The 72089-nt window shown below is 42.7% G+C and overlaps 1 protein-coding gene across 3 annotated transcripts; it reads right to left on the reverse strand.

The window, feature by feature from the left end:
* Window positions 1–18127: 18127 nt before the first annotated feature.
* On the reverse strand, window positions 18128–53196 carry LOC106595543 (protein ERGIC-53). Of its 3 annotated transcripts, none has more exons than XM_045688067.1 (13): window positions 52938–53196; window positions 51098–51252; window positions 49468–49575; window positions 49114–49175; window positions 48470–48569; window positions 48119–48245; window positions 45773–45831; window positions 45409–45541; window positions 43119–43303; window positions 33041–33111; window positions 19030–19189; window positions 18785–18912; window positions 18128–18663 (listed from the first exon to the last, which is right to left on the reverse strand). In XM_045688067.1, exons 1-13 carry the CDS (start codon window positions 53143–53145, stop codon window positions 18627–18629), a joined length of 1533 nt encoding a protein of 510 aa, XP_045544023.1. In that variant the 5' UTR covers window positions 53146–53196; the 3' UTR covers window positions 18128–18626. The 3 variants fall into 3 exon arrangements, with proteins under 3 accessions (XP_045544023.1, XP_045544024.1, XP_045544025.1); XM_045688068.1 differs by having other exon boundaries at window positions 48122–48245; window positions 52938–53195; XM_045688069.1 differs by lacking the exons at window positions 18128–18663; window positions 18785–18912; window positions 19030–19189 and adding an exon at window positions 32842–32945.
* Window positions 53197–72089: the final 18893 nt, after the last annotated feature.

Below are 72089 nucleotides of genomic sequence, written 5' to 3' on the forward strand. Positions count from 1 at the left end.
GCTCATCTAGCACTACAGACATGCTCATTAAAACCCTCAAAGTATTTGAAAGGCCGATTTGAAAGGCACCCCATTCCTCAAGTCTTCTGCCCTAAGTGTGCACTTGTTCACTTCCTATTTCTCCACCCTTCTGCCTTAAGTGTGCACTTGTATACTTCCCATTCCTCAACCCTTCTGCCTTAAGTGTGCACTTGTTCACTTCCCTTTATCTATTTAAAGGAAGTGAACAGGTTTAAAACCAATGCTGGAAACTAACGCTTACACCAATCCAAGAGACACCAATCCCCCTGCACGTTATGACTATGCAATCACCAATGACCTTTGATAGATTCAGATTAACCCCATGCTTGTTAGATTGCCATTGGAGTGGCTGGAAAGAGATGATATGCAAACAGAAAAGAAAACATCCTTTATATGCAAACACGAAAAAACTTTAGTTAACAGAAAATACATGACTGCATACAGATCATAAACATAACTGTGCACAGAACAGAACAGTGTACCAAATGTACTGAAAGCGGGGCTGGATATGGTCATATTCTCATTATCAAATTATGATATTTATAATTGCTAGGTAATTATACAGGGATAAAGATAATTGTATAACATTTGCCTTTATCTATAGCTCCGCTGTTGTGTTGGCCGTTGATTGTGCTGTGGCAGGGGAGCCAGGGGAGGCAGCTAACTTAGCTTTCCTGGGTGTGAAAGAAATTGAATTGTCTTTTTTATGACGTGACAATATGGTCTGATGAGAGATCATTAGCTGTCCCAAATGGCAGTGCACCATACATGGAATAGGGTGCCATTTGAGACACAATGGAATTCATTGTGATTTCACAATCCAATTTCTCTGCCATTATTGTGGGTATGCACAGGTGGCATTAAGAACTTAAGAATGGACATGAAGAAGAGCGGAAGGCCATAGCGCAGTACATTCTGTTTACAAGCGTCATGCTATTTCTTGTGTCCTCAACGGCATCCCAAATAAAAATAGTATTCAGTTGTTCACAATTAAGTTGCCTTGGAGGTTGCATGTCACAAAAGTGTACAGGCTCCAATATGGTCAAAATGTCCTTCTGGAAAGAAGTGATTGTATAACACAAACCTAGAGCAAAATGAATTTGATATCCTTAATGCTGTACTAAACTGACTTCTGGACTGTTTGTTTGGTTAACCTTTTTTTAAATGAAATTAAACAATGTATTTTAGTCTTTTTCAAATCAAATCAAATAAGTCACATAGAGTCGTGGCCAAAAGTTTTGAGAATGGCACAAATTTTAATTTCCAAAAAGTTTGCTGCTTCAGTGTCTTTAGATATTTTTGTCAGATGTTACTATGGAATACTGAAGTAGAATTACAAGCATTTCATGAGTGTCAAAGGCTTTTATTGACAATTACATGAAGTTGATGCAAAGAGTCAATATTTGCAGTGTTGACCCTTCTTTTTCAAGACCTCTGCAATCCGCCCTGGCATGCTGTCAATTAACTTCTGTGCCACATCCTGAATGATCAATGCTTGGAGTTTGTCAGAATTTGTGGGTTTTTGTTTGTCGACCCGCCTCTTGAGGATTGACCACAAGTTCTCAATGGGATTAAGGTCTGGGGAGTTTCCTGGCTGTGGACCCAAAATATTGATGTTTTGTTCCCCGAGCCACTTAGTTAACACTTTTGCCTTATGGCAAGGTGCTCTATCATGCTGGAAAAGGCATTGTTCATCACCAAACTGTTCCTGGATGGTTGGGAGAAGTTGCTCTCGGAGGATGTGTTGGTACTATTCTTTATTCATGGCTGTGTTCTTAGGCAAAATTGTGAGTGAGCCCACTCCCTTGGCTGAGAAGCAACCCCACACATGACTGGTCTCAGGATGTTTTACTGTTGGCATGACACAGGACTGACGGTAGCGCTCACCTTGTCTTCTCCAGACAAGCTTTTTTTCCGGATGCCCCAAACAATCGTAAAGGGGATTCATCAGAGAAAATGACTTTACCCCAGTCCTCAGCAGTCCAACACCTGTACCTTTTGCAGAATATCAGTCTGTCCCTGATGTTTTTCCTGGAGAGAAGTGGCTTCTTTGCTGCCCTTCTTGACACCAGGCCATCCTCCAAACGTCTTCGCCTCACTGTGTGTGCAGATGCACTCACACGTGCCTGCTGCCATTCCTGAGCAAGCTCTGTACTGGTGGTGCCCCGATCCCGCAGCTGAATCAACTTTAGGAGACGGTCCTGGCACTTACTGGACTTTCTTGGGTGCCCTGAAGCCTTCTTCACAACAATTGAACCGCTCTCCTTGAAGTTCTTGATGATCCGATAAATGGTTGATTTAGGTGCAATCTTACTGGCAGCAATATCCTTGCCTGTGAAGCCCTTTTAGTGCAAAGCAATGATAACGGCACGTGTTTCCTTGCAGGTAACCATGGTTGACAGAGGAAGAACAATGATTCCAAGCAGCACCCTCCTTTTGAAGTTTCCAGTCTGTTATTCGAACTCAATTAGCATGGCAGAGTGATCTCCAGCCTTGTCCTCATCAACACTCACACCTGTGTTAATGAGAGAATCACTGACATGATGTCAGCTGGTCCTTTTGTGGCAGGGCTGAAATGCAGTGGAAATGTTTTTGGGGGATTCAGTTCATTTGCATGGCAAAGAGGGACTTTGCAATTAATTGCAATTCATCGGATCACTCTTCATAACATTCTGGAGTATATGCAAATTGCCATCATACAAACTGAGGCAGCAGACTTTGTGAAAATTAATATTTGTGTCATTCTCAAAACCTTTGGCCACGACTGTACACATGGTTAGCAGATGTTAATGCGAGAGTAGCTAAATGCTTGTGCTTCTAGTTCCAACAGTGCAGTAATATCTAACAAGTAAGCTAACAATTCCCAACAACTACCTAATACACACAAATCTAAAGGGGTGAATGAGAATATGTACATATAAGTATATGGATGAGCGATGGCCGAGCAGCATAGGCAAGTTGCAGTAGATGGTATAAAATACAGTATGTACATGTGATATGAGTAATATGTAGACATTATTAAAGTGCCATTATTTAAAGTGGAATTGTTTAAAGTGACTAGTGATACATTTATTAAAGTGTCCAGTGATCTCAATGCAGGCAGCAGCCACTCTGAGTTAGTGATTGCTATTTAGCAGTCTGATGGCCCTGAGATAGTAGCTGTTTCTCAATCTCTCGGTCCCAGTTTTGATGCACCTGTACTAACCTCGCCTTCTGGATGATAGCGGTGTGAACAGGCAGTGGCTCGGGGGGCTGTTGTCCTTGATGATCTTTTTGGCCTTCCTGTGACATCGGGTGCTGTAGGTGACATGGAGGGCAGGTAGTTTGCCCCCGGTGATGCGTTGTGCAGACCACACCACCCTCTGGAGAGCCTTGCGGTTGAGGGCGGTGCAGTTGTTGTACCAGGCTGTGATACAGCCCGACAGGATGCTCTTGGTTGTGCATCTGTAAAAGTTTATCAGGGTTTTGGGAGACAAGCCAAATTTCTTCAGCCTCCTGAGGTTGAAGAGTCGCTGTTGCGCCTTCTTCACCACACTGTCTGTGTGGGTGGACCATTTCAGTTTGTATGTGATGTGTATGCCGAGGAACTTAAAACTCTCCACCCTCTCCACTGCTGTCCCTTCAATGTGGATAGGGGGGTGCTCCCTCTGCTGTTGTGTTGACGTTGAGTGAGAGGTTGTTTTCCTGACACCACACTCCGAGTACCCTCACCTCCTCCCTATAGGCTGTCTCGTCGTTGTTGGTGATCAAGCCCACTACTGTTGTGTCGTCTGCAAACTTGATGATTGAGTTGGAGGCGTGCATGGCCACGCAGTTGTTGGTGAACAGGGAGTACAGGAGAGGGCTAAGCACACACCCTTGTGGGGTCCCAGTGTTGAGGGTCAATGAAGTGGAGATGTTGTTTCCTACCTTCACCACCTGGGGGCGGCCCGTCAGAAAGTCCAGGACCCAGATGCACAGGGAGTGGCTGAGACCCAGGGCTTCCAGCTTGATGATGAGCGCGATCCTGAGCGCGAAACTGAAAGCGAGATCCACCTCATTTAACCATGGAAAGAGGTCTGGTAATATGGCTGAATATAAACAGTGTAGTTATTCTCTCCGCAAGGCAATCAAACAAGTGAAATGGCGGTACAGGGACAAGGTGGAGTAGCAATTCAACGGCTCAGACACGAGATGTACACTACCGTTCAAAAGTTTGGGGTCACTTAGAAATGTCCTTGTTTCTGAAAGAAAAGCAAATGCCTCACAAGTCCTCAACTGGCAGCTTCATTAAATAGTACCCGCAAAACACCAGTCTCAACGTCAACAGTGAAGAGGCAACTCCGAGATGCTGACCTTCTAGTCAGAGTTGCAAAGAAAAATCCATATTTCAGACTGGTCAATAAAAATAAAAGATTAAGATGGGCAGAAGAACACAACAATCGACATAGGAACTCTGTCTAGAAGGCCAGCATACCTTAATTGCCTCTTCACTGTTGATGCTGAGACTGGTGTTTTGCGGGTACTATTTAATGTAGCTGCCAGTTGAGGACTTGAGGTGGATCGCGCTTTCAGTTTTTCGCGGATGCCACCGTCCATCCACGGTTTCTGGTCAGGGAAAGTTTTAATAGTCACAGTGGGTACGACATCTCCAATGCACTTATTTATAAATGCACTCAGCGAGTCAGCGTATAAATCAATGTTGTTCTCAGAGGCTGACCGGAACATATTCCAGTCCGCGTAATCAAAACAATCTTGGAGCGTGGCTTCTGAATTGGTCAGACCAGCCTTGAATGGTTCTCGTCATTGGTACATCCTGTTTGAGTTCTGCCTATAAGCCAGGACGAGCAAGATGGCGTCGTGGTCGGATTTGTCGAAGGGAGGGCAGGGGAGGGCTTTGTATGCATTGTGGAAGTTAGAGTAGCAGTGGTCGAGAGTATTAGCCCTATGTGTCGTGCAATCAATATGCTGATAATATTTTGGTAACATTGATCTAAAATTAGCTTTGTTAAAATCCCCAGCTGCAATAAATGCAGCATCCGGGTATATAATTTCCAGTTTACATAGATTCCAATGAAGTTCCTTGAGGCCATCTTGGTGTTCTTGGTGGGGCCATCTTGGTGGTGGGGGGGGGGGGGGGTGGTGTACACAGCTGTGACTATAACTGACGAGAATTATCTTGGTAGGAGGAATGGCCTGCATTTGATTGTAAGGAATTCTAGGTTGGGTGAGCAGAAGGACTTGAGTTCCTGTGTGTTGTTATGATCACAGCATGAGTTGTTAATCATAAGCACATACGCCCGCCCTTCCTCTTCCCAGAGAGGTGTTTATCTCTGTCGGCGCGATGCATGGAGAAGCCCAGTGGCTGGACCGATTCCAACAACATATCCCGAGAGAGCCATGTTTCCGTGAAACAGAGAATGTTACAATCTCTAATGTCTCTCTGGAAGGCAAACCTTGCTCGAATTTCGTCTACCTTGTTGTCAAGAGACTGGACATTGGCGAGTAGTATACTCGGGAGCAGTAAGTGATAAATGCCTGTTTACGAAGCCTGACCAGAAGACCGCTCCGTCTGCTTCTTCTGCGTCGCCGTTGTTTTCAGTTAGCTGCTGGGATTAGATCCATTGTCCTGGGTGGTGGTCTGAAGAGAGGATCTGCTTCGGGAAAGTCATATTCCTGGTCGTAATGTTGGTAAGTTGACATTGCTCTAATATCCAATAGTTCTTCCAGGCTGTATGTAATAAGACTAAAGATTTCCTGGGGTAAGAATGTAAGAAATAATACATAAACAAAACAAAAATACTGCATAGTTTCCTAAGAATGCGAAGTGAGGCGACCATCTCTGTAGGCGCAATCTCTTTGACCGTCCCACACTATTCAACAGCCAGTGAAATAGCATGGCGCTAAATACAAAACAGCAAAAATCTCATAATTTCATTTTCTCAAACAATCAACTATTTTACACCATTTTAAAGATAAGATTCTCGTTAATCTAACCACATTGTCCAATTTCAAAAAGGCTTTACGGTGAAAGCATACAATTAGATTATATTAGGACATAAACTTCACAAGAAAATCCACACAGCCATTTTCCAAGGAAGGACATGCATCACAAAAACCAAAAGTACAGCTAAAATATTCACTAACCTTTGATGATCTTCATCAGATGGCACTCATAGGACTTCATGTTATACAATACATGTATGTTTTGCTCGATAAAGTTCATATTTATATCCAAAAACAGCATTTTACATTGGCGCGTGATGTTCAGAAAATGTATTCCCACCAAAACCTTCGGTGAATGTGCACATCAATTTACAAAAATACTCATCATAAACGTTGATAAAATTTACAACAGTTATTGAAATAATTATAGATACACTACTCCTTGATGCAACCGCTTTGTCAGATTTCAAAATAACTTTACGGAGAAAGCACATTGTTCAATATTCTGAGTACATAGCTCAGCCATCGAAGCAAGCTATACAGCTACCCGCCAAGTTCTGGCATCAACAAAACTCTGAATTAGTATTATAAATATTCTCTTACCTTTGCTGATCTTCATCAGAATGCACTCCGAGGACTCCTACTTCCACAAGAAATGTTATTTTTGTTCGAAATCCTCCATATTTATGTCCAAATACCTCCGTTTTGTTTGTGCGTTCAGATCACTATCCAAAGGCATAACGCGCGAGCGCAGTACCAGAGACGAAAAGTCAAATAGTTCCATTACCGTTCGTAGAAACATGTCAAACGTTGTTTACAATCAATCAATTTAGGGTATTTTTAACGTAAAAATGTGATAATATTCCAACCAGACAATAGCGTATTCATTCCAGGAGAAAAAGAAGGAGGGGCGCGCTGGCGGGATCGAGCATCGCCAAGCCCTTTGTCCTCAGGCAGTCCACTCATTGACAGAGCTACTATTCTCTGCCCGGTAACAGGAGAATGATGAAAACACTTTCTGAAGGCTGTTGACAGCCAATGGAAGACTTAGGAAGTGCAACGTGACCCCACAGACACTGTAGTTTCGATAGGGATTCAAAAGAAGAACTACAATTCTCAGATCTCCCACTTCCTGGTTGGATTTTTCTCAGGCTTTTGCCTGCCATTTGAGTTCTGTTATACTCAGACATCATTCAAACAGTTTTAGAAACTTCAGAGTGTTTTCTATCCACATCTTTTTTATTATTTTATTAATTTTTATTATTTTATTTTATTTTATTACTTTTTTCTATCCACATACTTTTTTCCCAAGATGGCGTAGCAGTTCAGACGTCCTCTACCCTCCTCTTGTCATGTCCCGTGTATATATATATTTACATATTTTTTTTTTCTTCACTTATCTTTTTATATATATTTTTTTTTATTCTAAAAACTCAACCTCAAAGCACTCTCCTGCAACCCGCCTCACCAATTTAAAAAAGAAAGTATTATTTACCTCATCTGAATTCCACAACAGAAGCTAGCAAGATTTTAGCCATTTTCACTGGCTAACGTTGAAGTTCAGCTAGCCACGGTTAGCTGTCCTCAGCTATCCATTAGCTCGAAAAGCTATCGCCAGTTTTTGTACAGCGCGACTCAGACCAGAGCATACCGGACCTATTCTCTCTCCTTTCCCCGATTTCTACCGCAGGCTCTGGACATTTACACCTGGATCTTGCAGCTAACTAGCTGCTACCTGAGTGACTATTGGCAACGTCGGTCACGGAATTAACACACATTATTACGGAGCTAGCCAGCTAGCCAGCTGAAGAGTTCCGTCAGCCACTCCTGGGCTATTCCTGAGCTAGCCAGCTGAAGTGTCTCCTGGGCTACAACTCACCTATCCTGACCCGTTTTACTGCCGATGCGGAGCCCCATCTTCACGACTGGACCACCGACGTTATCTGCCCGAGGGAGTTATCCAACTGGCCCCTCCGTCGCGACGTAACCTGATCGCCCATCTGCGGCCCGCTAATCGTTAGCTGTCTTTTCGGCTGCGATCTGAATAGGTCTATCGGACACTTTTCTTGGGCCACTATAACTAACTATTTTGCCAACTTGGACTGGTCCCCCCTTCCACACGGAACCCCACTAACCCACAGACGGAAACGCACGAGGTGGCTAAAAACAGACCTCCCTCCATCTTCCACCAGCTTGCTACCTATGGCCCGGCTAGCTGTCTGAATCTCACTGGACCCTTTGATCACTCGGCTAAGCATGCCTCTCCTTAATGTCAATATGCCTTCTCCATTGCTGTTCTGGTTAGTGTTTATTGGCTTATTTCACTGTAGAGCCTCTAGCCCTGCTCATTATACCTTATCCAACCTCTCAGTTCCTCCACCCACACATGCTATGACATCTTCTGGTTTCAATGATGTTTCTAGAGACAATATCTCTCTCATAATCACTAAATGCCTAGGTTTACCTCCTCTGTACTCACATCCCACCATACCTTTGTCTGTACATTATACCTTGAAGCTATTTTATCGCCCCCAGAAACCTGCTCCTTTTTCTCTCTATTCTGGACGTCACAGACGACCAATTCTTATAGCTTTTAGCTGTACCCTCATACTTATTCTTCTCTGCTCCTCTGGGGATGTAGAGGTGAATCCAGGCCCTGCAGTGCCTGGCTCCACTCCTACTCCCCAGGCGCTCTCTTTTGATGACTTCTGTAACCGTAATAACCTTGGTTTCATGCATGTTAACATTAGAAGCCTCCTCCCTAAGTTTGTTTTATTCACTGCTTTAGCACACTCTGCCAACCCGGATGTCCTAGCTGTGTCTGAATCTTGGCTTAGGAAGTCCACCAAAAACTCTGAAATCTTCATCCCTAACTACAACGTTTTCAGACAAGATAGAACGACCAAAGGGGGCGGTGTTGCAATCTACTGCAGAGATAGCCTGCAGAGTTCTGTCCTGCTATCCAGGTCTGTACCCAAACAATTTGAACTTCTACTTTTAAAAATCCACCTCTCCAAAAACAAGTCTCTCACCGTTGCCGCCTGCTATAGACCCCCTCGGCCCCTAGTTGTGCTCTGGACACCATATGTGAACTGATTGCCCCCATCTATCTTCAGAGCTCGTGCTACTAGGTGACCTAAACTGGGACATGCTTAACACCCCAGCCATCCTACAATCCAAGCTTGATGCCCTCAATCTCACACAAATTATTAATGAACCCACCAGGTACAACCCCAAAGCCGCAAACACTGGCCCCCTCATAGATATCATCCTAACCAACGTGCCCTCTAAATACACCTCTGCTGTTTTCAACCAAGATCTCAGCGATCACTGCCTCATTGCCTGCACCCGTAATGGGTCAGCGGTCAAACGACCTCCACTCATCACTGTCAAACGCTCCCTGAAACATTTCAACGAGCAAGCCTTTCTAATCGACCTGGCCCTGGTATCCTGGAAGGATATTGACCTCATCCCGTCAGTAGAGGATGCCTGGTTATTTTTTTAAATGCCTTCCTCTCCATCTTAAATAAGCATGCCCCTTTCAAGAAATTTAGAACCAGGAACAGATATAGCCCTTGGTTCTCCCCAGACCTGACTGCCCTTAACCAACACAAAAATATCCTGTGGCGTTCTGCATTAGCATCGAACTGCCCCCGCGATATGCAACTTTTTAGGGAAGTTAGAAACCAATACACACAGGCAGTTAGAAACGCCAAGGCTAGCTTTTTCAAACAGAAATTCGCTTCGTGCAACTCCAACTCTAAAAAGTTCTGGGACATTGTAAAGTCCATGGAGAATAAGAACACCTCCTCCCAACTGCCCACTGCACTGAGGATAGGAAACTGTGTCACCACCGATAAGCCCACTATAATTGAGAATTTCAATAAGCATTTTTCTACGGCTGGCCATGCTTTCCACCTAAGTACCCCTACTGCATTCAACAGCACTGCACCCCCCACAGCTACTCGCCCAAGCCTCCCCCATTTCTCCTTCTCCCAAATCCATTCAGCTGATGTTCTGAAAGAGCTGCAAAATCTGGACCCCTACAAATCAGCTGGGCTTGACAATCTGGACCCTTTCTTTCTAAAATTATCTGCCGAAATTATTGCAACCCCTATTACTAGCCTGTTCAACCTCTCTTTCGTGTCGTCTGAGATTCCCATAGATTGGAAAGCAGCTGCTGTCGTCCCCCTCTTCAAAGGAGGTGACACTCTTGACCCAAATTGCTACAGACCTATATCCATCCTACCCTGCCTTTCTAAGGTCTTCGAAAGCCAAGTCAACAAACAGATTACCGACCTTTTCGAATCCCACCGCACCCTCTTCGCTATGCAATCTGGTTTCAGAGCTGGTCATGGGTGCACCTCAGCCACGCTCAAGGTCCTAAACGACATCGTAACCGCCATCGATAAGAAACAATACTGTGCTGCCGTATTCATTGACCTGGCCAAAGCTTTTGACTCTGTTAATCACCACATCCTCATCGGCAGACTCAGTAGCCTTGGTTTCTCAAACGATTGCGTCGCCTGGTTCACCAACTACTTCTCTGACAGAGTTCAGTGTGTCAAATCGGAGGGCCTACTGTCTGGACCTCTGGCAGTCTCTATGGGGGTACCACAGGGTTCAATTCTTGGGCCAACTCTTTTCTCTGTATACATAAATGATGTCGCTCTTGCTGCTGGTGAATCTCTGATCCACCTCTACGCAGACGACACCATTCTGTACACTTCTGGCCCTTCTTTGGACACTGTGTTAACAACCCTCCAGACGAGCTTCAATGCCATTCAACTCTCCTTCCGTGGTCTCCAACTGCTCCTAAACACAAGTAAAACTAAATGCATGCTCTTCAACCGATCGCTGCCTGCACCTGCCCGCCTGTCCAGCATCACTTCTCTGGACGGTTCTAACTTAGAATTTGTGGACAACTACAAATACCTAGGTGTCTGGTTAGACTGTAAACTCTCCTTCCAGACTCACATCAATCATCTCCAATCCAAAGTGAAATCTCGAATTGGCTTCCTATTTCGCAACAAAGCATCCTTCACTCATGCTGCCAAACATACCCTCGTAAAACTGACCATCCTACCAATCCTCGACTTCGGCGATGTCATTTACAAAATAGCTTCCAATACCCTACTCAACAAGCTGGATGCAGTCTATCACAGTGCCATCCGTTTTGTCACCAAAGCCCCATATACTACCCACCACTGCGACCTGTACGCTCTCGTTGGCTGGCCTTCGCTTCATAATCGTCGCCAAACACATTGGCTCCAGGTCATCTACAAGACCCTGCTAGGTAAAGTCCCCCCTTATCTCCGCTCACTGGTCACCATAGCAGCACCCACCTGTAGCACGCGCTCCAGCAGGTATATCTCTCTGGTCACCCCTAAAGCCAACTCCTCCTTTGGTCGTCTCTCCTTCCAGTTCTCTGCTGCCAATGACTGGAACGAACTACAAAAATCTCTGAAACTGGAAACACTTATCTCCCTCACTAGCTTTAAGCACCAGCTGTCAGAGCAGCTCACAGATCACTGCACCTGTACATAGCCCATCTATAATTTAGCCCAAACTACTACCTCTTCCCCTACTGTATTTATTTTATTTATTTTGCTCCTTTGCACCATATTATTTATATTTTATCTCTGAACTTTCTTCAAACTACAAATCTACCATTCCAGTGTTTTTCTTGCTATACTTTATTTACTTTGCCACCATGGCATTGTTTTGCCTTTACCTCCCTTATTTCACATCATTTGCTCACATTGTATATAGTCTTTTTTTTTTTTTCTACTGCATCATTGATTGTATGTTGTTTTACTCCATGTGTAACTCTGTGTTTTTGTATGTTGTCGAACTGCTTTGCTTTATCTTGGCCAGGTCGCAATTGTAAATGAGAACTTGTTCTCAACTTGCCTACCTGGTTAAATAAAGGTGAAATAAATAAATAAATAAAAATATACTAAAAATATGCAAATATTTGACTCTGGGCCCGAGTATTAGGTCGTTTACTCTGGGCACGCTTTTCATCTGAAATCGAAAATACTGCCCCCTATACCTTGACAGGTTAAACCTTTAAACTTTTGAATTGCACCCTGTTGTCACGACTTCCGCCGAAGTCGGTTCCTCTCCTTGTTCGGGCGGCGTTTGGCGGTCGACGTCACCGGCTTTCTAGCCATCGCCGCTCCATTTTTTTATTTATCCATTTGTTTTGTCTTGTTCCCTGCACACCTGGTTTTCATTCCCCAATCACACTACATGTATTTATTCCTCTGTTCCCCCTCATGTCTTTGTGTGAAATTGTTTTGTGTTACGTGTCAATTTTGACTGCTAGACTGGTGTTTGTTTGTTCCGTGTTTTATCACGAGGTATGTTTATTTGTTTGAACATAATTATTGTGACTGTTTGCGCGTTTTGCACTTTTGGCAATTGGCTGGAGGTTTCGATGCAGTGGCGTCCGTCTGCTGGTTTCTCCTGCCTCAATAAAGTGTACGCCTGTTCACAAGTCTCTGCTCTCTTGCACCTGACTCCGCTCCCAGTACGCACACCATTGACAAAATTTCACACCAACCATGGAGTCAGCAGGAGCAGGTACCCCGGTCAGAGGAGTCGAGGAGCGCGTCCAGGAACACTCAGCAATGCTGCATCATCTCGGTGCCATGATGGAGGGTAGGTATTTTCGAGCTTCAGCCCTCCTCCTTCCCCTCGGATCACTCCAAAATGACCTACCTCATCACGCTGATGTCTGGAAGGGTTCTCACCTGGGCTATCGGCGAATGGGAACAGCAGTCGGCCATATGTGCGAGCCTGGAGGGGTTTGTGGGAGAGGTGAGGAAGGTCTTTGATGCCCTTCAATAAAATGCATTCAAAACTACTTTCTGCTACTTTCTTAGGCTATACAAGTGCTATCTCTTGCAAAATATTCATGTTTACACCTATCAGTACCTTTAGCAATAATAATAAATACACCTCTATTTAGTAAAGAAAACAATTATGACAGGTGTGTTGTGATAAAAACGAGTAGTGTCCACTGATTAAACGCGGTCTTTCTGCATTATGAAGAGGGAAAACCCAGATATTCACAAAGTTTGTGATGAATGATAGGTTGTTTCTTCATGCAAAATAGATTTGGGGTTAAATTCAATTAAGCTACTTTATTTCAAATCATATCAAAACAAATCAAAGTTTATTTGTCACGTGCGCCGAATACAACAGGTGTAGACCTGACAGTGAAATGCTTACTTACAGGCTCTAACCAATAGTGCAAAAAAGGTGTTAGGTGAACAATAGGTAAGTAAAGAAATAAAAAGACAGGCTATATACAGTAGCGAGGCTATAAAAGTAGCGAGGCTACATACAGACGTCGGTTAGTCAGGCTGATTGAGGTAATACGTACATGTAGATATGGTTAAAGTGACTATGCATATATGATGAACAGAGAGTAGCTGTACCGTAAAAGAGGGGTTGGCGGGTGGTGGGTGGCGGGACACAATGCAGATAGCCCGGTTAGCCACGTGAGGGAGCACTGGTTGGTCGGCCCAATTGAGGTAGTATGTACATGAATGTATGGTTAAAGTGACTACCGTAAATTCCGGACTATAAGCCGCAACTTTTTTCCCAGGCTTTGAACCTCGCGGCTTAAACAATGACGCGGCTAATATATGGATTTTTCCCTCTTTCAATTAAAAAAAAAAAAAAAAACACATTGTGACGTGCTCAGTTTTTTGCCGGCATGAAGCTTTCATTTGACCAATGAAATTGCCGCACGGGTTAAGGTCAAACAACTTTTTTGTTTACTGTTTAGATTAAATCGAGCGCTCTCAAACTTCCCATCATTCTGATTATGGTAGTCATTTTGTCACCCTCAACATGGCAAAGACACGGAGAAATGCATATGATGCAGCTTTCAAGTTGAAGGCCATTGATCTGGCTGTTGGAAAAGGAAATAGAGCTGCTGCACGGGAGCTTGGTCTTAATGAGTTGATGATAAGACGTTGGAAACAGCAGCGTGAGGAATTGACTCAGTGCAAAAAGACAACTAAAGCTTACTGCTAATTTTTTTTTTTTACAAGCCGTGTTTCGTTAAAGCCTATTTATTTTTGATACAAGCCGTGTTTCGTTAAAGCCTGTGTAAAGTTAATTTGTTTCAATGTACCGGTAGGCACCTGCGGCTTATAGACATGTGCGGCTTATTTATGTTCAAAATAATATATATTTTTAAATTCAGTGGGTGCGGCTTATATTCAGGTGCACTTAATAGTCCGGAAATTACGGTATGTATATATGATAAACAGAGTTGCAGCAGCGTAAAAAGAGGGGTTGGGGGGGCACACAATGCAAATAGTCTGGGTAACCATTTGATTACCTGTTCAGGAGTCTTATGGCTTGGGGGTAAAAACTGTTGAAGCCTTTTTGTCCTAGACTTGGCACTCCGGTACCGCTTGCCATGCGGTAGTAGAGAGAACAGTCTATGACTGGGGTGGCTGGTGTCTTTGACAATTTTTACGGCCTTCCTCTGACTCCGCCTGGTTTAGAGGTCCTGGATGGCAGGCAGCTTAGCCCAAGTGATGTACTGGGCCGTACGCACTACCATCTGTAGTGCCTTGCGGTCAGAGGCCGAGCAATTGCCGTACCAGGCAGTGATGCAACCAGTCAGGATGCTCTCGATGTTGCAGCTGTAGAACCTTTTGAGGATCTCAGGACTCATGTCAAATCATTTTAATTTCCTGAGGGGGAATAGGCTTTGTCGTGCCCTCTTCACAACTGTCTTGGTGTGTTTGGACCATTCTAGTTTGTTGTTGATGTGGACACCGAGGAACTTGAAGCTCTCAACCTGCTCCACTACAGCCCCGTCGATGAGAATGGGGGCGTGCTCAGTCCTCATTTTCCTGTAGTCCACAATCATCTTCTTAGTCTTGGCTACATTGAGGGATAGGTTGTTATTCTGGCACCACACGGCCAGGTCTCTGACCTCCTCCCTATAGGCTGTCTCGTCATTGTCTGTGATCAGGCCTACCAGTGTTGTGTCGTCTGCAAACTTGATGGTGTTGGAGTCATGCCTGGCCATGCAGTCGTGGGTGAACAGGGAGTACAGGAGGGGGCTGAGCACGCACCCCTGTGGAGTTCCAGGGTTGAGGATCAGCGTAGCAGATGTGTTGGTACCTACCCTCACCACCTGGGGGCGGCCCGTCAGGAAGTCCAGGATCCAGTTGCAGAGGGAGGTGTTTAGTCCCAGGATCCTTAGCTTAGTGATGAGAGTTTAAGGGTACTATGGTGTTGAACGCTGAGTTGTAGTCAATGAATAGCATTCTCACATAAGTGTTCCTTTTGTCCAGTTGGGAAAGGGCAGTGTGGAGTGCAATAGAGATCGCATCATCTGTGGATCTGTTTGGGCGGTATGCAAATTGGAGCGGGTCTAGGGTTTCTGGGATAATGGTGTTGATGTGAGCCATTACCAACCTTTCAAAGCACTTCATGGCTACGGACGTGAGTGCTACGGGTCTGTAGTCATTTAGGCAGGTTGCCTTTGTGTTCTTGGGCACAGGGACTACAGTGGTCTGCTTGAAACAGGTTGGTATTACAGACTCAATCAGGGACCTGTTGAAAATGTCAGTGAAGACACCTGCCAGTTGGTGAGCACACGTCTTGGTTATCCGTCTGGCCCCGCAGCATTGTGTATGTTGACCTGTTTAAAGGTCTTACTCACGTCGGCTACGGAAAGCGTGATCACACAGTCGTCCGGAACAGCTGATCCTCTCATGCATGCCTCAGTGTTGCTTGCCTCGAAGCAAGCATAGAAGTGATGTAGCTCGTCTGGTAGGCTCGTGTCACTGGGCAGCTCGCAGCTGTGCTTCCCTTTGTAGTCTATAATAGTTTGCAAGCCCTGCCACATAAGACGAGCGTCGGAGCCAGTGTAGTATGATTCAGTCTTAGCCCTGTATTGACGCTTTGCCTATTTGATGGTTCGTCGCAGGGCATAGCAGGATTTCTTGTAAGCTTCCGGGTTAGAGTCCCGCACCTTGAAAGCGGCAGCTCTACCCTTTAGCTCAGTGCAAATTTTGCCTGTGATCCATGGCTACTGGTTTGGGAATGTATGTACAGTCACTGTGGGGATGACGTCCTCGATGCACTTATTGATAAAGGCAGTGACTGATGTGGTGTACTCCTCAATGCCACTGGAAGAATCCCGGAACATGTTCCAGTCTGTGATAGCAAAACAGTCCTGTAGTTTAGCATCTGCTTCATCTGACCACTTTTTTATAGACCCGAGTCACTGATGCTTCCTGCTTTAATGTTTGCTTGTAAGCAGGAATCAGGAGGATAGAGTTGTGGTCGGATTTACCAAATGGAGGGCGAGGGAGAGCTTTGTACGCGTCTCTGTGTGTGGAGTACAGGGGATCTAGAATTGTTTCCCTCTGGTTGCAAATTTAAAATGTTGATATAAATTTGGTAGAACTGATTTAAGTTTCCCTGCATTAAAGTCTCCGGCCACTAGGAGTGCCGCCTCTGGGTGAGTGGTTTCCTGTTTGCTTATTTCCTTATACAGCTGACTGAGTGCAGTCTTAGTGCCAGCATCTGTCTGTGGTGGTAAATAAACAGCCTCAAAAAGTATAGCTGAACTCTCTAGGCAAGTAGTGTGGCCTACATTTGATCACAAAATACTCTACTTCAGGCGAGCAAAATCTAGAGAATTCCTTAGACTTCGTGCACCAGCTGTTTACAAATATGCACAGACCGCCCCCCCCCCCCTCATCTTACCGGAGTGTGCTGTTCTATCTTGTCGGTGCAGCGTATATATCCCGTCGTCATTCAGCCACGATTCCGTGAAACATAAGATATTACAGTTTTTGATGTCCCGTTGGTAGGATATTCGTGATCGTACCTCGTTCAATGATTGCACGTTGCCGAGTAGTATTGATGGTAACAGCAGCTTTCCCAGTTGCCTTCGCCGGGTCCTGACCAGGCATCCGGCTTTGTCCTCTGTACCTGCGTCGCTTCCTCTTGCAAATAACGGGGATGTCGGTCCTATGGGGTGTTTGGAGAATGTCTTATGCGTTGTCTTCGTTGTAGAAAGAAATCTTTGTCTAATCTGAGGTGAGTGATCGCTGTCCTGATATCCAGAAGCTCTATTTTGCAGTAAGATATGGTTGCAGAAACATTATGTACAAAATAAGTTACAAATAACGCGACAAAACACATAGCACAATTGTTTGGGTGCCCGTAAAACTGCTGCCATTTCGTCCGGCGCAATTTTAACCGGTATGGTTAGTGGTTTAGTGAAGGCAGGTAATTTTTTACCCTTCGGACAAGGGGAGTATACAGAATGTTAAGACTATACAAGGGTGAATTTGTTGAAATATGCTTACTGCTGTTATGACTGATATGCAATAATTTGTATGCCTACCGATCAGTGTTGACTCAAATAAATGTTGGCAATTATTTACATAAAGGTGCATCACCATCCAATCTATGTTGATACATTGCCAAGTGGTATCGTACAGCTGAAGGACAACATTTGCTTTCAGGAGTGCGTTACAACAGTAATTAGAGATATTGGTCGTCGAGTCAATTATACCATGTAAATTTAGTCACATTTTTTAAAATAAGTTAGCGAGTGGAATCATTGACCCTGCTTAGTGACAAACCCCTGGTCTCAGATCCAAGCGAAAATCAATGACATTTCCAAGTCTCCCTTGTAAAATACATCCCTTCTATTCTGACATCAATTGGACTTCCTGGATAAATAAAGGTTTAAAAAAAGGTTCAAGGATGTACTGGATATGGGCCCCAATATCCAATACATAGACGACATACAATAGAGTTGTTCTCTTATAACTAATGTCAAGCATGTGTCCAGCATGTTCTCCGTCCTGTCAGACTATTATAGCTGGACACCAGCCTACCGTGCCTCACACTGTAGTCCCTTTCTCAGACCAATCCTTGACCAGACTAAGCACTAAGTCAAGCATTTAGCTGTCTCAAATAGATCCTGATCAAAAAAGCGATGTGTTTGTGCTATCTTGCGCCTTGTAACTCAATGTCACATTTTGCGAGTGACAAGACAGCCAAAACAGATCTCTGACCATGCTACCAAGACTAAACTTTCAGGTAAAAATTGTACTATTTGGCTACTTTTTAATAGATGAGCACCAATATGTAAACAAGATGACATTCAGGAACAAGAAAAGCTGCAAAATGCCAGTTTATTTTTTGTTTATGTAAATTGCTCGAGAAGATAGACAAAGTCAGACCATTGGCATGTTACAACCACTCAAGAAGACACCCACTGGGTTTAATTCAACATAGTTCGGAATTGATACAGAATTGTGCATTTATTAAATTCACAGATTTCCAAACTGTGAATTGGCAGACAGTGGTTTGTTTGTCTTCTGGGGGTGGGCACTTGTCAAAAAAACATTTGAAAGATCAAATATCATCCAATGACTTGGCAAAATACTGTATAGAATATATTACATCATATTTGGAATCTTAACATTTCCCACTCGAGTATTCATTCACATACCATGTTAAAAATATCAAATCAAATTAAAACTAAGATATTTAAAAAAATAAACTTCTCAAACAAAATCTCATTTAAGTACAATTTACAATTTCAAAAACATAAAAAAAACAGCAGAATTAACAGTCCCTCATTTACATATGATATCGCTGATAATGTTTCCTCAAAAGAATTTCTTTGCTGCTGCTTCTTGTTGACTTCTGTAGGGGGAGAAGAAACAAGAAAATAAATTGAGGAGAGTGTGAATTGTGAGAAACAAAAATTCAACTACACTTTAGAATTATCAAAGCTAATAAAGTGAAAACAAGATCTCATTCTTACTTGTACATGATGTAGCTCAAGAACAGGACTGATTGGATGACCACAAAGACCAAGAAGTGAATAGTACCCAGACAGGAAGGCATTTTAGGAGGGTCAGGGCATTTCTCTCCCTGATTTTCACTGGGGCTCTACATGCATTACAAAACAAGAGTAAAAACACATCCAATGCTCTTTCCAAATTCATTTGATAAGACTGTTGATATTGTTTTTACAGTGGTTTACTGTAAGAGAAGTTATTAACAGACCCCATTGCGTGTGATGAGGTGTTCGATGTTCCTCTTGACCACGTGTAGATGTTCCTGGATTTCGTTGAAGTGTTGCACCGTCTCATATGTCCCCATGCTCACTGGGTTGGCTTGGTGCTGAGTGGCGTCGATCTGCTTCAGAGACTCATGGAAAGAGTTTCTGAGGAGAAAAAAACAATGTCAGGTATCTGTTGAACACAGCTGATGCTGCAGTAGAAGAGTGCATAGAATAATAAAAAATAAAAAAAGAGACATTTTCTACATCTCACATCAGCACACCAGAAAGGGTAGCGAAGAAAACCATAGCCCAGGGTAAATAACATCTGAAGTACGTGACAACATTAAACCAGAAATGGAATCGATAGGATTCCAGTTTGATACAGAATGAAGATAATTGAATATTTTATATCTTTGTATATGTAAATTATCCCAAATGAAGTACGTGAATTTGAAGTAAAAAAATAATAATTCTATCTTGAATAAATTAAAGCTTGGAAATAATTCAATCTTTCCTATAAAGGTAAAAGAAGACATGAAGACATGAATGTGTGACCCAGACAGTTTTACAGGTTTATCCATGATGACACTGTAAAGCTATTGGACCGTTGTCTGGGAACAATGCCCAGACCACTTATCTGGATTAAAAATAGGAAGATGAGGCAGAGACGCTGGGCCAACACAGGTGACAACACACATTCCCGATTATTGTACAGCACACACAGACCTATTTCATACATCCTTGCTCACTCACAAATGAGACATCTGTACAGATTTAACAAACTATTTTGGACAGCGAGAGGGTGACAGGAAAGTTGGTAGGAGAGATAGAAGGGCAAGAGGTCTGGATTCTAACCATCGCCAATACCGGCATATGAGCTCTGAAGGCAGTGGCACAAATCGGTGTCACCCTAGGCAACCTAGAAACTATTTTAATGATAGTGTGGGCTTCCTGCAGTTTTTGTTTTATTAAGTCCAGCCAAAAGTCTCCTCCAGAGCTAAGAAATGACTGCAAATGTACTGTAATGAACAATTTATTACATTTACATTACATTTAAGTCATTTAGCAGACGCTCTTATCCAGAGCGACTTACAAATTGGTGCATTCACCTTATGATATCCAGTGGAACAACCACTTTACAATAGTGTATCTAAATCTTTTAAGGGGGGGTTAGAAGGATTACTTTATCCTATCCTAGGTATTCCTTAAAGAGGTGGGGTTTCAGGTGTCTCCGGAAGGTGGTGATTGACTCCGCTGTCCTGGCATCGTGAGGGAGCTTGTTCCACCATTGGGGTGCCAGAGGAGCGAACAGTTTTGACTGGGCTGAGCGGGAACTGTGCTTCCTCAGAGGTAGGGGGCCAGCAGGCCAGAGGTGGATGAACGCAGTGCCCTTGTTTGGGTGTAGGGCCTGATCAGAGCCTGAAGGTATGGAGGTGCCGTTCCATTCACAGCTCCGTAGGCAATCACCATGGTCTTGTAGCGGATGCGAGCTTCAACTGGAAGCCAGTGGAGAGAGCGGAGGAGCGGGGTGACGTGAGAGAACTTGGGAAGGTTGAACACCAGACGGGCTGCGGCGTTCTGGATGAGTTGTAGGGGTTTAATGGCACAGGCAGGGAGCCCAGCCAACAGCGAGTTGCAGTAATCCAGACGGGAGATGACAAGTGCCTGGATTAGGACCTGCGCCGCTTCCTGTGTGAGGTAGGGTCGTACTCTGCGAATGTTGTCCAGGATCACGCCAAGGTTCTTAGCACTCTGGGAGGAGGACACAAGGGAGTTGTCAACCGTGATGGCGAGATCATGGAACGGGCAGTCCTTCCCCGGGAGGAAGAGCAGGTCCGTCTTGCCGAGGTTCAGCTTGAGGTGGTGATCCGTCATCCACACTGACATGTCTGACAGACATGCAGAGATGCGATTCGCCGCCTGGTTATCAGAAGGGGGAAAGGAGAAGATTAATTGTGTGCGGAGACAGATTCTCGCCACGCCACCTGGTAGGAGCGACCTGTCAGGTAGGACGCAATCCAAGCGTGGGCCGCGCCAGAGATGCCCAACTCGGAGAGGGTGGAGAGGAGGATCTGATGGTTCACAGTATCAAAGGCAGCAGATAGGTCTAGAAGGATGAGAGCAGAGGAGAGAGAGTTAGCTTTAGCAGTGCGGAGAGCCTCCGTGACACAGAGAAGAGCAGTCTCAGTTGAATGCCCAGTCTTGAAACCTGACTGATTAGGATCAAGAAGGTCATTCTGAGAGAGATAGCAGGAGAGCTGGCCAAGGACGGCACGTTCAAGAGTTTTGGAGAGAAAAGAAAGAAGGGATACTGGTCTGTAGTTGTTGACATCGGAGGGATCGAGTGTAGGTTTTTTCAGAAGGGGTGCAACTCTCGCTCTCTTGAAGACGGAAGGGACGTAGCCAGCGGTCAAGGATGAGTTGATGAGCGAGGTGAGGAAGGGGAGAAGGTCTCCGGAAATGGTCTGGAGAAGAGAGGAGGGGATAGGGTCAAGTGGGCAGGTTGTTGGGCGGCCGGCCGTCACAAGACGCGAGATTTCATCTGGAGAGAGAGGGGAGAAAGAGGTCAAAGCACAGGGTAGGGCAGTGTGAGCAGGACCAGCGGTGTCGTTTGACTTAGCAAACGAGGATCGGATATCGTCAACCTTCTTTTCAAAATGGTTGACGAAGTCATCCGCAGAGAGGGAGGAGGGGGGGAGGGGGAGGACGATTCAGGAGGGAGGAGAAGGTAGCAAAGAGCTTCCTAGGGTTAGAGGCAGATGCTTGGAATTTAGAGTGGTAGAAAGTGGCTTTAGCAGCAGAGACAGAAGAGGAGAATTTAGAGAGGAGGGAGTGAAAGGATGCCAGGTCCGCAGGGAGGCGAGTTTTCCTCCATTTCCGCTCGGCTGCCCGGAGCCCTGTTCTGTGAGCTCGTAGTGAGTCGTCGAGCCACGGAGCAGGAGGGGAGGACCGAGCCGGCCTGGAGGATAGGGGACAGAGAAAATCAAAGGATGCAGAAAGGGAGGAGAGGAGGGTTGAGGAGGCAGAATCAGGAGATAGGTTGGAGAAGGTTTGAGCAGAGGGAAGAGATGATAGGATGGAAGAGGAGAGAGTAGCGGGAGAGAGAGAGCGAAGGTTGGGACGGCGCAATACCACCCGAGTAGGGGCAGAGTGAGAAGTGTTGGATGAGAGCAAGAGGGAAAAGGATACAAGGTAGTGGTCAGAGATTTGGAGGGGAGTTGCAATGAGATTAGTGGAAGAACAGCATCTAGTAAAGATGAGGTCAAGCGTATTGCCTGCCTTGTGAGTAGGGGGGGAAGGTGAGAGAGTGAGGTCAAAAGAGGAGAGGAGTGGAAAGAAGGAGGCAGAGAGGAATGAGTCAAAGGTAGACGTGGGGAGGTTAAAGTCACCCAGAACTGTGAGAGGTGAGCCATCCTCAGGAAAGGAACTTATCAAGGCGTCAAGCTCATTGATGAACTCTCCAAGGGAACCTGGAGGGCGATAAATGATAAGGATGTTAAGCTTGAAAGGGTTGGTAACTGTGACAGCATGGAATTCAAATGAGGAGATAGACAGATGGGTCAGGGGAGAAAGAGAGAATGTCCACTTGGGAGAGATGAGGATTCCAGTGCCACCACCCCGCTGGCTCGATGCTCTAGGGGTATGCGAGAACACGTGGGCAGACGAAGAGAGAGCAGTAGGAGTAGCAGTGTTATCTGTGGTAATCCATGTTTCCGTCAGCGCCAGGAAGTCTAGGGACTGGAGGGTAGCATAGGCTGAGATGAACTCAGCCTTGTTGGCTGCAGCCTGGCAGTTCCAGAGGCTGCCGGAGACCTGGAACTCCACGTGGGTCGTGCGCGCTGGGACCACCAGGTTAGAGTGGCAGCGGCCACGCGGTGTGAAGCGTTTGTATGGCCTGTGCAGAGGGGAGAGAACAGGGATAGACAGACACATAGTTGACAAGCTACAGAAGTGTTGTTTCTTGTATTATTGTCTCTTGTGTCTTTAGAGAACTGTTTCACTTTGATATCCTTTTTCTTCTGTCCTGATTTTCTCTTTCTTTTCTTCTGTTAACTAGATATTCTTTGTTTATAATCTTAATATTACAATGAATTGTCCAAATTCATCTTTCGGATCTTCTATTTAGATAACAAACGGCAATTTATCCTTAAAGTTTCTAAACAAAATCTAGCATCCAATAAAAAAGGGCATGAATGCTAAATTCATCCCATTGAGTGATTCAATACAAAACCAGGGATAAAAAGACTATGATTTGATAGAATGGTCCTTTTGAAGAATTGTAACATCTGACAAAAATATCTGAAGACACTGAAGCAGCGAACTTTGTGAAAATTAATATATGTGTGTCATTCAACACTTTTTAGGCAAATGTTTCCATATATTGTTGAACATAATATATTCTATGGACATGTCACAGTTCAAGAGTGGGATCTCTGCTAGTTTAATGTTAAGGACCATTTTGTACAGACATTGGCATAGAAGGCAAATATAACAAACTACAGCCCTCATTTTACTTGTATCATTGCACATCCTGCAAATCACCAGGAGATGTCGACCATTTTGAAAACAAATTGGATCATAACTCTTAAAGTAGGAGATTCCACTCTGGAACTTTTATAATCTTGTACATTATATTATGTTCAACAATATACAGTCGTGGCCAAAAGTTTTGAAAATGACAAATATTAATTTCCAAAAAGTCTGCTGCCTCAGTGTCTTTAGATATTTGTCAGATGTTACTTTGGAATACTGAAGTATAATTACAAAAGTGTCAAAGGTTTTTATTGACAATTACATGAAGTTGATGCAAAGAGTCAATATTTGCAGTGTTGACCCTTCTTTTTCAAGACCTCTGCAATCCACCCTTGCATGCTGTCAATTAACTTCTGAGCCACATCCTGAATGATGGCAGCCCATTCTTGCATAATCAATGCTTGGAGTTTGTCAGAATTTGTGGGTTTTTGTTTGTCCACCCGCCTCTTGATTGACCACAAGTTCTCAATGAGATAAAGGCCTGGGGAGTTTCTTGGCCATGGACCCAAAATATCGATGTTTTGTTCCCCGAGCCACTTAGTTATCACTTTTGCCTTATGGCAAGGTGCTCCATCATGCTGGAAAAGGCATTGTTCGTCACCAAACTGTTCCTGGATGGTTGGGAGAAGTTGCTCTCGGAGGATGTGTTGGTACCATTCTTTATTCATGGGTGTGTTCTTAGGCAAAATTGTGAGTGAGCCCACTCCCTTGGCTGAGAAGCAACCCCACACATGAATGGTCTCAGGATGCTTTACTATTGGCATGACACAGGACTGATGGTAGCGCTCACCTTGTCTTCTCCAGACAAGCTTTTTTCCGGATGCCCCAAACAATCGTAAAGGGGATTCAGAGAAAATGACTTTACCCCAGTCCTCAGCAGTCCAATCCCTGTACCTTTTGCAGAATATCAGTCTGTCCTTGATGTTTTTCCTGGAGAGAAGTGGCTTCTTCGCTGCCCTTCTTGACCACAGACCATCCTCAAAGTGTTCGCCTCACTGTGCGTACAGATGCACTCACACCTGCCTGCTGCCATTCCTGAGCAAGCTCTGTACTGGTGGTGCCCCGATCCCACAGCTGAATCAACTTTAGGAGACGGTCCTGGCGCTTGCTGGAGTTTCTTAGGCGCCCTGAAGCCTTCACAACAATTGAACCGCTCTCCTTGAAGTTCTTGATGATCCGATAAATGGTTGATTTAGGTGCAATCTTACTGGCAGCAATATCCTTGCCTGTGAAGCCCTTTTTGTGCAAAGCAATGATGATGGCACATGTTTCCTTGCAGGTAACCATGATTGACAGAGGAAGAACAATGATTCCAAGCACCACCCTCCTTTTGAAGCTTCCAGTCTGTTATTCGAACTCAATTAGCATGGCAGAGTTATCTCCAGCCTTGTCCTCGTCAACACTCACACCTGTGTTAACGAGAGAGTCACTGACATGTCGTCAGCTGGTCCTTTTGTGGCAGGAATGAAATGCAGTGGAAATGTTTTTGGGGGATTCAGTTAACTTGCATGGCAAAGAGGGACTTTGCAATTCATCGGATCACTCTTCATAGTGATATGCAAATTGCCATCATACAAACTGAGGCAGCAGGCTCTCAATCTCACAACTTTTGGCCACGACTGTACAGAAAAATGGACCAAATCCAAAATGGTGTTTTTTCAATATTCATGTTGATTTGTCAGTATTCAAAAGTAAAAAATGTTTCTCTTGAAATCAAAATGCTCATATTACAGTACAAGCGGTAAAGCGTCATGACACTAATTGCTGCTTTGTTGCACCTACAGATGAAACATTATGGAGTCAAAAAATATGCCAACTAACATTTCTTTTCGATACAAATGTCAAATACACAAAAGTATGGGGACACCCCTTCAAATAAGTGGATTCGGCTATTTCAGCCACACCTGTTGCTGACAGGTGTATAAAACTGAGCACACAGCCATGCTATCTCTATGGACAAACATTGGCAGTGCCTGACCTCACTAATGCTTGCGGCTGAATGGAAGCAAGATCCAACAGCAAATGTTCCAACATGTAGTGGAAAGCCTTCCCAGAAGAGTGGAGGCTGTTATAGCAGAAAAGGGGGGACCAACTCCATATTAATGGCCATTTGGTCATGTAGTGTGTGCATGTACACAACCGGTTCAAAAGTTTGGGGTTACTTAGAAAATGTCGTGGTTTTTGAAAGAATAGCAATTTTGATGTCCATTAAAATAAATTTGATGTTATCAGAAATACAACTACAATAGTCATTGTCAACATTAACAATGTCTACACTATATTTCCGGGGCGGCAGCATAGCCTAGTGGTTAGAGCATTGGACTAGTAACCGAAAAGTTGCAAGTTCAAATCCCCGAGCTGACGAGGTACAAATCTGTCGTTCTGTCCCTGAACAAGGCAGTTAACCCACTGTTCCTAGGCCGTCATTGAAAACAATAATTTGTTCTTAACTGACTTGCCCAGTTAAATAAAGGTAAAATAATAAAAAACATTTCAATTACATGTTATTTAAAAGTGTCAAAAACAAGGACCCCAAACTTTTGAACTGCAGTGTATGTTCAGTTGAAGTCGGTAGTTTACATACACCTTAGCCAAATACATTTAAACTCAGTTTTTCACAATTACTGACATTTAATCCCAGTAAAAATTCCCTGTCTTCGGTCAGTTAGGATCACCACTTTATTTTAAGAATGTGAAATGTCAGAATAATAGCACAGAGAATGATTTATTTCCGCTTTTATTTCTTTCATCACATTCCCAGTGGGTCAGAAGTTTACATACCAAATAATAATTGAGTGTAGCATTGCCTTTACATTGTTTAACTTGGGTCAAACGTTTTGGGAAGCCTTCAACAAGCCTCCCACAATAAGTTGGGTGGATTTTGGCCCATTCCTCCTGACAGAGCTTGTGTAACTGAGTTAGGTTTGTAAGCCTCCTTGCTCACACACGCTTTTTCAGTTCTGCCCACAAATTTCCTATAGGATGAGGTCAGGGCTTTGTGATGGCCACTCCAATACCTTGACTTTGTTGTCCTTAAGCCATTTTGCCACAACTTCGGAAGTATGCTTGGGAAAATTGTTCATTTGGAAGACCCATTTGCGACCAAGATTTAACTTCCTGACTGATGTCTTGATGTTTTTTCAATATACACTCACATCATTTTCCATCCTTTGATACCATCTAGTTTGTGAAGTGCACCAGTCCCTTCCGCAGCAAAGCACCCCCACAACATGATGCTGCCACCCCCATGCTTGACGGTTGGGATGGTGTTCTTCGGCTTCCAAGCCTCCCCCTTTTCCTCCTAACACAACGATGGTCATTATTGCCAAACAGTTCCATTTTTGTTTCATCAGACCAGAAAACATTTATCCAAAAAGTACAATCTTTGTCCCCATGTGCAGTTGCAAACCATAGCCTGACATTTTTTATGTCAATTTTGGAGCAGTGGCTTCTTCCTTGCTGAGCTGCCTTTCAGGTTATGCTGATACAGGACTCGTTTTACTGTGGAAATAGATACTTTTGTACCTGTTTCCTCCAGCATCTTCACAAGGTCCTTTGCTGTTGTTCTGGGATTGATTTGCACTTTTCGCACCAAAGTACTTTCATCTCTAGGAGACAGAACGTGTCTCCTTCCTGAGCGGTATGACGGCTGCATGATCCCATGGTGTTTATACTTGCGTACTAATGTTTGTACAGATGAACGTGGTACCTTCAGGTGTTTGGAAATTGCTCCCATGGAAGAACCAGACATGTGGAGGTCTACAATTTTTTTTCCTGAGGTCTTGGCTGATTTCTTTTGATTTTCCCATGATGTCAAGCAAAGAGGCACTGGGTTTGAAGGTAGGCCTTGAAATACATCCACAGGTACACCTCCAATTGACTCAAATTATGTCAATTAGCCTATCAGAAGCTTCTAAAGCATGACATCATTTTCTGGAATTTTCCAAGCTGTTTAAAGGCACAGTCAACTTAGCGTATGTAAACTTCTGACCCACTGGAATTGTGATACAGTGAATTATAAGTGAAATAATCTGTAAACAATTGTTGGAAAAATTACTTGTGTCATGCACAGAGTAGATGTCCTAACCAACTTGCCAAAACTATAGTTTAACAAGAAATTTGTGGAGGGAGCTGAAGGTTTGAGTTGCCAAACATCAGCCTGGAAACCTTAATGACTAGGAGAAGATCTGTAAAGAGGAGTGGGACAAAATCCCTCCTGAGATGTGTGCAAACCTGGTGGCCAACTACAAAAAACGTCTGACCTCTGTGATTGCCAACAAGGGTTTTGACACAAAGTACTAAGTCATGTTTTGCAGAGGGTCAAATACTTATTTCCCTCATTAAAATGCAAAATGATTTTATAACATTTTTGACATGCGTTTTTCTGGATTGTTTTGTTATTCTGTCTCTCACTGTTCAAATAAACCTACCAAATGTACAAAATCAGCAGGGGATCAAATACTTTTTTTTTTAAATCTGTCTGAAAATCCTACAAATCATGGTATTTTTTTGTCCTGGTTTCATATGGAATCACTCACCTACAGTATCTTAATAAGAAATACTTAACTTTTCAGTAAGTATCTATCACATGCAACCTAGAAAGGTTAAAAACATAAAATATTTCTGTAAACTATTTATAAATAATACCACGACTATACATTTTTGCCCAGGGCAGGTTTGTGACGTGGAATCTCTCAAATGGGATTTGTCAGTTTGCTGGTTAGGAGTTAAGCTGGTTTCGGTTAACACATAATTTGGCATTGTCTATTGAAACCATAATAGTTGTAATTAGTCTGTGGCACCTGTAAATGTGCTATCAAAATTTTTCATACTGAGAAAACGATTGTTACACCCTACACGCTTCAGGACTCTGCGGTCCTGGTCTATGAGCTTGTATGGCCTACCACTTCGTGGCTGGCCGCTGTGGCTCCTAGACAGTACCACTTCACAATAATAGCCCTTAGTTGACCGGGGCAGGTCTAGCAGGGCAGAAATTTGATGAACTGACATGTTGGAAAGGTGGCATCCTATGATGGTGCCACGTTGAAAGTCGCTGAGCTGTTCAGCACGGGCCATTCTACTGCCAATGTTTTACTAAGGAGATTGCACGGCTGTGTGCTTGATTTTACACACCTGTCAGCAACAGGTGTGGCTGAAATAGCCAAATCCACACATTTTTAAGGGGTGTCCAGACAGTTTTGTCTAAAATAAATATATATCTGGCTTATAAATTATAATGTAGTAATACATAAACGTGACAATAATTGCTTGATTGAATCAGGGGATATAGGATTATTACTGATCAATGTATGGGCTCATCGTGATAGTTTCTGTAGCATAATTTGATTGACATAATAAATGTTTACAAATATAGTATAGATGCACATCTGGCCTATAACCTCTTATGGATCCCTTAAGCATGAATCCCGCTTGAATCCCGTAAGCGGGATTGATATGACAACATCCAGTGAAATTGTAGCGTGACAAATTCAAACTACAGAAATATCAATATTCAACCTCCACAAAAATAAGTAATACATCAAAATAAAGCTCAACTTCTTGTTAATCCAGCCGCTGTGTCAGATTTCAAAAAGGATTTATGGCGAAAGCAAACCATGCGATTATCTGAGGACAGCGCCCCGCATACAAACACATGAAAAACATATTTCAACCAGGCAGGTGCGACACAAAAGTCAGAAATAGCCATATAATAAATGCCTTACCTTTGAAGATCTTTTTGCAATCTCAAATGTCTCAGTGACACAATGAATGGTCATTTTGTTCGATAAATTCCTTCTTTATATCCCCAAAAAGTCAATTTATTTGGCGCGTTTGATTCAGAAATACACCGGTTCCAACATGACTACAAAGTATCTAATAAGTTACCTGTAAACTTGGTCCAAACATTTCAAACAACGTTCCTAATCCAACCTCAGGTATCCTAAAATGTAAATAAATGATCAAATTTAAGACTGAATAAACTGTTTCTAATACCGGATAAAAACAACGAAGCGCGCTGCCAGTTCACACACAACAAAAGACTAAAGCCCTTCAGAGTGACACCTTCAAAGAACAGCCCTACTTCTTAATTTCTCAAAAGAAAAACATCGAACCATTTCTAAAGACCTGACATCTAGTGGAAGCCATAGGAACTGCAATCTGGGCCCTAATAAAATCAGGTCTAACATAGAAAACCATTGGAAAACAGTGACCTCAATTATTTTTTTATTTTTTCCTGGATGGATTGTGCTCGGGGTTTCGCCTGCCAAATCAGTTCTGTTTTCTCAGACATTATTCTAACAGTTTTAGAAACTTCAGTGTTTTTTTCTATCCAAATCTACTAATTATAAACATATCCTAGGTTCTGGGCCTGAGTAGCAGGCAGTTTACTTTGGGCACGCTTTTCATCCGGACGTGAAAATACTTTAATGGGCTCATCGTGAGTTTCTGTAGCATAATTTGATTGACATAATAAATGTTTACAAATATAGTATAGATGCACATCTGGCCTATAATCTATAATTCATTAACAGGTGATTGAGCTGTATTAGATTATATTCAGGTAGATTATGACCTCTTTAAATTCATGACCCCTTTATATAGACAATAATTATATGACTTTGTCTTACTGTGGTCTCTGTTAAATTATGTTCTCTGATCTGAGAAGGGATTTTTCATAAATGGGTCACTTGGATGAGATAAAGATTATATACATGGTTTAATAAATGTTTACTTACTTTCTCAAGAGAGATTTTCTTGCTTTGTAATTTTGAGAAACAAATTAGATTGTTTATACAAACGTCTTATACTGTATGACTATCCTTCAGCTCTGTGTGCTCTGTGCCATGTGGCCCTGGGATGGCTGCAAGAAAAGGCCACATCTTAGCACCATTTATCTTCAGAGTATTAGACATCAGTCTTAAATACATCCTTCATACACAGATACAAAAGACAGGACTCCTTCTGATTGCTTTCTTGATGTCACAGTTCCCTCGAGAGCTTGATACTTATAGCCTTCCAATTGCTTTCATTTGTCAGTCTTTTTGGCTTTGTAATCATCTTAAATTCCTTTTAATATTGTCTAGAAGCAAAGGACGTACCCCTCCTGCTAGTAATAATACATTATAAGAAATGTAATTTCAATCAGAAACATGATCTTGTCAAATAACAGAGGTAGCTAAAGAATAGGAACAGTTTCAAGTAAGCAGTAACACTCCCAAATGTAGAGTATGGAGCTAATTGTTCACTGATCTACACAATACCCCATAATGTCAAAGTCGATTTTGGGGGGGGGGGGGGGGGATGTGTTTTAATTAATTAAAAAAGAAAAGCTGAAATATGTTGAGTCAATACATATTAAAACCCCTTTATGGCAAGCCTAAATAAGTTCAGGAGTAGAATTTTGCTTAGCAGATCACATAAGTTGTGTGGACTCACTGTGTGCAGTATTTGTGGTTAACATGAGTTTTGAATGACTACTGTATGATTATACCAAACACATTCAGATAATTTTAAGGTCCCTCAGTCAAGTGGTGAATATCAAGCACAGATTTAAAAAAATAAAATAAAATAAGTTTCCAAATGCTTTGAAAAGAAGGGCACCGATTGGTAGAACTAATTATATTAATTTGGGGACTGGTCGAAAGGCATTAAACATTTATGGCAATTTAGCTAGCTAATTAGTCTGGGATATAAACGTTAAGTTGTTATTTTACCTGAAATGCACAAGGTCCTCTACTCCGACAATTAATCCACACATAAAACGGTCAAACGAATCGTTTCTAGTCATCTCTCCTCCTACCAGGCTTTTTCTTCTTTGGACTTTATATGGTGATTGGCATCTCAGTTACCACGATGACCAGGCGAACTCAGTTCATCTTTCAACCACCCACGTGGGTATAACCAATGAGGAGGTGGCACTTGGGTATCTTCTTCTATAAACCAATAAGGAGACGGGAGAGGCAGGACTTGCACTGCGATCAGCCTCACAAATAGAACCGACTTCTATTTTAGTCCCTGGCAACGCAGACGCTCGCGAGCAGTGTGGGTGCAATAATTGAATAACATGTTTGTTTACATTTCTTTTTTTGCAACGCATGCCATGCGGGCAGTCTGGTCAGCATATTAGTTTGAAGATGTAATTCGGAGACAGGCGTTTTATACAACAGACTTCTGTGTGTTCTCTTTTCATCTCCCTCTGCATATTTGCAATCAAAACGCCAGCATTGTCTCCATCTCCTTAGCTATCATACTCTAATTCCACTAATTTCAAAACTCGGTCCTCCAGAAAGTGGAGAGCAACACTTATGCAGTTCTACTACGTGATATCTTAAAAAAAGATGCGTTAGGTAATCCTTTCTACACATACTGACCAGCTCATGTTATAGACAGAAGCAAGCTACATGGCAGACAAATCCAAACTCATCTCTTGGCATGTCCAGCCCATTCATTATCTTAGCCAATCATGGCTAGTGGGAAGGTTGCTGACTTTTTCCGTGGCTATACCAACTAAGCTTGTAATTTAACAATTATTTAGAAATACAGATGACATACAAGTTTTATTAATCGCTTTAGAATTACTATACATTTTTAGAATAACGAATGCAATAAGAACATTTAAATTGAATGTATAATTCACCTTAGAATAGCACATGCTTCTGTCTGGTTATTTATATGCTTTAGAATGTATTTCACCTTTTTTTTGGTGAGAAATACCCGGTTACCCAGAGGAAAACAGATTGTTCTTGGGATGGAGCATTTGCAAAACACCAGGGAAATATTAAACCGTAGTGAATACTTATCTAACTAAGACTAACCCCCCCACAAAAAAAAAAAAATGTTCTTCCACAGAGTATTTTGTGTAGATTACAATTAAATCCATTTTAATTATACCTTTCACACAACAAAATGTGGAAAAAGTACAGGGGTGTGAATACTTTCTGCATTCAGAAAGTATTCAGACCCCTTGACTTTTTCCACATTTTGTTACGTTACAGCCTTATTCTAAAATGGATTACATAATTTTCCCCCCTCAATCTACACACAATACCCCATAATGACAAAGTGAAAACAGGTTCATAGAAAATTGCTAATTTATTACAAATAAAAAACAGAAATACCTTATTTACATAAGTATTCAGACCCATTGTTATAAGACTCGAAATTGAGCTTAGACACATCCTGTTTCCATTGATGATCCTTGATGTTTGTACAACTTGATTGGAGTCTGTGGTAAATTGAATGGATTGGACATGATTTGGATAGGCACACACACCAGTCTATATAAGGTCCCACATTTGACAGTGCACTACAGAGCAAAAACCAAGCAACGAGGTCAAAGGAATTGTCCTAGAGTTCCGAGACAGGATTGTGTCGAGGCACAGATCTGGGGAAAAGTACCAAAACATTTCTGCAGCATTGAAGGTGATAAACAAATACAGATAAAGAAAACAAAACAATGGTCATTGCTACTGCACTTACCTCAACTCGTTCAGGTTTCTCAGTATCTCCTGTTGTGTTGCGACCACTGCACCCATTTCTTGACTAGGAGCCTAAAGATCAACAATTAAAATAATAAATGTTTTATACCTAAGGATAAATTACTGAAAGATGTTTGAGTAAAGGCATCTTTCCTTTTTAGTAATAAAACTGGCATACATACAGTGCCTTCAGAAAGTATTCATACCCTTCAGAAAGTATTCATACCCCTTGACTTTTTTCACATTGTTATAAAATGTATTAAAATGTATCCATTAATTAAATTGGTGTGTGTAGGCCAGTGACAACACACCCACCATCCTATAAATGTCAAAGTAGAATTATGTTCTTACAAATGAATAAAAAGGAAATGCTAAAATGAGGAAGCAGCATCTGATTGAAAGTGAGATTATGTAGTCTGAACCTCGTTAGCTTCTTACCTAAACCCATCACATGGTTAACCTATGGCACAAAAGGTCAGGAAACATTTTATTTTACCTTTATTTAACCAGGTAGGCCAGTTGAGAACAAGTTCTCATTTACAACTGCGACCTGGCCAAGATAAAGCAAAGCAGTGCAACAAAAACACCACATGGGATAACACAATAGAAAAGTCTATATACAGTGTGTGCAAATGTAGTAAGATTAGGGAGGTAAGGCAATAAATAGGCTATAGTGGTGAAATAATTACAATTTAGCAATTAAACATTGGAGTGATAGATGTGCAGAAGATGAATGGGCAAGTAGAGCTACTGGGGTGTAAAGGAGCAAAAAAATAAATAATATGGGATGAGGTAGTTTGGTGGGCTATTTACAGATGGGCTATGTACAGGTGCAATGATCGGCAAGCTGCTCTGACAGCTGATGCTTAAAGTTAGTGAGGGAGATATGGGAGTCTCCAGCTTCAGTGATTTTTGCAATTCATTCCAATCATTGGCAGCAGACAACTGGAAGGAAAGGCAGCCAAAAGGGGTGTTGGCTTTGGGGATGACCAGGGAAATATACCTGCTGGAGCGCGTGCGACGGGTGGGTGCTGCTATGGTGACCATAGTGGTTAACAAGCTGAGATAAGGCGGGGCTTTACCTAGCAGAGACTTATAGATGACCTGGAGCCAGTGGGTTTGGCGATGAATATGAAGCGAGGGCCAGCCAACGAGAGCATACAGGTCGCAGTGGTGGGTAGTGTATGGGGCTTTGGTGACAAAACGGATGGCACCGTGATAGACTGCATCCAATTTGCTGAGTAGAGTGTTGGAGGCTATTTTGTAAATGACATCGCCGAAGTCAAGGATCGGTAGGATAGTCAGTTTTACGAGGATATGTTTGGCAGCATGAGTGAAGGATGATTTGTTGCGAAATAGGAAGCCGATTCTAGATTTAATTTTGGATTGGAGATGCTTAATGTGAGTCTGGAAAGAGAGTTTACAGTCTAACCAGACACCTAGGTATTTGTAGTTGTCCACATATTCTAAGTCAGAACTGTCCAGAGTAGTGTTGCTAGACGGGCGGGTGGGTGCGGGCAGCAAACGGTTGAAGAGCATGCACTAAGTTTGCTTGCATTTAAGAGCAGTTGGAGGCCACGGAATGAGTGCCGTATGGCATTGAAGCTCGTCTGGAGGTTTGTTAGCACAGTGTCCAAAGAAAGGCCAGAAGTACACAGAATGGAATCGTCTGTGTAAAGGTGGATCAGAGAATCACCAGCAGCAAGAGCAACATCATTGATGTATACAGAGAAGAGAGTCAGCCCGAGAATTGAACCCTGTGGCACTCCCCTAGAGACTGCCAGAGGTCCAGACAACAGGCCCTCCAATTTGACCTCTATCAGAGAAGTAGTTGGTGAACCAGGCGAGGCAGTCATTTGAGAAACCAAGGCTGTTGAGCCTGCCGATAATGTAGTAATTGACAGTCGAAAGCCTTGGACAGGTCGATGAATACAGCTGCACAGTACTGTCTTTTATCGATGACGGCTATGAAATCGTTTAGGACCTTGAGTGTGGCTGAAGTGCACCCATGATCAGCTCGGAAACCAGATTGCATAGCAGAGAAGGTACAGTGGGATTTGAAATGGTCGGTGATCTGATTGTTAACTTGGCTTTCGAATACTCTAGAATGGCAGGGTAGGGTAGGGGTCCAGATTTTGCAGCCCTTTCAGAACATCAGCTATCTGGATTTGGGTGAAGGAGAAATGGGGGAGGCTTGGGCAAGCTGCTGTGGGGGGTGCAGAGCAGTTGACCGGGGTAGGGGTAGCCAGATGGAAAGCATGGCCAACCGTAGAAAAATACTTATTGAAATTCTCGATTATCGCAAATTTATTGGTGGTGACAGTGTTTCCTAGCCTCAGTGCAGTGAGCAGCTGCTCTTATTCTCCATGGAGTTTAGTGTTCCAGAACCTTTTGGAGTTTGTGCTACAGGATGCAAATTTCTGTTTGAAAAAGATAACCTTTGCTTTCCTAACTGCCTGTGTGTATTGGTTCCTGACTTCCCTGAAAAGTTGCATATCGCAGGGGCTATTCGATGCTAATGCAGTATGCCACAGGATGTTTGTGCTGGTCAAGGGCAGTCAGGTCTGGAGTGAACCAAGGGCTATATCGGTTTTTAGTTCTACATTTTTTGAATGGGGCTTGCTTTTTTAAGATGGTGAGGAAAGCACTTAAAGAATAACCAGGCATCCTCTAGACAGTATGACAGAACTCCGCAGGCAAACTCCACCCCCTTAGGCAGTTCAATCTTGGCGGAAAATGTTGTAGTTGGGGATGGAAATTTCAGAATTTTTGGTGGCCTTCCTAAGCCAGGATTCAGACATGGATAGGAAATCAAGGTTGGCGTTGTTTGCTAAAGCAGGGAATAAAAAAAACTGAGTGAGGAGGTTTATGATGTTAACATGCACGAAACCAAGGCTTTTACGGTTACAGAAGTCAACAAATGATAGCGCCTGGGGAATAGGAGTGGAACTAGGGGCTACAGGGCCTGGGTTAACCTCTACATCACCAGAGGAACAAAGGAGGTGTAGGATAAGGGTACGACTAAAGGCTATAAGAACTGGTCGTCTAGTGCATTGGGGACAGAGAATAAAAGAAGCAGATTTCTGGGCGTGGTAGAATAGATTCAAGGCATAATGTACAGACAAGGGTTTGGCAGGATGTGAGTACAGTGGAGGTAAACCTAGGCGTTGAGTGACAAGTTAAGCCAGGTGAGGTCTCCGCATGTGTGTGGGGTGTGAGGAAAGAGCTAAGGCATTTTGAGAGGGACTGAAGGCTCTACAGTGAAATAAAAGTAAAAACTAGCCAAGACAGCAGTAGACAAGGCATATTGACATTAGAGAGAGCCATAAAGCAATCACAGGTGTTGATCAGGAGAGCTAAGACAACGGGTAAATGGCGATGAATGGGCAGAGCGGCTAAGTTAGGTACATACAGGACCTGAGTTCTGGGCTGGGGCCGACAGGTAAACAAATGAGGTACCGTGTTATTGAAACAGTCCAGGGGGCATCAGCTGTGTAGCCGAGTGATTATAGGGTCAAAAGAGCAGCAATAGGCGAGTCAGGGTGCTGTTTGGTAGTCACTACTACGCTAGGCGAGCAGGGGACACAACGTTCAGAAAAGCTAGCGGGCCGGGGCTAGTATCTGGTTCTTCGGCGACATCGTAACAGAATAGCCTGTTGAGACCACATCAGGCGATCACGTCGGCAGTCCAGTCATGATGGATCGGTGGGTCTCCGTGTCGACAATAAAGGGTCCAGGCCAATTGGCAAAGGAGGTATAGTAGCCCTAGAATTAGCTGGTATATGGGCCTAGCTCGAGGCTAGCTCAAGGCCAGCTGGTGCATGCTTCGGGACAGAGGCGTAGCCAACAGTAGCCACTCGTTTGCAGCTAGCTAACTGCAATGATCCGGAGTAATGATCCGGTGTAATGATCCAGAGCAGCCGGAATCCAGTGATACGGTAGAGAGAATCAGTCCGATATGCTCTGGGTTGATATCGCGCTGTGCAGATTGGCAGGTGTTGTCCAAGCTAAGGCGAGGACCGCTAGCCGTGGCTAACAAAGACTAGTAGCTAGTTAGCTGGCAAGTTCCTGATGGAAGCTCCATTTGGATAGAAAACACTCTGAAGTTTGTAAAACTGTTAAAATTATGTCTGAGTATAACAGAACTGATATGGCAGGCGAAATCCCGAGGACAAACCATCGCCCAAAAAATATTCTGCCTTCCACTGCTTTCAATGGCTGTCACTTTTATTATAAGGCGAAATCCTACCAGATTGCAGTTCCTAGGGCTTCCACTAGATGTCAGTCTTTAGAAAGAGTTTCATGCTGGTTTTTGGAAAAATGAGCCAGAAATTGTAGTTTTTCTAGGTGGCTCCCATTTTGGTTGTACTGTTTCCAAGCGCGTGGAAGAGAGCGGGTTCTTTGGTATTTTTCTCCGGTGAAGACGACAACGATTCTCCGTCTTAAATTTTATCGGTTATTTACGTATTAGGGTACCTAAGCTTTGATTATAAACGTTGTTTGACTTGTTTGGAAAAGTTTATTAGTAACGTTTGGGCTTAATATTGTATGCATTTTGATTGAGGGAAACTGGGTGGATTATTGACTGAAGCGCGCCAGCTAAACTGAGTTTTTATGGATATAAAGAAGGACATTATCGAACAAAAGGACCATTGGAGTGCCAACAGAAGAAGATCAAAGGTAAGGCATTTATTATATCGCCATTTCTGACTTTCGTGGCGCACCTGCCTGGTTGAATTATGTTTTTCATGCTTTTGTATGCAGGGCACTGTCCTCAGATAATCGCATAGTTTGCTTTCGCTGTAAAGTCTTTTTGAAATCTGACACAGCGGCTGGATTAACAAGAAGTTAAGCTTTATTTTGATGTATTACACTTGTGATTTTAAGAAAGTTAAATATTTATAATTCTGTAGTTTGAATTTCGCACTCTGCGATTTCACCGGATGTTGGCCAGGTGGGAGGCCCATAAGAAGTTAACAAGTAACTAAATAAGTTGCATGGACTCACCGTGTGCAATCATAGTTATATAAATTATTTTTGAATGGACTACCTCATTTCTCTACCCCACACATACAGATATTTGTAAGGTCCCTCAGTCGAGCAGTGAATTTCAAAACAGATTCAACCAGTAACAACAGGGAGGTTTTCCAATGCCTTGGAAAGAAGGGTAGCTGCTGGTAGACTTAAATACAAATAAAAAATATTTCCCTTTGGGCATGGTGAAGAAGTTAATTACACTTTGGATGGCGTATCAATACACCCAGTCACCACCAAGTCTAGGTCCAAGAGGCTTCTAAACAGTTTCTACCCCCAAGCCATAAGACACCTGAACATCTCATCAAATGGCTACCCAGACTATTTGCATTGCCCCCCTCTCTTTTACACTGCTGCTACTCTGTTATTATCTATGCAGTCACTTCAACCTCACTAGGGGGTGTGGGACGCTAACTTCTTGTTAATCCAACCACGGTGTCAGATTCCAAAAAGGCTTTACGGTGAAAGCATACCTTGCGATTATCTGAGAACAGCGCCCAGCAGACAAATCATTACAAACAGTAACAAGCCAAGTAGAGGAGTTACAAAAGTCAGAAGTAGCGATAAAATGTATCACTTACCTTTGATGATCTTCATATGGTTGCACTCCGAAGACTCCATGTTACACAATAAATGTTTGTTTTGTTAGATAAAGTCCCTCTTTATGTCCAAAAACCTCAGCAATTCAATGGAACAAAGAGCGGTCACAACAGACAGACGAAAAATCTAAAAAGTACAATAAAAGTTCGTAGAAATATGTCAAACGATGTTTAAAATAAATTCTCAGGTTGTTTTTGTCATAAATAATCAATATTTCAACCGGACAAAAGGTTCATCAATAGAAAAGGAGAAACAAGAAAAGGTACGCTCCCGATCGCACGCTGGACACGTTGGGAAATTTCCACTGACCACTCATTGAAAGTGCAGTATCTCCCTCATTTTTCAGCGTAAATGCCTGAAACAATGCCTAAAGACTGGCCACATGTAGAAGAAGCCACAGAGATCGTGAACTGAGTCCTAAGTCTTTGAATGGTGGATAGGCTTTCAATGGAAAAACAGCCATTTCAAAATAAAAGCATTTCCTGGATGGATTTTCCTCAGGTTGTTGCCTGCCATTTCAGTTCTGTTATACTCACAGGCATTATTTTAACAGTCTTGGAAACTTTAGCGTGTTTTCTATCCAAGTCTACCAATTATATGCATATCCTAGCTTCTGGGCCTGAGGAACAGGCAATTTATCTTGGGCACGCTTTTCATCCAAAATTTAGAATGCTGCCCCCTACCCTAGTGAAGTTAATAACTCTACCTACATGTACATATTACCTCGACTAACCGGTGCCCCCGCACACCGACTCTGTACCTCCTGTATATAGTCTCGCTATGGTTATTTTACCACTGCTCTTTAATTATTTGTTACTTTAAAAAAACTGCATTTTTGCATTTTTGGTTAAGGACTTGTAAGTAAGCATTTCACTGTAAGGTCTACACCTGTTGCATTCGGCACATGTGAAAAATTGAATTTGATACATGCATGCTTCTTAACTCAGCTGCCTGAAAGGAAGGAAACCGCCCAGGGATGTCACCATGAGGCCAATGGTGACTTTAAAAAGAGTTGGGAGTTTAATGGCTGTGAAAGCTCTCTCCTAAGGATGGATCAACAACATTGTAGATATCCACAATACTAACCTAATTGACAGTGTTACGGATACAGGTATCCTGTGTGTGTGTGTGTGTGTGTGTGTGTGTGTGTGTGTGTATTTTCTTTCCTTCTGCCCTATTCACAAGTGCCGCCAATCAGTCACTAATCAGAAGACACCTGCTCCTTTTCCCTTACCCAATCACATCCCCTTGGTTTAAAAGTATCCCAATCAGTTCTCTCTGGAGATCTGTCTTTTGGTTTTTACTCCTACATATCACATTTGTCCGGTATTATGTGAGTATGTTTTATGGTGTTTGACTGTTTATTTGGTGGGAAAAGGGGGTACCAAGCCAAGTCGCCCATGGGCATACATTACCCGTAGGAATACTTTGTCTAAGAACACTAGTTAGAACTGGGCGGACCACCCGCTGTATTTTCTTGGTTACTTAGCTAGCTGTATTGAAGCAGGTAGACTAGCTTAGGGGTGCTTTTGGATATATATTATTTCTTTCCTTGGGTCCAGCTCAGCCCCTTTTCCCACACCCCATTAACGTGTTTAAACAATAAACCATTAGTGTTTGATGGTAAAGTTAAGTTGTCTGTGGTTATTAGTTCTCACTGTTCCTTTACACTATTATGATTTGTATGAGATATGTTACGGGTCTCGTTTCCATCCCCCCTAGACTGCAGGGCCAAAGGGATTTGTAACAGACAGAGTGAAACGGAAGCCTGTACAGAATAAAAATATCCCAAAACATGCATCCTGTTTGCAACAAGGCACTAAAGTAATACTGCAAAAAATGTGTTCTACTTTTTTTTCTCCTGAATACAAAGTGTTTTCTTTGGGGCACATCCAATACAACACATTACTGAGTATCACTCTCCATATTTTCAAGCTTAGTGGTGGCTGCATCATGACCTAAGCACAGGTAAAATCCTAGAGGAAAACCTTGTACAGTCTGCTTTGTACAAGAGTTGCTTACCAAGAAGACAGTGCATGTTCCTGAATTAGTTTTGACTTAAATCTGCTTGAAAGTCTATAAGACCTGAAAATGGTTGCAATGATCAACAACTAATTTAACATAGCTTGAAGAATTTTGAAAATAATACGTGGGAAATGTTGTAAAGCTCTTAGATACTTACCCAGAAAGAGTCACATACAGTGCCTTGCGAAAGTATTCGGCCCCCTTGAACGTTGACCTTTTGCCACATTTCAGGCTTCAAACATAAAGATATAAAACTATTTTTTTGTGAAGAATCAACAACAAGTGGGACACAATTATGAAGTGGAACGAAATTTATTGGATATTTCAAACTTTTTTAACAAATAAAAAACTGAAAAATTGGCTGTACAAAATTATTCAGCCCCCTTAAGTTAATACTTTGTAGCACCACCTTTTGCTGCGATTACAGCTGTAAGTCGCTTGGGGTATGTCTCTATCAGTTTTGCACATCGAGAGACTGAAATGTTTGCCCATTCCTCCTTGCAAAACAGCTCGAGCCCAGTGAGGTTGGATGGAGAGCGTTTGTGAACAGCAGTTTTCAGTTCTTTCCACAGATTCTTTATTGGATTCAGGTCTGGACTTTGACTTGGCCATTCTAACACCTGGATATGTTTATTTGTGAACCATTCCATTGTAGATTTTGCTTTATGTTTTGGATCATTGTCTTGTTGGAAGACAAATCTCCGTCCCAGTCTCAGGTCTTTTGCAGACTCCATCAGGTTTTCCAGAATGGACCTGTATTTGGCTCCATCCATCTTCCCATCAATTTTAACCATCTTCCCTGCCCCTGCTGAAGAAAAGCAGGCCCAAACCATGATGCTGCCACCACCATGTTTGACAGTGGGGATGGTGTGTTCAGGGTGATGAGCTGTGTTGCTTTTACGCCAAACATAACGTTTTGCATTGTTGCCAAAAAGTTTTGATTTTGGTTTCATCTGACCAGAGCACCTTCTTCCACATGTTTGGTGTGTCTCCCAGGTGGCTAGTGGCAAACTTTAAACAACACTTTTTATGGATATCTTTAAGAAATGGCTTTCTTCTTGCCACTCTTCCATAAAGGCCAGATTTGTGCAGTATATGACTGATTGTTGTCCTATGGACAGAGTCTCCCACCTCAGCTGTAGATCTCTGCAGTTCATCCAGAGCGATCATGGGCCTCTTGCCTGCATCTCTGATCAGTCTTCTCCTTGTATGAGCTGAAAGTTTAGAGGGACGGCCGGGTCTTCGTAGATTTGCAGTGGTCTGATACTCCTTCCATTTCAATATTATCGCTTGCACAGCGCTCCTTGGGATGTTTAAAGCTTGGGAAATCTTTTTGTATCCAAATCCGGCTTTAAACTTCTCCACAACAGTATCTCGGACCTGCCTGGTGTGTTCCTTGTTCTTCATGATGCTCTCTGCGCTTTAAACGGACCTCTGAGACTATCACAGAGCAGGTGCATTTATACGGAGACTTGATTACACACAGGTGGATTCTATTTATCATCATCATTAGTCATTTAGGTCAACATTGGATCATTCAGAGATCCTCACTGAACTTCTGGAGAGTTTGCTGCACTGAAAGTAAAGGGGCTGAATAATTTTGCACGCCCAATTTTTCAGTTTTTTATTTGTTAAAAAAGTTTGAAATATCCAATACATTTCGTTCCACTTCATGATTGTGTCCCACTTGTTGTTGATTCTTCACAAAAAATTACAGTTTTATATCTTTATGTTTGAAGCCTGAAATGTGGCAAAAGGTCGAAAAGTTCAAGGGGGCCGAATACTTTCGCAAGGCACAGTATGTAATCACTGCCAAAGGTGATTCTAACATGTATTGAGTCAGGGGTTCAATACTTATATAATCAAAATACGTTAGTGTTATTTTTCATGCAATTTTTTGGGAAATGCTAGAATTTTTCCTCCACTTTTACATTAGAGTATTTTGTGTAGATCGTTAAAAAAATCATTTTTAATACCACTTTGTAACAAAATTTTGAAAAAGGTCGAGGGTTGTGAATAGTTTCTGAAGGCACTGTATGTCCATGGCCCATGCTTGACTTGGGCAGGAGCTAACTGGAGCAGAGTACCGGCACCTCAAGATTTTTACTGCTTGAGTTCCTGCACCTTTTGAAGAATATTAGCACAATAGTATTTCCTGCAGAGTACCTGCACCTAAATATAAACAGCACCGGCACACAACATTATTACCAGCACCTATTTCAGTTCAAGTCTAGCAAAGTTAATGGCAATATTGAGGTGAACAAAACAGAGTAAACGTCTGAGGTTAGTGCCATAGTCTGCAGTGGTATTAATGAATGAAACCTTCCCTCCTGGATGCAAGGTTTCTGTCAGAGCAGTAGGTAGTTGTAATTATGTGCGTAATGTAAATGTTTGTGCGAGTGTACACTCAAACTTCCTACCTGTCCCACCAACTCCCCATGGCGTTTGGATATCTCGTCTGTAACCACAGAGACATAGCGGCTCTGTTCGTCGAGGATCATGGCCAGCTGACGGTGAAGCTGTTTGATCTCCTGGTGGATCTGGTTCTGACCCTCAAACACCTGGCGGATCTCCCTGTCGTTGACACTCTCGTACATTTCCTCGACTTAACACAGAACAGGACACACCTGTTGCACCAAGTATTAGCATCTTGACAGCCTAGCATCCATTGTTAGCATCTAGTATGTACAAAGTAGCCAATAACCTGCATTAGACTTGATTTGTTTTCTGTTATTTAAAATTGTGCTGACCAACTGTAGGTTATACAGAGTCACACACACACACGCAGTTGAAGTCGGAAGTTTACAAAACACCTAAGTCAGAGTCATTAACACTTAGGTTGGAGTCAATAACTCGTTTTTCAACCACCCCACAAATTTCTTGTTAACAAACTAAAGTTTTGGCAAGTTGGTTAGGACATCTACTTTGTGCATGACACAAGTAATTTTTCCCACAATTGTTTACAGTCAGATTATTTCACGGTATCATAAATCCAGTGGGTCAGAAGTTTACATACACTACGTTGACCGTGCCTTTAAAAAGCTTGGAAAATTCCAGAAAATGTCATTGCTTTAGAAGCTTCTGATAGGCTAATTGACATCATTTGAGTCAATTGGAGGTGTACCTGTGGATGTATTTCAAGGCCTACCTTCAAAACTCAGTGCCACTTTGCTTGACATCATGCAAAAATCCAAATAAATTAGCCAAGACCTCGGAAAAATAATTGTAGACCTCCACAAGTCTGGGTCATCCTTGGGAGCAATTTCCAAGCGCCTGAAGGTACCACGTTCATCTGTACAAAAAAATAGTATGCAAGTACAAACACCATGGGACCACGCAGCCATCATTCCGCTCAGGAAGAAGACACGTTCTGTCTCCTAGAGATGAACGTAATTTGGTGCGAAAAGTGCAAATCAATCCCAGAACAACAGCAAAGGACCTTGTGAAGATGCTGGAGGAAACCGGTACAAACGTATCTATATCCACAGTAAAATGAGTCCTATATCGACATAACCTGAAAGGCTGCTCAGCAAGGAAGAAGCCACTGCTCCAAAACCGCCATAAAAAAGCCAGATTACAGTTTGCAACTGCACATGGGGACAAAGAAAGTCTGGTCTAATGAAACAAAAATAGAACTGTTTGGCCATAATGACCATCATTATGTTTAGAGGAAAAAGGGGGATGCTTTCAAGCCGAACACCACAATCCAAACCGAGAAGCACGGGGGTGGCAGCATCATGTTGTGGGGGTGCTTTGCTGCAGGAGGGACTGGTGCACTTCACAAAATAGATGGCATCATGAGGGAGGAAAACTGTGTATATATTGAAGCAACATCTCAAGAAATCAGTCAGGAAGTTAAAGCTTGGTCGCAAATGGGTCTTCCAAATGAACAATGTTCCCAAGCATACTTCCGAAGTTGTGGCAAAATGGCTTAAGGACAACAAAGTCAAGGTATTGGAGTGGCCATCACAAAGCCCTGACCTCAATTCTATAGAACATTTGTGGGCAGTACTGAAAAAGCGTGTGCAAGCAAGGAGGCCTACAAACCTGACTCAGTTACACCAGCTCTGTCAGGAGGAATGGGCCAAAATTCACCCAACTTATTGTGGGGAGCTTGTGGAAGGCTACCCGAAACGTTTGACCCAAATTAAACAATTTAAAGGCAATGCTGCCAAATACTAATTGAGTATGTAAACTTCTGACCCTCTGGGAATGTGATGAAAAAAACTAAAGCTGAAATCAATCACTGTACTATTATTGGCATTTCACATTCTTAAAATAAAGTGGTAATCCTAACTGACCTAAAACAGGGAATCTTTACTAGGATTAAATGTCAGTAATTGTGAAAAACTGAGTTTAAATGCATTTAGCTAAGGTGCATGTAAACTTCCGACTTCAACTCTCTATCTATCTATATATCTATATATATACACACACACATATACACCCAGTAATTTATTGTGTAAACCACATTTCGGCATCACAGTGCGTTCTTCACCCTGAAGAAGGCACTGATGCCAAAAATGTGGTGTTTTAACCAATAAATTACGGGGAGCTTATATAGTGTGCGTCTGTCTTTAGTTACATTTAATTGACCAAACTATTGAATATTATATATATATTATATATATTAATATCAATATTAAATAAAGTATATTAGTCGCAATATAAAAAGTATGAAGTATAACACATTTTTTCAGTGAAACTAACTGGGTTCTCTCTGGACTTCCGGATGCTCCTTCTGATAGTCATCTTTCTTTTTGTCTAGCTCCTGCTGAAAGTTCTCAAATTCCTCCTGGTACTTGTCCTGCTCCTCCTTGGGCATCTCTGCTTCAGGTGCAGGCTTCAATGGGACAGAAAACAACCACTCTGAACCCGCACCGAAGAGACTGAGGCCCCTTACTTATATCACGCTTTATCATACACCTATTGAAATACCCACACAAGTCACAATTTCACTCAGATCTTCTTCCAATTAAATATTACTGGAGATTGGTATAACTAAGAACTGGTAGTGGTAGAAAATAAGACGACATACCAGCTCTGAGAAGTATAACTAAGAAAATCTAGCTACCAGTTCTTGGCCAGGTTCTGTTAGTCTGAACGTCAAGAAGGACAGGACATCATGGTCATCTGGAAGATTTAAAAAAAATGCATTAAACATCATTTAAAAATAAATCTATCATGATGTAACGTTAAGCAAGGGCATCAATTGGGTATGGCAGTCGCCATATCCAAGTTCAACACCAACAATTTAAAAAAGGCTATGAAAATCATTCCAATCCCAATTAAAAAGCAAATTCAGTGTAGCGGTATTAGCGGGCTGGCTTTAGGACAATGCGGTTAGCTCTGAGCAGGGGGGAAAGATGTTTGCCTGGCTGGCAGGCTTAGAGGACTATGAAAAGCACATCGACACAGCTCTGCAGTGAACAGCAATACTTCTCTCAAAAGATGGCTGTACAGTGAGGGGAAAAAGTAAAGTATTTGATCCCCTGCTGATTTTGTACGTTTGCCCACTGACAAAGAAATGATCAGTCTATAATTTTAATGGTAGGTTTATTTGAACAGTGAGAGACAGAATAACAACAAAAAAATCCAGAAAAACGCATGTCAAAAATGTTATAAATTGATTTGCATTTTAATGAGGGAAATAAGTATTTGACCCCCTCTCAATCAGAAAGATTTCTGGCTCCCAGGTGTCTTTTATACAGTAACGAGCTGAGATTAGGAGCAAACTGTTAAAGGGAGTGCTCCTAATCTCAGTTTGTTACCTGTATAAAAGACACCTGTCCACAGAAGCGATCAGATTCCAAACTCTCCACCATGGCCAAGACCAAAGAGCTCTCCAAGGATGTCAGGGACAAGATTGTTGACCTACACAAGGCTGGAATGGGCTACAAGACCATCGCAAAGCAGCTTGGTGAGAAGGTGACAGTTGGTGGGATTATTCGCAAATGGAAGAAACACAAAAGAACTGTCAATATCCCTCGGCCTGGGGCTCCATGCAAGAACTCACCTCGTGGAGTTGCAATGATCATGAGAACGGTGAGGAATCAGCCCAGAACTACACGGGAGGATTTTGTCAATGATATCAAGGCAGCTGGGACCATAGTCACCAAGAAAACAATTGGTAACACACTACACCGTGAAGGACTGAAATCCTGCAGCACCCGCAATGTCCCCCTGCTCAAGAAAGCACATATACATGCCCGTCTGAAGTTTGCTAATGAACATCTGAATGATTCAGTGGACAACTGGTGAAAGTGTTGTGGTCAGATGAGACCAAAATGGAGCTCTTTGGCATCAACTCAAAGTGTTTGTAGGAGGAGGAAGAATGCTGCCTATGACACTAAGAACACCATCCACACCGTCAAACATGGAGGTGGAAACATGCTTTGGGGGTGTTTTTCTGCTAAGGGGTCAGGATAACTTCACCGCATCAAAGGGACGATGGACGGGGCCATGTACCGTCAAATCTTGGGTGAGAACCTCCTTCCCTCAGCCTGGGCATTGAAAATGGGTCGTGGATGGGTATTCCAGCATGACAATGACCCAAAACACACAGCCAAGGCAACAAAGGAGTGGCTCAAGAAGCAGCACATTAAGGTCCTGGAGTGGCCTAGCCAGTCTCCAGACATTAATCCCATAGAGAATCTGTGGAGGGAGCTGAAGGTTCGAGTTGCCAAACATCAGCCTGGAAACCTTAATGACTTGGAGAAGATCTGCAAAGAGGAGTGGGACAAAATCCCTCCTGAGATGTGTGCAAACCTGGTGGCCAACTACAATAAATGTCTGACCTCTGTGATTGCCAACAAGGGTTTTGCCACCAAGTACTAAGTCATGTTTTGCAGAGGGGTCAAATACTTATTTCCCTCATTAAAATGCAAATAATTTTATAACATTTTTTACATGCGTTTTCCTGGATTTTTTTGTTGTTATTCTGTCTCTCACTGTTGAAATAAACCTACCATTAAAATGATAGACTGATCATTTCTTTGTCAGTGGGAAAACGTACAAAAACAGCAGGGGATCAAATACTTTTTCCCCCTCACTGTAGATGCTGTTTGACTTGACATGAAACTATACAAGCCAAGGTGATAAAGGCTGGAGTCAATTTATGCTTTTGTTTGGCTGTTCTTTAAATTACATGACATTTTTTAAATTGTGAAGAAATGCAGTAAATGAGCTTCAACTTTATAAAAATTCTTTGTCACTTTGCCATAACCTAGGTTTAGCTGAACTTTTGCCTGACAATAATAATCCTAGCGTGACATTTTAAGCAGTTAAATTAATGTTTACAGAAGAGTCAAATCTAATTAGAAAGAAATGACAAACTTGCTTTTGGCAAGTTTAATAATACATTACAACCACATTATAATGCATTACACCTGCAGGCCTTAAGTAAATTGTTACCAAGTACCACCTGCTAGACCTCCCGTGGCAGCTGAGATGCCAAAGTAGCCCTCCTGAGGAATGATCATGTTGTCCACCTTGGTACAGAACTCATAGTCATCCTTATCTGGTGTGAAACCATTGTTGATCAGCACCTGAGGGGACAGAGAACAGCATGTCAATTAAGGCAATCAATTGAAAAATGCCCAATATAAAAAGATGAGGCTTTTTTTTGTGCACAATGCAAAACTGTTCAGTATCTACATCTCTGATGTGGAGAAAAACAGAGTAAAAAGGCAGAGATCAGAGTATAGACAGTGGTATCGATGAGTACAAGGGTGAGAGATTATTTGAGAACATTGATTGAATATTGTCCTACCGTTAGTGTCTTCTTGTAGTATGTTATTTTGGCTCTGACAGGATAGGGTTTGTTACGAAAGTCTCTTAAGCATGTTCCCAGGGCTTGAGTCGTACCATCACTTCAAAAAAAGAATCCTGTTTAGACACTAAAACTGAACACTATATTATAGTAGTAGTACTTCATACAGTATATTTCAAGATAAATTAATTGATCCCCACAAGAATCGACAATAAGACAAAAGAACAAAGGCCAACGTTGATCCATATAACGTATGAAATACACATGTATGATAGCAGCACGAAAAGCAAGTGCAGAGGATAAAATGCTCCATATACAGTATGGTCAAACAAATAACATTTCCAAAAGTAAATGTTTTAGAGATTTGAGAAATTAAGGAAAACATTTCAAATGTAATTTCCTCCTATTATTGTAAACTGCATTTTCAGCAGTGACAAAACAGAAAACAGTGTGAACTCTAAGACATAGGCCTAGATCAACTGGCACAGAGAAGTGATTTAAAGCTTTCACTGTCAAGGGAGATTAGGAAGAGATAGGACTATAATCTCTAACCACAAATATACTGTATAATATTTTCTAATCTTCTTTAAATTATTTACATTTTCCTTTTGTGATGTCAGTGAGGCAAGGAAATGTTGACTTACTTTGGGTGATCATAAACAAGTTTGCCATTGTTTCCCACCACCAGCACAGCAGGGTTATTTTTCTAAAACAAACAGTTAAACATTAATATACCTAATCTATGTTTTGAAGGTCATTTGGGTTTATTTTATCCAATCCCAGCATACGTCCTCATCAGACCTAGGCATACTACTTGAAAGTATGAAAACAGTTTTTGTATCCAAGTGTGTATAGTATCAATCTATTATTCCTATAATTTGCATTGTAGTAATTTAATATTAAAGGTATATGATATACACTTGATTTTACCTATGAGTAAATAAATAAATGCATTATATTTTGTATTTTATGAATATATAATTAATATGGCAACCAACCTTCCCATCGTTGTCAAAGGAATCGAAGAAGATGCCGATGCCATTCCAGTTGTCAGCGGCTCCATAGACAGGACCATCTAGGCCTTGTGCAGTGGTGAACCATATCGCCTATTAGAGGGACAGACAGAAATTAAGACATGGAGAGACTGAAGGACCAAAAATACTTGTTTAACTGTCTAAATAACTATATGTAACAGTAGAGCAGCAAACAGGCAGAGAGATAAACATGGGGACAATAGATACAGTAAGATGTAAAGTATAGTCAAAGCATAATGTAGGAATTGAACCCACGACCTTGGAGTTACTAGCGCCAAACTTTCACCAACTGAGCCACACAGGGACAGGACCGACAGAGATAAACATGGTTATTAACCTGAAGTCTGAGCCTGTAGGTCAGTACAACTCCACATCCTCTACTAGCACAACAGCCACCATAATATATAGGACTATGTCTCAATGGACAGAAATAACTTTTTCACACCATCCTTTATCAGTCTAGAAATAATGAATTAACTGTAGCAGAGGGTAGAAACCATACCACTATATTTGAAACCAGACCATTCAACTGCAAGTCTCGTATTTTTGAATACCTGGCTGTCCCGTCTTCAGTCAGCTGTTTGTTTCACAACACATAATTCTAAAACCGGCTAGTTTTGTCTCCTCTTTCCTAATAGAGGCTGTTTAATTAACCAGGCTTACGTTTACTTTACTGCTTTTGGGTAAAGTTGGTCGACTTAAATGAAGTTGATATATTTATTATTAAAACGTTTACAACAGTTATTTAATTTTCATGATGGTCTTCATCCATAAATGTCATTTACACAATTACTGTCCAGCCCTAGTGCTGGCCCTGATATTTAACTGGCTCTTTTCACATTGTCCTTTCTAGCATTGTTCCAGCAACTAAGATGGATGCGTAACCAGGCCTGTAAAGTACAGCTTGATCAGCTACAACATGTAGTGTGAAAAGGTCTAAAGCAGAGATGGGCACTAACTCTCAACTTACTGTTGAGCGTTAGAATCATCGAATACACAAGGTGCATTTCATTGTGCATCAGCAGTCACTTAATTAGCCCATGTCAGCAAAAAAACATTTAGGTTGGTAAGTTAGTCTAGTGGCCAGCTATGTAAACTCGTAGTAAGCATGACCGAACTACCGACCGGTGTGGGGCCCAATGATCATCAGTTACCATATTAAAAACTGCAAACATGTGCCTCCACCCTATGGAAAAATTTGTAGAATTGCAGGAAATGATCAGTAAAACTGCAAAATCTTCTCTCCACCCCATGGCAAAGTGTAGATTAGCAGGAAATAAAATATAAAAATAACTTTCAAGTTTTTTTTTTCTCTCTTCGCTGTCACGAGGGGGGCCACTAAATGTTTTGCTCGCAAGGTGGGGCATGGATGTGGGTATGCAGACCCACGAGCCACTGTGGCCTCTCATGAGTTTTGTTTTTTGTGATCCCCCACCCTCATCAGTTGCCCATCCCTGGTCTAGAGTCAAAGTGAATAGAAGCCATAGGTTCCAGCAACTATGGTAGAGTTGTAATCAGCCGAGTACAGTTCAGCTCAGCAGTGAAAAATTCAGTGTATGGAAACCATAGAAATAAGGTGTTATTCAGTTCTTACCAGGCCGTCAGCTCCCATCTTCCCCCGTCCAGACACACGAAAGGTCACCTCAACCTCCCAGTGGTCAAAGTTGACCGTGTTTTTGGTCCAGACTGAGCCCTTCTGACTCCTGAGAGAGGGGGTGATACGGACCTGGTCGGCACTGGGGATGGCATCTGGAACACAAGGTTGATAGTTTGCAGGGTTGGGAGGGGTACATTCTAGTTAATGTTCAATGCATTCATACTGTCCTAACTGACAAAAAAAAAAGTAGCTTCTCATGCATTCAAAAAGTTACTGAATTTAAACTGAACAGAAACCTCACTCTGCGAAGGTCCAGAAATACTTGTTTAACTGTATAGTGTAACTACATATGGAGAAACAGTAGCTTATTGGCACAGGGAAAACAATTGACCAGGAAGTTAATTTTCTTACAAAGCTTGAGGTTAGGAACATAAATGTGTGTTCAGCCCATGCACACCTTAATACGTGTGCTCCTGGGATTATGTCCAAGGCCCGCTGTCAGTAACATTAATATATCTGAAAGCCTCCTATGTAAAGGACAGAGAGACATTATAAAAGGCCTAGTATTGTTAACAGTGCAATGTTAAGCCATGCACTGTTAAGCCATGCTTGTCAGGCTTATGGCTAGAAACAAGATCATGCTATATCCAAATTACCTCGCTCGTGTTAGGCTTTATTGTCTAGCCAAGACAGATAAGGCCTGGGAAAAGAGAAATATGGGTAATAGCAACTAGTCTAGTGCAACCAGGCTTTGGCATATGGACCTTTGCCTACACTTATTTGGTGTGACCAAATTCTAAATGACAATTGTACATGTGTAGAGCCACATGCCATCTCACTACAGCCTATACTGATAACAAAAGGGCACCATTGTAAAATGGACTCAAATCTGGGTGCGTCATCAGCTGGACCGTTGCATGGTTTTTAAACATACTGATTTGTTAACCCTTTACGTTACACAAAACCATACCAGACTAGGTGACAAGCAGGCCACTTCAATAGGAAAGAAATTCAATGCTCGCCAACTTCAAAAGCGCTCTCAAATATTAGGTATTGTGAAACCTGCCTGCTGTATCATGTGAGTGGTTGTGTGTTGCAAGGAGAAATCCAAAACTTGGACTAACAAGAGGAATGTTAACATTCCAGATTTATCTCTCTGTGTGCAAGTCATCCATGTTTCTTTGTAAGACTATTGTAGAAAGGAACCAACTGAACTATTAAGTGTCAGCTAAAAAAAAAAAAGTGGGCTGGCAGGTATACAGATGGTACTACTTTGGGTAGGGTGATTTAGCCAGCTGGCAGGCAAGTGCCTGAAACCCTACCTCTTCAAAAGAGTATTTTAAAATATTCCTCCCCCTTTAGCTCCGACTTTACTGAGAACTAGTTTATTGAGGAAAAGTGTAGTTACTTAAGCCTGTGATGTGGTTGTCCCACCTAACTATCTATCTTAAGATGAATTCACTAACTAAGTCACTCTGGATAAGAGTCGCATATTGCCTGACGGTGCATGTACCTTTCTCTTCTCCTGCTTCTCTATAGTATTCTAAAGCTGCTGGCTATTTAACGGCCATGACATGTTGAAACGAGTTTGATATCATGTTTAGAAACTGTAGCAAGCCAAGTCTGCACAGTCGAGAACTTCTCTACACAACAATGAACTGATCCCCCTACAGAACTTCTCTACAGCAGGCAGTAGCCGGATAGTTACAACAAACGTGTCAAATGTTTCCCCTACATGCAAAATAGCTATCGCAGCTGATTTTCCACTATACCTATTTATAGGTTATGATCATTGATAACGGTAAGCAACAGCCTAGCCAGTCAAACTGAAACTTACTTCCAATGTGCACCCAAAAAGGAATAATCCCGTCGGTTTGAGACAGGTGCGGTCCCTTGAAACTGTACTTGTATTCAAATCGGCGGTGTGGGGCTTCTTCAGTCGATGCACCGGCAACAACATTATCGGCATTACTGTGATGACATGTTAAAGTTAATATTAATAAACAAGCATCAACAGCCAGACACCTTCCAATGGTCACCGCCATCTTTTGGTATCACTGCTTACGTAGCATTGAAACAGAGAGGATGACGGGAATGCCTGTTGGGCCAACAGGGCGCTTTCTTATTGGTTGAATCCTAGACACAGCCGAGTTGCGGCCACTGAGGTATAATATGACCGGTTGCAGCTTGCTTGTACTTCACAGAACGCAACTAAATTACACTGTAGCCTTAGATAAATTATACATTGTATCCTGGTATGTGTCTGCATTTATTTCACAATGTAAACAACGATTCTGTTTCTTTAAAAGAAATGTGCCTTATTTAGAGGATCAGGTTTCATCCAGTGTGATGTCTATTTGTATTTATTTTATTTATTTACATGTTATTTTATCAGTGAATCATAAATTACAGAAAATACACACATCAAAATATAAATACAAAATTCAAGCAAAAAGAAAAACGTCATAAAAAACAAACACATTCATCAGTAATAAGGTCCTCAATCAGCTTTCTGAAATGCCCTAGATCAGTGGTTCCCAAACTTTTTATAGTCCGTACCCCTTCAAACATTCAACCTCCAGCTGCGTACTCCCTCTAGCACCAGGGTAAGCGCACTCTCAAATGTTGTTTTTTTGCCATCATTGTAAACCTGCGATAGATTTATTAAACATAAGAATGAGGGTGAGTTTTTGTCACAACCCGGCTCATGGGAAGTGACAAAGAGCTCTTATAGGACCAGGGTACAAATAATAATAATCAATCATTTTGCTCTTTATTTAGCCATCTTACATATAAAACCTTATATGGTCATCATAAATTGTGAATAACTCACCACAGGTTAATGAGAATGGTGTGCTTGAAGGGATGCACATAACTCTGCAATGTTGGGTTGTATTGGAGAGAGTCTCAGTCTTAAATCATTTTCCACACACAGTCTGTGCCTGTATTTAGTTTTCATGCTAGTGAGGGCTGAGAATCCACTCTCACATAGGTACGTAGTTGCAAAGGGCATCAGTGTCTTAACAGCACTATTTGCCAAGGCAAGAAACTCAGAGCGCAGCCCTATCCACATTTTCCCTGTCCAGAAATCTGGCAGTGGCTTCTGATTAAATTACATTTTCACAGAACTTCTTGTTGCAATTTCGATGAGGCTCTCTTGTTCAGATATCGGTAAGTTGACTGGAGGCAGGGCAAGAAAGCGATAACGAATCCAGTTGTTTGTGTCGTCCATTTCGGGACAGTACCTGCATAGATGCGCACCCAGCTCACTCAGGTGCTTCACTATATCAAATCAAATTTCAAATCAAATGTATTTATATAGCCCTTCTTACATCAGCTGATATCTTAAAGTGCTGTACAGAAACCCAGCCTAAAACCCCAAACAGCAAGCAATGCAGGTGTAGAAGCACGGTGGCTACAAAAAACTCCATAGAAAGGCCAAAACCTAGGAAGAAACCTAGAGAGGAACCAGGCTATGAGGGGTGGCCAGTCCTCTTCTGGCTGTGCCGGGTGGAGATTATAACAGCACATGTCCAAGATGTTCAAATGTTCATAAATGACCAGCATGGTCAAATAATAATAATCATAGTAGTTGTCGAGGGTGCAACAAGTCAATAACACAAGAATAAGTGTCAGTTGGCTTTTTCATAGCCGATCTTTGAGAGTATCTCTACCGCTCCTGCTATCTCTAGAGAGTTGAAAACAGCAGGTCTGGGACAGGTAGCACGTCCGGTGAACAGGTCAGGTTTCCAGCAGGTCTGGGACAGCAGGTCTGGGACAGGTAGCACGTCCGGTGAACAGGTCAGGGTTCCATAGCCGCAGGCAGAACAGTTGGAACTGGAGTAGCAGCACGGCCAGGTGGACTGGGGACAGCAAGGAGTCATCAAGCCAGGTAGTCCTGAGGCATGGTCCTAGGGCTCAGGTCCTCCGAGAGAGAGAAAGAAAGAAAGAGAGAAAGAGAGAATTAGAGAGAGCATATTTAAATTCACACAGGACACCGGAAAAGACAAGAGAAATACACCAGATGTGACAGACTGACACTAGCCCCCCGACACATAAACTACTGCAGCATAAATACTGGAGGCTGAGACAGGAGGGGTCAGGAGAAACTGTGGCCCCATCCGATGAAACCCCCGGACAGGGCCAAACAGGTAGGATATAACCCCAACCACTTTGCCAAAGCACAGCCCCCACACCACTGGAGGGATATCTCCAACCACCAACTTACCATCCCGAGACAAGGCCTAGTATAGCCCACAAAGATCTCCGCCACGGCACAACCCAAGGGGGGCGCCAACCCAGACAGGAAGACCACGTCAGTGACTCAACCCACTCAAGTGACGCACCGCTCCCAGGGACGGCATGGAAGAACACCAGTAAGCCAGTGACTCAGCCCCTGTAATAGGGGTAGAGGCAGAGAATCCCAGTGGAGAGAGGGGAACCGGCCAGGCAGAGACAGCAAGGGTGGTTCGTTGCTCCAGCCTTTCCGTTCACCTTCACACCCCTGGGCCAGACTACACTTAATCATAGGACCTACTGAAGAGATGTGTCTTCAGTAAAGACTTAAAGGTTGAGACTGAGTCTGCGTCTCTCACATGGGTAGGCAGACTATTCCATAAAAATGGAGCTCTATAGGAGAAAGCCCTGCCTCCAGCTGTTTGCTTAGAAATTCTAGGGACAATTAGGAGGCCCGTGTCTTGTGACCGTAGCGTACGTGTAGGTATGTACGGTAGGACCAAATCGGAAAGATAGGTAGGAGCAAGCCCATGTAATGCTTTGTGGGTTAGCAGTAAAACCTTGAAATCTGGTATCACAGTTGACATTGTCCGTAAGCTTGAGATCATTTGCACACAAAAAAACATACAATGATGGAAAGACCTGTGTGTTGTCCTTCTTAATGCAGACAGAAAAGAGATCCAACTTCTTAATCATAGCCTCAATTTTGTCCCGCACATTGAATATCCTCTAGGGGCTAGGGGGCAGTATTTTCACGGCCAGATGAAAAACGTACCCAATTTAAACAGGTTACTACTCTAGCCCAGAAAATAGAATATGCATATTATTTGTAGATTTGAATAGAAAACACTCTGAAGTTTCTAAAACTGTTTGAATGGTGTCTGTGAGTATAACAGAACTCAAATGGCAGGCCAAAACCTGAGAAGATTCTGTACAGGAAGTACCCTGTCTGACCATTTCTTGTCCTTCTTTGTCATCTCTATCCAAAACAAAGGATCTCTGCTGTAACGTGACATTTTCTAAGGCTCCCATAGGCTCTCAGAAGGCGCCAGAACGTTGAATGATGACTTTGCAGTCTCTGGCTGAAAAACAGTAGCGCATTTGGTAAGTGGTCGATCTGAGAACAATGAGACGGGTGCGCGCGTGCACGAGACGACTCCATTTTCAACTTTGAGTCTTTGAACGAAAACAGGGTTTCCCGGTCGGAATATTATCGCTATCGTAAGAGGTTAAAAGCATCACATATCCCATTCTTCTCAGTTATGTTGCTAGAGTCAAACAGAACTTGCTCAGGTGCTATGCCTACTCCCGCTCCCCTGCTCCTGCGCACAACGTCACCGGTCTCTTAACCACCGGTCCTGGCAATCATCATTATGTACACCTGCTCCCCATCGTTACACACACCTGGACCTCTTCATCACATTGATTACTCTCCAATTCTTTAGCCCTCAGTAGTGTCAGTCATAAGGCAGTATTGGTTTTGTTCACGTTCAGTATGCTTCTCCTGTTTTGTTTATCTGCCTTTTCTTATCATTAAACTTACCTTCTGCACCTGCTTCCTGAATTTAGGTGTATACATTACAGAACGCTGCATCACATATTATGGAAGCAGCAGAAGAGGAAGACATCTCCTAGATTGTTGACGAATAGGGACAGCTACTCCGCAAACACCACAATCAGCTAGTGCATCTGGATGTGGCTGTTGAAGGGGTCCTCCATGTCCTCCATTGCCTCAATACCACCCGAGAGGATTCACCTCCAACTAGCGGTTGACCTCCTACCACAAGTCATCCCAGTGAGCCAGCCCTCCAGCCTACCCAGCAGTCCGCCCAGGTCAGCGATGCCTGACTGTCCCACCCGGACAAGTATGATGGGACACCATCCCAATGCCGTGGCTTCTTACTCCAGTGCTCCCTCTATTTCACCCATCAGATGGGAGCCCCCACCACGAGAGGTTCAAGGTTGCCACAGTAATTTACCTGCTGACCGGACGGGTGTTTGAGTGAGCTACGGCCGTCTGGGAGAGAGGAGAGGAGGAGCTGGGTTCCTACGAGAGGTTCATGGCTCTGTTCACGCAGCTGAGGCTCTGTTCCTATTGTGGCCAGGAGGGGTACCAGCTTCAGCGGTGTCCGGTGAGTCCCATCCCAGGTTACACAGGGACAGAGGGGCGGCCCCGTGATCATCTGTCTCCCGGGGTAGGCTTGAGTATTCCATCATCATTGCTTTCCGCCAAAACCTTCCTGGTTTCCATTTCACTGGCTGGCTGTCCCTCATGTGTTGTCTCTACAACTCTAGTGGACTCCGGTGCCGTGGGGAATTTCATCGACCAGGACCTCACCTCCTTCCTGAACATCACCTCGTACCCGCTCTCCTCTCCTTTTCCTATCCAAGCCTTATCACACACATCACAGCACCACTCACCCTCACCGTGGGACGCCTGCACCAAGATAGTCTTCCTCATTATCAATGCACCCGGACACAAAGTCATCCTTTGCCTCCCGTGGCTCCAACTTCATGAACCCACTATCTCCTGGTTGAGGATGAAAATCATAGCCTGGCCACCCGGATGTCGGAAGACCTGCTTTCCCTTACCCTGTGGTTCCACATCGGTTGAGAGTCCTGTGGTTGCCCTCCAGACTGACATCCCGGAGGTTTACCAGAATCTCTGGGAGGTTTTCTCCAAGACCAGAGCCACCTGTCTCCCTCCTCATTGCCCCTGGGACTGTGCCATCGGCCTGTTTGCTGACTCTGTGCCTTCTGCTTAGCCATGTCTACCCTCTGTTGTGGCTGAAACCGAGGCCATGGAGGAGTACATTCATGAAGCTCACCAACAGGGTTTCATCCACTCATCCACCTCCTCTGCATTGGCAGGCTTCTTCTTCGTGGCCAAGATGGGCAGAGGTCTACGTCCGTGCATCGATTACAGAGGCCTCAATTCCATCACCACCAACTACCCCTACCCTCTCCTGTTGGTGCCAGCTGTCATCGAACAGCTCTGCGGGGCCCGTTTTTTTACGAAACTGGACCTGCGGAGTGCCTACAAACTGATCCACATCCGGGAGGGGGATGAATGGAAAACAGCCTTCCGCACGATGTCTGGACACTACAAGCACTTGGTGATGCCTTATGGATTAGCCAGGTGTTCCGAGACAAGCTCAGGCGCCATGTGGTTGTGTATATCGACAATATCCTGGACTACTCGGCCACCTTAGAGGATTACATCGCCCACGTCCGGGTAGTCTTGGGAATCCTCCTGGAGAACTGCCTATATGTCAAAGCAAAGAAGTGCCAGTTCTATCAGGTTGCTATCTCCTTCCTGGGATACTGGATCATCACGCAGGGAGTGGTGATGGATGAGAGGAAGGTCAAGGCTGTCAGGTCATGGCCAGTCCCAACCACCGTAACAACAGTTTGAGGTTTGCCAACTTCTACCGCCGCTTCATAAAAATTTCAGCTCTATCTCCTCTCACCTCAAGGGCAGTCCCCGTAAATTGGTGTGGAGTCCTGCAGCCGATGAGGCCTTCTGACTACTGAAGGGGCGTTTCAGCTCCGCCACGTAGAGCTGAAACACCCAAATCCTAACACGGAACTCAAACCGGCTGTGCTCGTGCGCCATCGTGATCCATCGTGCATAAATGTATTTTGTCCGCTCACACCAAACGTGATCACGACACGCAGGTTAAAATATCAAAACTAACTCTGAATCAATTACATTAATTTGGGGACAGGTCGAAAAGCATTAATCCCTGTGCGGCCTCCGTCCCGTATGTGGGACGGACATCCAGCGAAAAATCATATCGCCATTAGCATAACAACATTTAATTATTATTTTTTTTCAATTTTTTTTTCAAATTATATCGTTTTATAGATACACCTCTCCTGAATCGAACCACGTTGTCCGATTTCAAAAAGGCTTTACAGCAAAAGCAAAACATTAGATTATGTTAGAGGAGTATATCGTAAAAGTAGCCACATAGCCATTTTCCGACCAACCACATGCATCACAAATAACCAAAAAACAGCTAAATGCAGCACTAACCTTTGACAATCTTCATCAGATGACACACCTAGGACATCATGTTACACAATACATGCATTCTTTTGTTCGATAAAGTTCATATTTATATATAAAAACAGCATTTTACATCGGTGCGTGACGTTGACTAACTATTTTCCCTCAAATGCATCCGATGAAACAGAGCTACAATTTACTAAATTACTATTCGAAAACATTTTTAAATGTAATATTGTCATTCTAAGATTTATAGATGAATATCTCTTGAAAGCACCTGTAATGCCAGATTTAAAATTAACTTTACTGGGTAATCATACTTTGCGATGAAAGGGGATGCGATACTCTGAAAAATAGGCTAACGTTACAGGTCAGCGCCATCTTGGAACAATCGCATATCACATCTAGTCTTGTATACTATTGTCAATAATCCCTTACCTTTGGTTGTCTTCATCAGAAAGCACTTCCAGGAATCCCAGGTCCACAACAAATGTATATTCGTTCGAAAAAATTACTCCTTTATGTTCCAAGAGCTTGTTCTTGTTAGCGCGTCTGAAGGCTGATCCAAATGCTCCGTCGGCCGCGGGACAGCCATTTCGAGAAAATGCATTTTTTCCCCATTTAGGTTTGTTCAAACATGTCAAACGTTGTATAACATAAATCTTCAGGGCGTTTTTCAACAAGAGAGCCAATAAGATTCAAGGAGGATGATTGCATTGTCTTTCAAAACGTTTAGAAAGTGGAGGGAAGCCAGGGCCGCCGGCGTCATAATGGTGATGGCCCTGTCCATGTGACCAATTTCAACAGCGTCTCATTCATTCAGTTTTCACAGTAGGAGACTCAAACCACTTTGTAAAGACTGGGGACATCTAGTGGAAGCAATAGGAAGTGCTCAATGAACCATAGCTCACGGTGTGATTAATAGGCAACGTGATGGAGTTGAGTTCGCAATTCAGAATTCCACTTCCTGTTTCGATCTGTCTCGGGGTTTTGACTGCCATATGAGTTCTGTTATACTCACAGACACCATTCAGACAGTTTTAGAAACTTTAGGGTGTTTTCTATCCACAATTATTAATTATATGCATATCCTAGCTTCTGAGTTTGAGTAGTAGGCCGTTTAAAATGGGCACGATTTTTTTTCAAAATGCGCTGTGGCGCCCCCTATCCTAGGCGAACGTCAAGAGGTTAAACATGTATGGCAATTTAGCTAGCTAGCTTGCACATGCTAGCTAATTTGTCCTGTTTAGCTAGCTTGCTGTTGCTAGCTAATTTGTCCTGGGATATAAACATTAGGTTGTTATTTTACCTGAAATGCACAAGGTCCTCTACTCCGACAATTAATCTACACATAAAAACGGTCAACCGAATCGTTTATAGTAATCTATCCTCCTTCCAGGCTTTTTCATCTTTGAAGTTATATGGTGATGGGCATCTAAACTTTCATAGTATTACCACGATGACCAGAAAAACAGTTTGTCTTTCAATCACCCACCTGGGTATAAGCAATGAGGAGATGGCACGTGGGTACCTGCTTCTATAAACCAATGAGGAGATGGGAGAGGCAGGACTTGCAGCACGATCTACGCCAGAAATAGGAATGACTTCTATTTTAGCCCTTGGCAACGCAGACGTTCGTTGGCACGTGCGAGCGGTGTGGGTGCAATAATTGAATAACATGGATTTCTAAATTTTATTTGCAACACTCGCACACGCGACGTGTCCGGTCTGGTCAGCATGTAAGGCCAGCAGGCTAGTCTTTATTATTTTAATTTTATTTGTAAATGTTTTATTGGTATGTAACTGTTATGAAATGTGTATTGTCAATTTTGTTTTGTATTTAAATGCCACTTTAAATGTGTACATGACACTGCAACAAAATTTCCCCATGGGGACAATAAAGTCACTAAGTAAGAATCAAAATTCCAGTGGGTCAGAAGTTTACATACGCTAAGTTGACTGTGCCTTTAAACAGCTTGGAACATTTCAGAAAATAATGTCATGGCTTTAGAAGCTTCTGATAGGCTAATTGACATAATTAGTCAATTGGAGGTGTACCTGTGGATGTATTTCAAGGGCTACCTTCAAACTCAGTGCCTCTTTGCTTGAGATCTTGGTAAAATCAAAAGAAATCAGCCAAGACCTCAGAAAAAAATTGTAGACCTCTAAAAGTCTGGTTCATCCTTGGGCGCAATTTCCAAATTCCTGAAGGTACCACATTCATCTGTACAAACAATAGTCCGCAAGTATAAACACCATGGGACCACGCAGTCATCATACCACTCAGGAAGGAGACACATCCTGTCTCCTAGAGATGAACATGCTTTGATGCGACAAGTGCAAATCAATCCCAGAACAACAGCAAAGGACCTTGTGAAGATGCTGGAGGAAACGGGTACAAAAGTGTCTAGATCCACAGTAAAACGAGTCCTATATTGACATAACCTGAAAGGCCGCTCAGCAAGGAAGAAGCCACTGCTCCAAAACCGCCATAAAAAGCCAGACTACTGACGTTGGCCTGTGGGTAAGGTTTATGACCCCCCCCATAAATACCTTTCTCCCTTCCCCTCTCTCTCTGACCCTACTGAAGGACTGTTGAATAGCCTTTTTTAAATATAGAGTCTGGGAACATCAAACAAATGGGGAAAAGGAACCATATTTCGGTAATACAACCAGTTGGAAATATGCGTTGGAACTTAATGAGTATGGATGTCAGTTCGGTTGTCATCGGAGACATTATGACTGATACCTGGGAAAGTCCACACATTCTAGTTATCAAATTCACATGAAATTGTTCTGCAATTTAAATGTTTGATATTGAGATTGTTTGGAGATTAAATGTAATTTTAGCTTCCAAATGAGAGAATTGGGTTTCATAAGGAAAGTGCCCTGCTTAATCAGAGAAGAGACAGGGGTTATAAACGATGAAACACCCTTCTCCCCTCGGCACTATATAAGACAATGACACAATGTAACCAGGCTTCCACTACGTGAGGTCTCCAGCCTCTGCGTTAAAAGGACACACATGTCAAGTACAGAACTAAGCCAACCTCGGCGTGAGCTTTGGTGGCAAATGGTATGAACTTTGAACTTATTCACTACAGAAGTGATACTTCCTAGCCGTTGAGTTAGCAGCGGCCGCTGTAGACGTGGGCTAGGAAAGGACGGACGATGGATTAGTCTAACACAGACGAAGATACTACAACGTATCCATTTTACCACCATTGACATTCTTCCGAGGACAGGAAGATCTCTGTTGGCCAACCCGGCCAGCATCTACGACCAACCTACCGAAGCGCAGCTCAGAGTAAATATTTATTGCATTATCCTTTTCCAAATGGGTGGTAATTTAGAATCTATAAGATACTGTATATACGAAAGCATAGCTGTTTATTTGTTGCTCAGTCTTCCCGCTCTTTCATTCAAGCCCAACCCCCTTTCTTTGTGTAACAAGCCGCCATTTTGACTCCGTCCACCAGGGATGTTTTCTGTATGACATAATTTGCATTATGTGTATATGTAATTCTGTGTGATTAGTTTAGGTATTTGGTAAATTAATAATTAAACCCAATTTTTTGTATTGCTGATTCAACTTGTTAGCCAGGGTCCGTGAAGATAACCAAGAATTTACAACTTTCATTATGAGACTGAAAATAAGGTGACGATTAATATTTACGGCTATCGATGTAAAATATTAGTCTTTAAGAGTTTATTCGGAAGATAACGGCTCTATAAACACTCTTCCGTGGTGTCCCGACTTTCTAGTTAATTACATTTACATGATTAGCGAATCAAGTGATATTAATTACAGAGAAAGAATTTTATAGGATAGCATGTCATATCACTTAATCCGGCATTGCCAAAGACACGACACTACGGTTTGCAACTGCACATGGGGACAAAGATCGTACTTTTTGAGAAATGTCCTCTGGTCTGATGGAATAAAAATATAACTGTTTTGCCATAATGACCATCATTATGTTTAGAGGAAAAAGGGGAGGCTTGCAAGCTGAAGAACACCATCCCAACTGTGAAGCACGGGGGTGGCAGCATCATGTTGTGATGGAGCTTTGCTGCAGGAGGGACTGGTGCACTTCACAAAATAGATGTCATCACGAGGAAGGAAATTATGTGGACATATTGAAGCAACATCTCAAGACATCAGTCAGGAAGTTAATGCTTGATCGCAAATGGGTCTTCCAAATGGACAATGACCCCAAGCATACTTCTAAAGTTGTGGAAAATTACTTAAGGACTACAAAGTCAAGGTATTGGAGTGGCCATCACAAAGCCCTGACCTCAATCCTATAGAAAAATGTGTGGGCAGATCTGAAAAAGCGTGTGTGAGCAAAGGAGGCCTACAAACTTGACTCAGTTACACCAGCTCTGTCAGGAGGAATGGGCCAAAATTCACCCAACTTATTGTGGGAAGCTTGTGGAAGGCTACACGAAACGTTTGACCCGAATTAAACATATTAAAGGCAATGTTACCAAATACTAATTGAGTATGTAAACTTTTGACCCACTGGGAATGTGATGAAAAAAACTAAAGCTGAAATAAATCACTGTACTATTATTGACATTTCACATTGTTAAAATAAAGTGGTGATCCTAACTGACCTAAGACAGGGAATCTTTACTAGGATTAAATGTCAGGAATTGTGAAAAACTGAGTTTAAATGTATTTGCTAAGGTGTATGTAAACTTCCGACTTCAACTGTACATTTGGGCGCAGTCGATAGCGCGCTGGGCTTCAGGCTAGAATGTTGAGGGTTCGAAACCTGCTCCCAGCATGTTTCATTACATTATTATGCCAGTCTCAGAGCAAATAACCTGGATTGTTACTCCCATCTGGTTCCTCACTCTCTTCCACGCATCAATCAGCACGCTTGTGGGCATGCTGGCAGGATGTACTGTTTTTTATTCTGTATATATGAATTACAAAATCATGTTTCTAATCTATTGCATAGTTACAATGTGTAATCATTGATGTCCCAGGAGCACTGAAGTGTATAACTGTGATACATACATGCAGACACAGCATCATTCACAGAATGGAGTTTGATACACCTGGTATTGGATATGATTGAAAAAAACTTGCTAAATACAGATTTTTGTAAATTAACTTCATGTGCATATTTTGCTGTTAATCGTTTGTCTCTACATTAACTAACACATTCCTCTCAATTGTAATTTTTTTTGCTTGACTTGTTATGACGTTATAACAACTTACATTTGCTACCCGTAATGTTTTGTCAGCCATCTTTGTTGAAGAAAGTCACTAGGGAGCAGTGGCTCGTGTCAAATTCATCATTGGAACCACTCGATATGATTGGTCATGTAAAAACCTTGGTACCCAAATGCATAATGAGTGCTCTCACTGCCACTTATGGTGGTCTGGAGCAATGAAGCCTTGGCGCTGGGTACCTCTAAGTCCCGCGGCGTAAGCTCACAACTTTTAAAGGAGGAACCACTGTATGCATGCAGAGATGAATCTCTTGCTGAATGGGGAAACAGTGGCTTTATTCAGCATCTGAGCTTTCACAGATGTACCCCATCAGCACTGACGACCCTCCCAGCTCCACTCACCTCTCCTACTCCGCCCACCAATCTCCTGCAGGAAGTAAGCACAGTAAAACTCAGTAGACAGAGCAGGGAAGGGCCGTCTCCACTTCTGGCAGCCCACCGCAGACAGGTCAAGACCATGTGCCACAAGCACTCTGCTTCCACAGCCCACCATGCCAAACACCATTGCCAGATAAAGGACCATGAAATAAATATATATATTTAAGATCAATCCTCGAAATTTGTCTGCCTTCATGGATTCACAGAAGATATTATATAAGCTGTACAGGGCGCTGTAGCATCAAACAGATGTTAGACATTCCGATATATCCAAAGAATGTTTATTTCGTCAAAATCTAAATAACAGGGGAGTGTACAATATTTAATGAGTTACAGGATAGGTGCTGTTTGGTGTAGCACAGATAATTTTCGACCAACCTTAGCTTGACGACACTGTCTTCGTCCTTGATTCATGGTAACAGGAGTTTTAAAATGTCCGTGTCCAGTTGCAGGGGGTCTGTTTGAATTAAGAAAATGCTCTGTTATTAAAAAATGTATTGCTCCATGAAGTAATCCAATAGTGTACGCTACCATCTTATCTATTTAAGTCTTCTCTCATTGATTGAGACAGGTGAGTGTCCACCCCAAAGTGCCGCGTGTCATGACAAACTGCCTCTCTTTCGGAAGAAGTTCCAAAGATGCATACTCTGTGTTATATTGCAGAATCTTACGGAGTGACAGGAGTTTTGATGAATTATGACATAGGGCGAGTTCGTTTTGCATCGCCTGGTGCACTGTGTGGGTGCAGATTTCATTTAAAGACCAATGGAATGGTTTACAATGTTTAAACTACATATGCTACATTATGGAGACATAATTTATAGATTGGCAGGTAAGGGTGCTCTCGAGCGGCTAGATGTTTTTTACCATTCGGATATCAGATTTGCCACCAATGCTCCTAACAGGACACATCATTGCACTCTGTACTCTGTAAACTGATCATCTCTGTATTCCTGTCGTAAGACCCACTGGTTGATGCGTTTTTATAAAACCCTCGTTGGCCTCACTCCCCCTATCTGAGATATCTACTGCAGCCCTCATCCTCTACATAAACTCAGCAAAAAAAGAAATGTCCCTTTTTCAGGACCCTGTCTTTCAAAGATAATTCCTAAAAATCCAAATAACTTCACAGATCTTCATTGTAAAGGGTTTAAACACTGTTTCCCATGCTTGTTCAATGAACCATAAACAATTAATGAACATGCACCTGTGGAACGGTTGTTAACAGCTTACAGACGGCAGGCAATTAAGAATGCAGTTATGAAAACTTAGGACACTAAAGAGGCCTTTCTACTGACTCTGAAAAACACCAAAGGGTCCCTGCCCAGGGTCCCTGCTCATTTGTGTGAACATGCCTTAGGCATGCTGCAAGGAGGCATGAGGACTGCAGATGTGGCAAGGGCAATAAATTGCAATGTCAGTACTGTGAGATGCCTACGACAGTGCTACAAGGAGACAGGATGGACAGCTGATCATCCTCGCAGTGGCAGACCACGTGTAACAACACCTGCAAAGGATCGGTACATCCGAACATCACACCTGCGGGACAGGTACAGGATGGCAACAACAACTGCCGGAGTTACACCAGGAATGCACAATGCCTCCATCAGTGCTCAGACTGTCCGCAATAGGCTGAGAGAGGCTGGACTGAGGGCTTGTAGGCCTGCTGTAAGGCAGGTCCTCACCAGATATCACAGGCAACAACGTTGCCTATGGGCAAAAATCCACCGTCGCTGGATCAGACAGGACTGGCAAAAAGTGCTCTTCACTGACGAGTCGCAGTTTTGTCTCAGCAGGGGTGATTTATCGTGGACGGAATGAGCATTACACTGAGGCCTGTGCTCTGGAGCGGGATTGATTTGGAGGTGGAGGGTCCGTCATGGTCTGAAGCGGTGTCTCACAGCATTATCGGACTGAGCTTGTTGTCATTGCAGGCAATCTCAACGCTGTGTGTTACAGTGAAGACATCCTCCTCCCTCATGTGGTACCTTTCCTGCCGGCTCATCCTGACATGATCCTCCAGCATTACAATGCCAACAGCCATACTGCTCATTCTGTGTGTGATTTCCTGCAAGACAGGAATGTTAGTGTTCTGCCATGGCCAGCGAAGAGCCCGGATTTCTATCCCATTGAGCACGTCTGCGACCTGTTGGATCGGAGGATGAGGGCTAGGGCCATAAATGTCTGGGAACTTGCAGGTGCCTGAGTGGAAGAGTGGGGTAATATCTCACAGCAAGAACTGGCAAATCTGGTGCAGTCCATGAGGAGGAGATACACTGCAATACTTAATGCAGCTGGTGGCCACACCAGATACTGACTGTTACTTTTGATTTTGACCCCCCCCCCCCCCCTTTGTTCAGGGACAAATTTGTTCAATTTCTGTAAGTCATATGTCTGTGAAACTTGTTCAGTTTATGTCTCAGTTGAATCTTGTTATGTTCATACAAATATTTACACATGTTAAGTTTGCTGAAAATAAACAAAGTTGACAGTGAGAGGATGTTTATTTTTTTTGCTGGGTTTACAACACCCGTTCTGCCAGTCACATTCTGTTAAAGGTCCCCAAAGCGCACACATCCCTGGGTCGCTCCTCTTGTCAGTTCGCTGCAGCTAATGACTGGAACAAGCTGCAAAAAAACACTCAAACTGGACTGTTTTATCTCAATCTCTTCATTCAAAGACTCAATCATGGACACTCTTACTGACCGTTGTATCTGCTTCTCATGACGCATTGCCATTTGTGCTGCTGTCTGTGCCCAATAATGTTTGTACCATGTTTTGTGCTGCTACCATGTTGTGATTCTACCATGTTGTTGTCATGTTGGTTTGCTATCATGCTGTGTGTTGCTGCCATGCTATGTTGTCTTAGGTCTCTCTTCATGTAGTGTTATGGTGTCTCTCTTGTCGTGATGTTTGTTTTGTCCTATATTATTATTTTTAATCCCAGCTCCCGTCCCCGCAGGAGGCCTTTTACCTTCTGGTAGACCATCATTGTAATTAAGAATTTGTTCTTAACTTTTTTGTGATAGGGGGCTGTATTTTGACGTCCGGATGAAAAGCATGCCCAATGTAAACTGCCTGCTACTCAGGCCCAGAAGCTAGGATATGCATATAATTGGTAAAATAATGTCTGTGAGTATAACAGAACTGAAATGGCAGGCGAAACCCCGAGGACAAACCATAAAAATAAAAGAATTCAGCATACCACTGATTTCAACGCCTGGCACTTTTATAATAGGGCGAAATCGTCCCGATTGCAGTTCCTAGGGCTTCCACTAGATGTCAACAGTCTTTAGAAAGAGTTTCAGGCTGTTTTTTTCTAAAAATGAGGGAGAAGTTGTAGTTTTTCTAGTGGCTCCCATTTTGGCTGTAGTGTTTCCAAGCGCATGGCCGAGAGAGCACGTTCTTTTTGTTTATCTCCGGTAAAGACAATAACGATTCTCCGTCTTAAATTGTATTGTTTATTTGCATATTAGGGTACCTAAGGATTGACTGTAAACGTTGATTGACTTGTTTGGATAACTTTATTGGTAACGTTTGGGATTAATTTTGTATGCATTTTGAAGGAAGGAAACCGAGTGGATTATTGACTGAAGCGCGCCAGCTAAACTGAGCTTTTATGGATATAACGAAGGAATTTATCGAACAAAAGGATCATTTGTAATGTAACTGGAACATTTTGGAGTGGCAACAGAAGAAGATCTTGAAAGGTAAGGCATACAGTGGGGCAAAAAAGTATTTAGTCAGCCACCAATTGTGCAAGTTCTCCCACTTAAAAAGATGAAAGAGGCCTGTAATTTTCATCATAGGTACACGTCAACTATGATAGACAAAATGAGAAAAAAAATCCAGAAAATCACATTGTAGGATTTTTTATGAATTTATTTGCAAATTATGGTGGAAAATAAGTATTTGGTCACCTACAAACAAGCAAGATTTCTGGCTCTCACAGACCTGTAACTTCTTCTTTAAGAGGCTCCTCTGTCCTCCACTAGGTACCTGTATTAATGGCACCTGTTTGAACTTGTTATCAGTATAAAAGACACCTGACCACAACCTCAAACAGTCACACTACAAACTCCACTATGGCCAAGACCAAAGAGCTGTCAAAGGACACCAGAAACAAAATTGTAGACCTGCACCAGGCTGGGAAGACTGAATCTGCAATAGGTAAGCAGCTTGGTTTGAAGAAATCAACTGTGGGAGCAATTATTAGGAAATGGAAGACATACAAGAGCACTGATAATCTCCCTCAATCTGGGGCTCCAAGCAAAATCTCACCTTCGTGGGGTCAAAATGATCACAAGAACAGTGAGCAAAAATCCCAGAACCACACGGGGGGACCTAGTGAATGACCTGCAGAGAGCTGGGACCAAAGTAACAAAGCCTACCATCAGTAACACACTACGCCGCCAGGGACTCAAATCCTGCAGTGCCAGATGTGTCCCCCTGCTTAAGCCAGTACATGTCCAGGCCCGTCTGAAGTTTGCTAGAGAGCATTTGGATGATCCAGAAGAGGATTGGGAGAATGTCATATGGTCAGATGAAACCAAAATATAACTTTTTGGTAAAAACTCAACTTGTCGTGTTTGGAGGACAAAGAATGCTGAGTTGCATCCAAAGAACACCATACCTACTGTGAAGCATGGGGGTGGAACCATCATGCTTTGGGGCTGTTTTTCTGCAACGGGATCAGGACGACTGATCCGTGTAAAGGAAAGAATGAATGGGGCCATGTATCATGAGATTTTGAGTGAAAACCTCCTTCCATCAGCAAGGGCATTGAAGATGAAACGTGGCTGGGTCTTACAATGATCCCAAACACACCGCCCGGGCAACAAAGGAGTGGCTTCGTAAGAAGCATTTCAAGGTCCTGGAGTGGCCTAGCCAGTCTCCAGATCTCAACCCCATAGAAACTCTTTGGAGGGAGTTGAAAGTCCGTGTTTCCCAGCGACAGCCCCAAAACATCACTGCTCTAGAGGAGATCTGCATGGAGGAATGGGCCAAAATACCAGCAACAGTGTGTGAAAACCTTGTGAAGACTTACAGAAAACGTTTGACCTGTGTCATTGCCAACAAAGGGTATATAACAAAGGGTATATATATAGGCCTCTCTCATCTTTTAAAGTGGGAGACCTTGCACAATTGGTGGCTGACTAAATACTTTTTTGCCCCACTGTATATTATATCGCTATTTCTGACTTTCATGTTGCAACTCCCTGGTTGAAAATGATTTGTTATGCATTTGTGTGCTGGATGCTGTCCTCAGATAATCACATGGTTTGCTTTCGCCGTAAAGCCTTTTTTGAAATCTGACACCTTGGCTGGATTAACAACAAGTTAAACTGTATTTTGATGTATTGCACTTGTGATTTCATGAAAGTTTAATATTTATAATAATTTAATTAGAATTTCGCGCTCTGCAATTTCACCGGCTGTTGGCCAGGTGGGACGCTAATGTCCCACCTATCCAAAATAAGTTTTAACTGACTTGCCTGGTTAAATAAAATAACAAATAAATGTTTCTCACCCAGGCCACCAGGTGATGTAAAATGGACTAACTACCTATTGACATCTAACCGGTGCTGTAGGGTTAGGTTCAAGGAACACAAGTGGTCCACTGCGTTGTGAAATGTTGACCAATCACAGCAGCTACCGCATCACTCCAGGGGCTTCTTGCAGTGCATACTACTGGGTTTCCACTAGATAACACAACCACAAAGTCAAAATTGGAAAAAGAAAAATTACTTTTTGGTCTTAATTCAAGTCTAGGCATAAGGTTAGCAGTGTGGTTAAGGTTAGGGTTAAGTTTAGGTTTAACATCAGATTTTAAGAAGATACATTGTTGAAATGGCCAGGGTTTAGCCATAATCATGACTTTGTGGCTGTGTTAACTAGTGACAAGACTATTTCTGCCTAGCATTTTGTCAAAATGTTTGTCATAATAATTTGCCATCAAGCGTTTCGGGGCTGGACCAAAAACATCTGTGGTTAAAGCCCCGGAAGCTCAGGCCTAATGATGACACTACTCTGAACCTGATAACCTCCAACAGGGTCTTTGTACCCGGTAAACCTCTTGCTTTTCCACTCAGACTAAATCCCCACTCTACGCTCCACAGTCCAGCTGTGCACCCCTGCTGGTTATTAATGCGCTCCGACTCCACATCAGAAACTAAGTCCAAATTTCCACGGGGTCCTGCCCCTGCCCGAGTCCGGCTACCCCTGCCCAGCCTTTGACTGCCCCTTTACATTATGTTCAATGTAAACTCGTTTAAAATTGATAAAGAATCGACAGTCAAAAAATACAGAAGTAATTGCCTCTGATTGTACGTAAGAGGTCCCTGAACCAATAACAGTTTGTATTCATACAAGTAATATGGGATGGAAGCTATTGAAGTTTTAAGGAAGTATGTTTATTGTAAAGTCAATTTAAATTGATAGAAAATAGTCAGAAAATACAAAAGCAATTGCCGTTTATTGGAGGGAAGATGTCCCTGAACCAATAACATTTGGTTGTATTCATGTAAGTCATATGGGGGGAGGGGAAGCTATGGAAGTTTAAATGAAGTATTTTTTATGTAAAATAGTATTTTTTTATGTAAAATAGCCAAAGTAAAAAAATTAAAACATCATTGCTGTGGATTGGAGGGAAGAGGTCCCTGAACCAATAACAGTTGGTTGTACTTTTTCAAGTCATATGGTGTGGAAGCCATTTAATTTTTTGGAAGTATTTTAATGCATGATTTGGCACTATGTTCATTGTTGTTAAACTAGTTAACGTTAGCTGGCTGGCTCGTTAGCTAACATGACGTGTGTGTGATCTTAGTGTTTACCTAGCTGGGTTCATTGTTTACCTAGCTAGCTACATGTCTTAAGCTAAAGTGTACTGTTAGCTAGCTAACTTTAGCTGGCTGGCTGCCTAGCTGACATTATTATTTGTATCCCAGAGCTGTTTGCTTTACTAGTTAGAGCCTTTGTTAGCTAGCTAACATTGAACCTGGTTGGTTAGCTCCCAGCAGATTCATGCAGGGTAGTAACGACATGATTTGGCACTATGTTCATCGTTGGTTAAGTAGCTAACGTTAGCTGGCTGGCTCTTTAGCTAACGTTATGTGA

The sequence above is a fragment of the Salmo salar genome, chromosome ssa01, assembly GCF_905237065.1.
Source record: "Salmo salar chromosome ssa01, Ssal_v3.1, whole genome shotgun sequence".
Lineage (NCBI taxonomy): Eukaryota > Metazoa > Chordata > Actinopteri > Salmoniformes > Salmonidae > Salmo > Salmo salar.

Bases quoted from the DNA above. Each gene is read 5' to 3' on its own strand.
- LOC106595543 (XM_045688067.1), bottom strand. From the start codon at position 53,145: ATGGCGGTGACCATTGGAAGGTGTCTGGCTGTTGATGCTTGTTTATTA. The intron at 51,253-52,937 runs GTAAGTTTCAGT...CTTGTGTTCCAG, and splicing joins TTTTTGGGTGCACATTGGAA to ATGCCATCCCCAGTGCCGAC. The intron at 18,664-18,784 runs GTAAGAATGAGA...CTCCCCCTACAG, and splicing joins TTGAGCTACATCATGTACAA to AAGTCAACAAGAAGCAGCAG.